The sequence below is a fragment of the Hippopotamus amphibius genome, chromosome 12, assembly GCF_030028045.1.
Source record: "Hippopotamus amphibius kiboko isolate mHipAmp2 chromosome 12, mHipAmp2.hap2, whole genome shotgun sequence".
In the NCBI taxonomy this organism is placed as follows: domain Eukaryota; kingdom Metazoa; phylum Chordata; class Mammalia; order Artiodactyla; family Hippopotamidae; genus Hippopotamus; species Hippopotamus amphibius.
In genome coordinates this window covers 14,683,516-14,745,669 of record NC_080197.1, presented here as the reverse complement: position 1 = coordinate 14,745,669, position 62,154 = coordinate 14,683,516, and the positions used below count along the sequence as shown (strand labels likewise).

Below are 62,154 nucleotides of genomic sequence, written 5' to 3'. Positions count from 1 at the left end.
TTACAGCTAATGGAGAACTTCTAACATCAGGTGCAATTTGCAATAGGTGATGCAGGAGGAAAAAAATTAATATGTCGGTTATGACTTCAAAGTCAGCTGCAGCAATGGGGCCTGAAGATGGCTCTGTTGAACTTTCCAATTCAAGGCTTGCAGCATCAGTAGGATATACTCTTGGCTCATCTGATTTTACCTGCAGCTGTAGGAGACAGTTCTAGAGCATTATTTTTTTTTTCTAATCCATTTTTTAAAATTGAGATGGAATTCGCATCATACAAAATCAACCACTTTAAAGAAACAGTTCAGTGGCTTTTTAGTACCTTCATAATATTGCGCAACTTCCATCTTTATTAATTGCAAAATGTTTTCATCATCCCAAAAGAAAACTCCATATCATTAGCAGTCACTCTATACCCCTCTCCAGCCTATTCCAGCCCCTGGCAACCACTATTCTTTTTATCTTTATGGATTTGCCTGTTCTGGATATTTCATGTAAATGGAGTCTTACAACATATGACCTTCCCAGTGGCTTCCTTCACTTAGCGGAATGTTTTTGAGGTTCATCCACAGTGTAGCATGTATCAGTGCTTCATTCCTTTTTATGGCTGAACAATATCCAGCACACACCGATAGCTTCCCGCTTCAAGTGTCGGATCTCCACTTCTCTGCACTGAGATTTCTCTGGCTCCCTGGGAGCTTGCTTAGTTAGCATGCAGAACAGTCTGGAAGAGTGATGGATTTAACAACCCGGTGCCTCCAGTAGGGAATGGAAATCAACGGCTAAACACTTCAGCTTCCCCATCACTAGAGACGGATGAAGAAAATCTGGAGGCATTTTTTAAAATTAATTAATTTATTTATTTTGGCTGCATTGGGTCTTCTTTGCTGTGTGTGGGCTTTCTCTAGTTGCCACGAGCAGGGGCTGCTCTTTGCTGCGGTGTGCAGGCTTCTCATTGTGATGGCTTAGGCTCTAGGTGCACAGCCTTCAGTAGTTGTGGCACATGGGCTTTGTTGCTCCATGGCATGTGGGATCTTCCCAGCCCAGGAGTCGGACCCGTGACCCCTGCATTGGCAGGTGGATTCTTGACCACTGCGCCACCAGGGAAGTCCTGGAGGCATGTTTCACATGGTTCTTTAGAAGGTCCCCAGTGGGATTAAGCTGCAGTTTCCCACCGTGGTAACCACCTCATAATCAACTCCTCTCTTCCTTGTATCACTCATCCCACTCCTCAACTTGTGTTTCTTGAGAGTTCTCCCAAATAAACTACTTTCACCCACGCCCTTCTCCTAGGATTGATCTCTAGGGGATCCAAACTAAAGCAACACCCATGCGTCCTTGTCTTAAAAGGGTCTTATGATATTTTGAAGAAACAGAGGAGGATAACATCCATGGAACGCTCAGCTCTCAAGGCTCTGATTTTCTTCACTCCCTTTAACGGTGTCACAGAAACCTCAATGACCCTTTACTCTCTGCGGAGTGTAATGTGCCAACAGATGTGAACTATTCAGCCTCAGAGGCACAGGAGTAAACAGAGTGCTTTATTGGGAAAAATGGGAGCTACACAGGTATAAACAAAGAGGTTCTAAAAGTTAGACATAAAGGAAGGAAACAGAGATGGGATCAAAACAGAAGAATATCATGTCTAAAAAGAGACTGTGATGGAGAAAGGCGAGACAGATCCCAGGGTTCGGTCTGGAGAAGAGATAAGGCCTTGGGACGCTGGGAATGGAACAGTGGAAGCCAGCCTGGAGCATTTGTCATGCACATAGACAGAGTCCTGAATCACAAGCCAAATCCCGGTAGTGGTTCCAGTGTATCCTTACGCATTCAGGAATTAGGGCCTGTTGAGAATGAAGAACAGGACCAGTTGAGCATCTTAGGCTTAGCTTATCTTCAGAACTAATCTTGAAGTTATGTTTGTACCTCTTTTCACAGGAGATTAAAAGACAGTGGGTTTTCTCTGGGGAGCTCTAAATCTCCTTAAAGGAAAAATGGGATGTGGATGGGAGTGGGTTGCTGGCAGAGTTATAAGAGGAAATTGATGGCCTGGAAGGGGTGGTTGGTCAACCTGTACAGCACTAGGCTGGATGTCCTGTGACCTCTCTGGAATTGGTCTCTGAGGTTTCACCATATCTGCATCCTCCACCCACCCCTCATACTTGCCAGCTTTGATTCACAACCATGTCCCTTCCCAACCTCAGCTCCCAGAAAGCCACTGTCCAACCCTCTGCAAGACGCATTCTTACCTCCTGATAGGAGCTGGTTCTGTCAGCACCTGGTCTGTCAAGGATGTAACCATCCCAGAATGCACCAAGCAACACCCAGACCCCCCAGCGTAGCCCTGGTGAGGATGGGAGACTGGGGCCCCTGGGACTCACCCTTTGGGGGGCAGGTGCTCTGGCACATGGCTTGGGATTGGAAGTTATTATTGTTTCCTTTGCAGCCGCCATAGATGAAGCTGGAGCAGGTGTTATTTGTCTTATCATACCACCAACGACGGAAATAAGCCAGGCAGGGACCAGATTCTTTGGGCATACTGCATATGTCTGCAGGGAGACCCCACAGTAGAGAGTTTAGAGTGCCCGTGCCAAAAAAACAAAGCAACTGTAATCGTCCCCCTGGTAACCACCACAGATGAAACTGAACAAGGTCCTTTCACCTTTTCAAACTTTGGGAGCCCAGTTCTATTGAAGTATTTGCACATTTGCAGGGAAACCCCAGAGTGGAGTTGTTTGGGTGTCTGCATCCCCGGGGAATATCAATCTCCCCCTTCCCTTCTGGTCACTGGATTCAATGTCTCCCCTGAGAGTGAGGAGCCTCTGGTTTCATGGCTCTGCTCCTAATTTGGTGTGTGCACATCAACCTCCCAGGTTACCTGTCTTGTCCTTGACTTCCTCTTCTCTAAAATGGGATTGCAAAATCCCACCCTGCTTGTCTCACAGAGCTGTTCTGAGGTGTAAGTATGACCACCCTCAGTGGCCCTCTAAGTTGTGAGCTCCTTGATTGTATCTGAATGTACAGCTTCCAGCACAGTGCCTGGTGGAGAGTAGCTGCTCAACAAATACGTCCTGAATGGATAAAAGATACGGGAGTACCTTGAAAATGCCAAATTACAAGCCACTTACTCTGTTCTCTAAACCATGCCAAGGAAAGAGAATATGGGATCAGAGTCAAGGGCAAGTCCATGCAGGGAAGGCAAGACGTAGTTTTTCAGGTGGTCAAGCCCCTTTTTTCCTGCAGTTAGCTTCTGTCCTCTTATGCGTTGAGTCCCCCTCCCTCTCCAATTCATAATGCTGAGGTCCTAACCCTCAGTGCCTCAGAATGGGTCCCTATTTTGAAACAGAATTGTGGCAGATGTAATTAGTTAAGATGAGGTCATACTGGACTGGGGTGGCCCCTAACCCAATGTGAATGGTGTCCTTTAAAAAGGGTAAATTCGGGGACTTCCCTGGTGGCACAGTGGTTAAGAATCTGCCTGCCAATTCAGGGGACATGGGTTCGATCCCTGGTCCAGGAAGATGCCACATGGTACAGAGAAACTAGGCCTGTGCACTACAACCACTGAACCTGTGCTCCAGGGCCTGCAAGCCACAGCTACTGAGCCCAAGTGCCACAGCTCCTAAAGCCCACATGCCTAGAGCCTGTGCTCCACAACAAGAGAAGCCACCGAAATGAGAAGCCTGTACACAGCAACAAAGAGTAACACCTGCTCGCCCCAACTAGAGGAAGCCCGGGCACAGCAACAAAGACCCAACACAGCCAATAAATAAATAAATAAATAAATAAATAAATAAATAATTTAAAAAATAGAAAGGGTAAATTCAAATAGATAACTAATAATGACTTATTGTAAAGCACAGGGAACTCTACTCAATACTCTGTAATGACCTATGTGGGGAAAGAATCTAAAAAAGGAGTGGATATATGTATATATATAACTGATTCACTTTACTGTACACCGGAAACCAACACAACATTGTAAATCAACTATACTCCAGTAAAAATTTTTTTAAATGATAAAAAATAAATAAAAGGGTAAATTCAGACACAGACACACACACACACAGGGAGGACACCACATGAACATGAAGATAAGAGATCTACAAGGCAAGGAATGCCCAAGATTGCCAGCAAACCACCAGAAGTTAGTGGAGAGGTGTGGAACAGATTCTCCCTCAGCACCTGACAAAGAACCAACCTTGTCAACACCTGACCTTGAACTTGTAGCCTGCAGAACTGTGAGACAATACATTTCTGTTGTTTAAGCCACTCAGCTTGTGGTACTTTGTTACAGCAGCCCTAGCAAACTAATACAGGTCCAAACTAAACTATAAGTTCCACAAGGATCAATCCCCACCACGAAACAGTTAAGTCCTGCCGATTTTTACCTTCTCATAGCTCGCCTGTCTGCCCCTCTCTTTAGCTTAAGTCTCAGTGTCTCACGCCCAGGCTGTTGAGACAGCCTCAAACTGATCTTCCTGCCTCCATACTTGGCTGCTCCAATCAATGCTTCATGCTGCCCACCAGAGAGAAAGACCTGGTGGAGCCAAGACAAAGCTGATCGTGTTATTCCACAGCTAAGACCTTGACTTCATGACCAAGTCTTCCATGACCCACAGACCCTTCATGATCTGGCTCCTGTTTGGGGCTCTTGCCTCCTCCCCTACCACAGTCCCCTTGTGAGCTACATGTTCCCGCAATCTTCAACACACCATGCTACCCCACACCTCCACACCATTCACTCCACATTCCCTCTGTCACCCCTCTGTTCATTAGTGACACTCCTATTCTCCCTTCAAAACCTTTCCCAGACATCAACTCCACTGTGGTGTCTTGGACTCCACTCTACACATGACACCCTCACAGTTACCTAAATCGATCCTGCATTTTTCTACTGTGCTTCTGAATCTTGTGTGCATGTTTGTCATTTGTTTACATCTTCAGTCCCATCCATGAGATTGTGAGCTTCTAGTGAGCAGGGATCATGTCTGATTTCATCTTGGTACCCTATTTCTAGCAGGCGGTGGGGCACAGCATAGGATTTTGCAAACGTTGAGGGTGAAGCAAAATGCATCCTGATCTGAACTGAATAAGTTATTCACTGAGCTCCTGCTGTGTGCTAGATGCTTAAAGAGACAAAGAAAAGGCATGGCCTCTGTTATATAGGAGCTCCCAGTCATGAATGATGAATAATGTGAACTAACGTATCACATGGCTATTACGTGTCAGGCACTGCTCTAAACACTTCACATGCATCAACATATTTGATCTTTCAAATAACTTTTCTTTTAAGTCTTTATTGAATTTGTTACACTATTGCTTCTGTTTTATGTTTTAGTTTTTTGGCCAGGAGACATGTGGGATCTTAGCTCCCTGATCAGGGATAGAACCCACACCCTCTGCATTGGAAGGGGAAGTCTTAACCACTGGATCACCAGGGAAGTCCCTCAAATAACCTTTAAAATTAGTCTTTTTGTTATGTGAGGAAACTGAGACACAGCAAGGGACAGTTGTGAATTTGCCCTAGATAAATAGGCTGGTACAAACTGGAGCTGAGATTTGAACGCAACAAGTCTGGATTCAGAATTTCTCAACCACAGACAAATGAACAACTTACTACCCTCCTGCCTGTTCACTCTGCTCCATTGTCAAATCCTGTTTACTTCACCTCCTAAATGCCTTTCAAACATATCCCACTCTTTTCCAGCCCCTTAGCTACCTATGTAGTCCAAGCTACCATTTTCTTTCATCCTGAAATCCTTTATACCACTCCATTTCTGCTCTGTAGGCATAGTAAAAGCCACACCATGTGTCTGCCAATCTCAGTGGATTTCCTTTGATCTTAAGATCAAGGTGAGACCCTGGCCCACCAGACCCTACCTACCAAGAGTCTTTTTCCCTTGCACCACGCTCATACACGCTCTTGCTCTCTGGCGTCCTTAGGCCTCACCATCGAGCCTTTATACATGTACATTCCCTGTGCCTAGAAAGCCCTTCCACTCACTTTTCCCCTAAATTTGCTACCCATCCTTCTGAACTCAACTCCAGGTGTACTTTCTCAGGGAAGACTTCCTCAACCTCCCTGACCATGCTGGTCAAATCCTATTATGGGTCCCAGAGACACTCGACAAACATTTGTTAAATGAATGAATAAAGAATCTTTGATAGTCTTAACAGACTCACAGACATAGAAAACAAACTTATGGTCACCAAAAGGGAAAGGAGGGGGAGGGATAAACTAGGAGTTTGGGATTAACAGACACACCCTCCTATATATAAAATAGATAAACAACAAGGACCTACTGTATAGCACATATAGAACTATATTCAATATCTTCTAATGACCTATAAAGGAAAAGAAACTGAAAAAGAATATATTATCTATCTATCACTTTGTTGTACACCTGAAACATTGTAAATAACTATACTTCAATTGAAAAAAAAAAGAATCTTTGATAGTCTTTTTGGAGCCCAGGGAAATGGACATGGAGTTAAGATTGCATCAGCAAAAGACAAACCTTCTGGTCTGGAGTGGTCAGGGGAGACTTCCTGGTGCTGAGTTGGATTTGTATAGGCAGAGAGGCAGTCAATCTGGAGCAAAAAGCTGTTTTTTGTAGCTATTAAGATATTTGTTAGAAATACAAATATCTTAATTATCACTTGCAGCAACAATGTTAATACATGATGGGCCAACAATGGTGCCCTGGGGACTAAGAAAATCATAGGAGAGAAAAGAAAAAAAAAAAAAAGAAAGAAAAGGAAAATAATAAGAGTGAAAAGGAGCCAAGAGGCTATCTGGTTTAATTCCACCCCTACACCTATCTTTTGTTTGAGGAAACTGAGGCCCAAACAGGATAAAGATACTCTGTGATGTCATACATCATGTTAGGGGCAGTGATGAATCTAAATTTCAAGTTTCCCAAGTCCAGCAATCTTGCTCAGAGACCAGACCTTAGTGAACCAGGGACAGTGCCAGCCCCAATGGGCAGATGGTGAAGTTATGGGTAGAGGGGTTGATTACTCTGAGACTTTCAATATTACCTTGATGGAGGTTTAAGCATTTTCTTCCACAGCTGAAGAAGCAACACTTCTCATGCCTTGGGCATTTTTTGTCCTTCGAACATTCATCCCTTTCTTTGAATTCACAATTCGCTTGGATTCTGGGGCATCTCTCTAGGGAAGGGACTTATAACCATGAGTCTTGTAGGTCACAGTGCCCACCCTCCTCCAGACCCAAGGCAATTCCGGGGAGTCAGGGAAGTTCGCTTTCACTTTGCTCACCCCCAGGGATCCTTTTACTTGGGGACTTTCATTTATTTCCCAGCACTGCCTGCACTATCCTCCCTCCTGACTACCCCTCACTCTCTACTTCGTTTCCCCTAGTCCCACTCCCTAAGGCTGGATTTCTAAACCTAACCGCTAGAGGCATTTGGGCCAGATAACTATTTGATGGGTGGAAGAGAGCTATTCCGTGCATTGTAGGACATTTAGCAGCATCCCTGGCCTCTACCCACTAGATGCCAGTAGCATTCCCCAGTTGTAACAACCATAACAGTCTCCAGACCTTGCAAATGTCCCCTGGAAGGCAATATCGCCCATTGAAAACCACTGGTATAAGCCCATCTGGTCATTTTGGGCTTGTTGAGGAGATAGTGTTTGGGAGTGCCTCTGGCTGGGGGGGGGGGGGGGGGGGGGGCTATTGTGCAGTGATAAATGCTGTTCACCCTGGCAGTCAGACAATTGGGATATTAAATTCCAACTCTTTTTTGGTTTTTTTTTAATGGTTAAAAAAAATCTTTGTTTCTGAAGCCCACTGTGAGTACTTATGCAAGCTTCAAGTTAGTCTTGAAGAGAAACATTTGCTAAGTCACTGTCATAGCCTAAATGAAGTTGGGATCAGTCTTGATGATTTGAGATCACTTAAATGATCATTTAAATGTAAAAACCAGAGGTTGGACTAGGTGCTGTTTCCATAAATTCTAACTCCTGATTTACCACTTACCCTCTCTGAACTTTGGTTTCTTCATTTGTAAAATCGTTTTGGCCTTACGAGGGGTGCGGAAGAAATAAGACAAAGTGTGTAAAGCTATAATCATTGTCACGGATGCACAGTAATATTAACAAACATTTGTTCAGTGTTTCCCATAAGCTGAGCACTGTTCTAAGCATTTTAAATGTGTTCTCTCATTTAATCCCTGTAACTTTCAACGAGGTAAATTCTATCAATATCCCCATTTTGCAGATGAGGAAACTGAAGCACATGGAATTTAAGTAATTTGCCTACTAAGTGGTGGAACCAGAATTTGGACCCATTAAGTCTGACTCCAGAGCCCTCTCTTTAAAATCCCTACTTTCTGAATGTTCAGTAAATGGTAGCAATTATCATTATTACTATATAGTCATGGAGTATTACTGTCTTAAGTTCAAAGGAATTTCTGGATACTATCCTTTACCCCAAAGTCAAGGAACCCCTGGGGAGGCAGGGATACTTTATAGGACTACATTTGAAAGAAGCGGGAGTTGATAGAGATAGTGTCCCAAGAAAAGGGGCTGTTTTTGTTGTGGGGTAAAGGGAAGGTCCCTTAGGCTTCCCAAATTCCTGTAGCCCATCCCAAAAATGCTATATCCTGTGATTCTCCACTCCTCTCCACCAAGAAAGACCTTCCATTTCAAGGGGGCTGAAAGTAGGGGTTGCCCCAGATCTGGATTCTTGCATTCATGGAAGGGATCTTCCATAAAGAGGGAAATAGGAAGAAATATCCCAAATATCTCCCCCCTTTCCCAACCCAGGACCAGGGCTAAGATGGTGGAAAGCAACTCGAGCCTGAGTTGCTTGTTTCTTCCTCCCAGCAATATTCTTTTGCTCCAGGGCAAAGGCTGAGGCCCCAATACTTACTGGGAAAGAACCATTCAGTCAGACCAGGTCCCTGGACATTCACTAGAAGGATGGATAGCACCAGGATGCTCAAAAGTCCAGAAGATTCCATTCTGAAGGAAAGCTGTCCTGTCTGGTGGTTCCAGAACATAAAAATGTCTGGCTGCCTTTGTCCAGCCTAGTCCTTCAGTAGTCAGTATCTTGGATATAAGAGCTGGAGTCCAGCCAGTCACCTCCTTTCCTGATGGGAACACCGAGTTCCTGAAATCATCAGTGTTACTAGCTGGCATCTACAGCCCACAGTCCTGGGCAAGGGTCTCTTATTCAGTGGCTTTTGATCCTTAGCCCCCTCAGCTGGGGTGGGCCTTCTGGTCAACCAGGAAAAAGTAGGCAAAGCTTATCTCACTTTCCAGGCTACCTTAGGAGTAAATGCCACTATCAGGGGTCTTCACCTTAATAACTTTGAGAGTTGTAGAATGTCCTCATTCTCCATTCATTTTCCATTCTAGCTGGCACACTCACTCTTGTTTGTTTGATCAATGTGTGTCTATTGATATCTTGGTATCTCTTCATTTCTGTAGCTCTCCCATGGTCCCTATGTCTCTTTCTCTCCCTCTCCCATGCTTGCCTCCCATCCTCCCTTTTCTCTTGGGGTCATTCATATTCTTTGACAAAGACCAAAGGGTAAAGATGTTTCCACAGAGTGAGGTGGGGAGGAGGAAGCAGGCTGACTGCAGAGTTTGCAGGTAGTTTGTCAAGGCTGTGTTGTTCCAAGAGCGGGAGGGAATGTCAGAGCTTGTAGGGAGAGTCTACCATCTGGTGCAAACTCCCTGTTTTCTGAGGAGGAACAATGAAGGGAAGAGACTGCCTGAGAGACAACAACGCAATAAAGGTCAATAACACAGCAGAGTTGCTGGTTTCTAACTGGACTAGAGGAGGGGCTGTGGGAGAGAGAGAGAGAGAGAGTGCAGAAGGACTTGTCAACTTTCCTTCAGCCATGGAACCCACGACACCAGCCAGTCAATCAGTCCTGGTAGAGGGAGAGACACTCTTCAAAGAGTAAATATCATCTGTAGGGTCCCTGTTTCCTTCCCTAAATAGATGCTGCACTTTGGGACAAAGCTTTGTTCTCCAACTGTCTTACCTGATGGAGAAGCCAGGCAAAAACCATATTTGTCATCGGTGACTGACTCTATGGTCACAAAATTTAACATCACAGAGTCCCTATGGAATCTATTGTGTGGGTCTTATTCTATTGCTAGTGATGTTCTTGGCTAGGAATGCCTGAGGCACTCACGCAGACCATGTATATTCATACAAAGCCCCAAAGGCATTCCTCCCACCGCCACCAGGGCCAGTGTTGTGGCTGAACCAGCCTTTGTGGTTCTTATTATGATTGCAGGACCTATCTCTGCAAAACCCTCAGGGAACTGTGAAAGAGAAAAACCACAGGCCCAAAATAGCACTTATGCTAAAGCCTATGATACCAAGCCTAGATTTAACACTTAACCTAATAGCAGTTTTTTGTTTTGTTTTTTTGTTTGTTTTTTTGGCTGCATTGGGTCTTCATTGCTGTGTGCAGGCTTTCTTCAGTTGTGGCAAGCAGGGGTTACTCTTCCTTGTGGTGCATGGGCTTCTCATTTCGGTGGCTTCTTTTGTTGTGGAGCACAGGCTCTAGGCACACGGGCTTCAGTAGTTGCAGCATGTGGGCTCAGTAGTTGTGGCACGCAGGCTTAGCTGCTCCACGGCATGTGGGATCTTCCCAGACCAGGGATCGAACCCGTGTCCCCTGCATTGACAGGCGGATTCTTAACCTCTGAGCCACCAGGAAATTCCCTCAAGGGTTCACTCTTGATTGGTGAGTTTAAAGCATGAAAGCAGGAACGAAGGCATGGAAGGGAGAAACAGGGTCACTCAGGAAGTTAGTCATCTAGGTTACGTTGCTGAAACTCTGCCTCGGTTCACCTGCGCCTAATAGAAACACGGAGACAAGGGTTTTGGGTGCAATAGAAAAGAGTAACTTTTATTGTTTGCCAGGCAAAGGGGCCACAGTGGGTTAATGCCCTCAAGACAGTGTGACCAAAGGCAAATAACCCAATCCACAAATGGGCAGCAGACCTAAATAGACATTTCTCCAAAGAAGACATACAGATGGCCAACAAACACATGAAAAGATGCTCAACATCACTCATCATCAGAGAAATGCAAGTCAAAGCCACAATGAGGTATCACCTCACACCAATCAGAATGGCCATCATCACAAAATCTGGAAACAACAAATGTTGGAGAGGGTGTGGAGAAAAGGGAACTCTCCTGCACTGTTGGTGGGACTGTAAGTTGGTACAGCCACTATGGAAAACAATTTGGAGGTTCCTTAAAAAACTACAAATAGAACTACCATATGATCCAGTCATCCCACTCCTGGGCATATACCCAAAGAAAACCATAATCCCAAAAGAAACTTGTACCATAATGTTTATTGCAGCACTATTTACAATAGCCAGGACATGGAAGCAACCTAAATGCCCATCAACAAATGAATGGATACAGAAGATGTGGCATATATATACAATGGAATATTACTCAGCTATAAAAAGGGATGAGATGGAGCTATATGTAATGAGGTGGATAGAACTACAATCTGTCATACAGAGTGAAGTAAGTCAGAAAGAGAAGGACAAATATTGTATGCTAACTCACATATACGGAATCTAAAAATGGTACTGATGAACTCAGTGACAAGAACAAGGAAGCAGATACAGAGAATGGACTGGAGAACTCGAGGTATGGGAGGGGGCGGGGGGTGAAGGGGAAACTGAGAAGAAGCGAGAGAGTAGCACAGACTTATATATACTACCAACTGTAAAATAGTCAGTGGGAAGTTGTTGTATAACAAAGGGAGTCCAACTCGAGGATGGAAGATGCCTTAGAGGACTGGGGCAGGGAGGGTGGGGGGGACTCGAGGGGGGGGGCGTCAAGGAAGGGAGGGAATATGGGGATATGTGTATAAAAACAGTTGATTGAACCTGGTGTACCCCCAAAAAAATAAAATAAAATAATAAAAAAAAAAAAAAAAAGTGTGACCCACCCTGGAGGGGGTAGTGAGGAGTTTTATAGTGTTCAAGGAACAGGGTGTGATCAGCTTGTGGACAATTCTCAGATTGGTTGGCATCAAAGTGAAGTTTCAAGAATCATCAACATTCTGGTTGCAACTAATCTAGGGTCTATGTTCTTGTGGTCAGCAGTTTTCACCTGGAGCGGGTCTGCTTCCTGTAAAAACAACTTAGGAATGTGTGTCAGGCCTTTATCTATATCCTTCAGGGAACTGGGAGTTCGTGATTCTGCTAAGAGACAGAATTATAGTCTAAATTGTTACCATTTCCCCAGCCCAACAGTTCTTCTTTGTTTCTACATCTTCACATTTCCCAATCATTAACTCTTGAATCAACATTTTACTTCAAAAGACAAGGACACAGGGGTTTGCGCACAGTTTCAGTTACTCAGGGCTTTCAAATAGGGGAATTTCATGGATAGGCGCAGCCTGGTTCCTTGTCTAGTTGGGTTTTTTTGTGTGTGTTTGTTTTAATTATTTTTATTGGGATATAGTTGTTTTACAATATTGTGTTAGTTTCTACTGTACAGTGAAGTGGAGTTCCTTGTGCTGTACAGAAGGTTCTCATTAGTTATCTATTTTACATCCTTGTCTAGTTGTTCTGCTAGTAGCTGTATCAAACAGCTGGCAATATGTTTGTTCAAGAGGGATGTCTTTGAAATGGATGCCTCAGCAATCACAAGCTGAATGTTAAGCACTTACACTGTAGAATCCTTCCCCACCAACTTCACAACATCACCAGATCCCACAAAGAGACTAGGGAACAGAATTTCTAATGAACAATCAAGATGTCTTAAGCAGTATTGTCCCTCTTATTCTACTACTTGCATTCTCCCAAACTCAGACCAGAGGGGTGGAAAGCTGAAATAATTAGGTGAAAGGACTCTGAGGGCCCATCAAGTCCCATTTCCTCAAATTACAGATAGAGATCATATGGCCCAGAGAAGTGAAGATACTGACTCAATGTCACCTAGCAAGTGAGTGTCAGAAATAAAGTTAAGAGGGAGTTAAGTGCATAAGTTCTTGCCAGAGGCCGTGAGGGAATCTTCTGCTATTTGAGTGGATATAATATTTTAGTATGGAGTTAAAGGTAGAGAGGAGTGGTGAACTCAAAGAGGATGAAGATGATATTTTTGGTGGAGACATAGGCTAAAGACCAACAGAGTCTGTAAATGTCCAAGTGGTTCCCAGGGCCCCCAAATAAGACTGAATTTTTTCTAAATTTTCTTAAAAATAAATGAAATCTCAGAATTCCTGGTTGTTCTATCCCATTCTGTCGTGCTAAATTTCCAGCCTCATCCAAAGGTGTCACTTTACAAGCAGGTGAGATGAAATTTATGTATTTGGGGCCTGGGATGAGCGATGGTTTTGGCCCATTCCTTCATTTAATTTCTTTGAGAAGGTTGGGCAAGGATCCACCTGGGGTTTTGTCCCTCCTTCCCTTACCTCTTCTCACTGATGGTCATGGTGCCCTACTTCTGCCTCAGCCACACTTGTGTTCTAGAACCAATCCTGTGCTCAGAATGAGGGACTCCAAGGAACTGAATCACTTTGCTGTATACCTGAAACCAACACAACATTGTAAATCAACTATACTTCAATTCAAAAAATTCTATCTAGGGACTTCACTAGCAGTCCAGTGGTTAAGACTTCGCCTTCCAATGCAGGGGGTGTAAATTTAATCCCTGGTTAGGGAGCTAAGATACCACATGCCTCAGGGCCAAAAAACCAAAACATTTTTTTAAAAAAAGTAATACTGTAACAAATTCAATAAAGACTTTAAAACTGGTCCACATCAAGGAAAGAAATCTTTTCTTAAGAACTCTATCTAACTTAAAATATATCATATATATATATATATATATATATATATATATATAAACACACCATTATTAAAGGAACCAAAAATAGGCAAGTTTCCCAAATAGTTTTCCATGCTAGTTTTTTGAGGTAGTATGACTCAAATAGCAAAACAAATGAAAATCATAGACCTATTTTTTCTTTTAACTATAGATACAAAAATTCTAAATAAACTATTTGCTAAAAGAATGAACAATGAATGAACAGTGTATTAATTCCACTATACCTTCAACATGATTAAGGTCATTCCAGGAATATGAGGATGGTGCACCATATGAAAATTTATATGTTATTACACCAACAAATTAGAAGAAAAATCATTACATGACTAGATGCTTAGAAGATATTTGGCAAAATTCGGCATTTTCAACAACAGCTATAAATGGATAAAGAGGAAACAACTCAAGGGGGATAAAACCTACTTACCCCAAACCCAACAAATGTCATTTCTATATAGCAGGAGACATTGACTTTATTTTTTTTAACTTTTTATTTTTTTATTTTTTACAATTAACTGCATATATTTAGAGTGTACAATTTGGTATCCCAATCTCCCAATTCATTCCCGCCCCCAACCCTCCCTGCTTTCCCCACTTGGTGTCCATATGTTTGTTCTCTACATCTGGGTCTCTATTTCTGCCTTGCAAACCAGCTGATTTGTACAATTTTTCTATATTCCGCATATATGTGTTAATATACGATATTTATTTTTCTCTTTCTGACTCACTTCACTCTGTTATGACAGTCTCTAGGTCCATCCATGTCTCTACAAATGTCCCAGTTTCATTGCTTTTTACAGCTGAGTAATATTCCATTGTATGTATGTACCACATCTTCTTTATCCATTCATCTGTTGATGGACATTTAGGTTGCTTCCATGTCCTGGCTATTGTAAATAGTGCTGCAATGAACATTGGAGTGCATGTGTCTTTTTGAATTATGGCGTTCCCTGGGTATATGCCCAGTAGTGGGATTGCTGGGTCATATGGTAGTTCTATTTTTAGTTTTGCAAGGAACCTCCATACTGTTCTCCATAGTGGCTGTATCAATTTACATTCCCACCAGCAGTGCAGGAGCGTTCCTTTTTCTCCACACCCTCTCCAGCATTTACTGTTTGTAGATTTTCTGATGATGCCCATTCTAACCGGTGTGAGGTGATATCTCATTGTAGTTTTGATTTGCATTTCTCTAATAATTAGTGATGTTGAGCAGCTTTTCATGTGCCTCTTGGCCATCCATATGTCATCTTTGGAAAAATGCCTATTTAGGTCTTCTGCCCATTTTTTGATTGGGTTGTTTGTTTTTTTGATAATGAGCTGGATAAACTGTTTATTTTGAAGATTAATCCTTTGTCTGTTGATTCGTTTGCAAATATTTTTTCCCATTCTGAGGGTTGTCTATTCGTCTTGCTTATAGTTTCCTTTGCTGTGCAGAAGCTTTGAAGTTTCATTAGGTCCCACTTACTTGTTTTTGTTTTTATTTCCATTATTCTAGGGGGTGGATCAAAAAAGATCTTGCTGTTATTTACATCAAAGAGTGTTCTTCCTATGTTTTCCTCTAGGAGTTGTATAGTGTCTGGCCTTACATTTAGGTCTTTTATCCATTTTGAGTTTATTTTTGTGTATGGTGTTAGGAAGTGTTCTAATTTCATTCTTTTACATGTAGCTGTCCAGTTTTCCTAGCACCACTTATTGAAGAGGCTGCCTTTTCTCAGACATTGACTTTAAAATAAAGAACTGGACCAGGATAGATTCCATTGCCTTTATTTTCAACATTATTTCAGAGATTCTACATAATATAAAAAGATCAAAAAAATTTTAAAGTAAGTCTTGAAGTTAGAAAAAAGAAGAGTCAAATTTATCATTATTTTCAGATGATATGATTACATATAAAATCAAAGAAACCCAATTAAATATTGTTATACTTAATAAGACAATTTGGCAAAGTAGTTGGATGCCAGGTAGTTGGATGCAAAAAAGTTGACAGCTTTTTATTATACTACTCATAATTAATTACTTTGATGATAACATTTTAAACTTACTATTCATATTAGGGATTCCAGGCACTTCAGTCCACAGCGTGAACAGCACTTCGCTGTCAATGGGCAGTCATCATCCTGCAGGCACCTGGGTTTATCAACCCTGGTACAGGTCGGTGGCTTGCTTGGGCAGAAACCTGCTTTGACTTTATGGGATAAAACAAGACATTTGACCTTGAATACATGATCATAGCCTGAGACAAACTGGGGGAATCTTGGGAACACTAAACAAGTTTTCTTCTGATTAAGCCTCTTACCCTTCCCCTTAGAGTAACAATAGAGGGGATTAGGCAGAGTATTATCTTTATTTGGTGAATAATTTTAATAATTATTTGAGGAGCATCAAAAATAGTCTTGCCATCTCTGATTTATAAAATCAGATAGGATTCCTGACTGCCCCTATAAAATTAATAGATTTGGGTTATATAATCCCAGAGTACCAGAAACAGGAGTATTAGAGAGCACTAAGAACATCTTTGTTTTATAAACTGCATAAATTGAGGACCATATGGGGGAAGTGAGTTGCCTAAGGTCACACAGAAAGCCAGTAGGAAAGTTGAAGTGAGTTGAAAAGGCTTTGACTCCTTCCACCATACCATGCCACTCCTCAAAACACTGACAATCCCTGGGACAAGATCATAGTCTCTTAGCATTGCATGGGGGAATGAACAGCATCCCTAGAGGCTGGAGAGTTCACTTCTACCCCAGCAGCATTTTGCTACCCATCTTTTCCCAAGTACACCTTACATAAAGTTATTTGCATACATAAGGACTTATTAGGATTATACCTAATGGTTACAAATTTTTTGCATGAATAAATGGATATCGTCACTTTGTAGGCCACTGAAGAATGAGACTCGGAATAAATAAGTGTTCATTGAGAAAAATGAAGATGATATCACGCGTGATTAGCTTGGAAGACTAGCACAACGGTCTCCCAAGGTCAAGAGGGCAACATGAGATCACTGGTTGGGTTTTAAATGGGGAAAGATTCCCAAGAGACCTCTGGGTTAACCTAAGGGGCATCCCCACTCCATGGGACATCACGGCGTTCTTAGCAAATGCCCAGTAGACTTTTGGAAGTTTATCCCCAGTCCTCACCTGTCCAGGCTATGGCACAATCAAAGCCACACATGGATTCACAACATTTTTCTTTCAGGGGGCAATCGAAGTCACTCTTACACGAAGGTGAACACTCCATACGGTTCTTCAAAGGGAAGAGTGGGCACTGTCCTTCCTTGACTGAGACGAGAGTGATGTGAGCTCCTTCAAGCCCCACCCCCTCCCATCACCCTTCAAACAGCTTTTCCTTCTCTTCAAAACTAGTATCTCTTTCTGTGATGTGGTTCATTCTACCCTGTCTGCAGCCATCTCTAGTAGGCTGTGGAGGAATGAAATGCCTCACTGTATCATGAGATGCAATAGAAAGAGAATTAAGCTTGGTATTTGAAGCCTGAGTAAAGTTCCTGCCACTTAATGAGTGACTTCAGTTTCCTTCTCTATAAGATAAGATTAATTATGTGAAATCCACACAAATCAATGTAAGCTATTTTAGGGGATGTGCTTTACTTTGAATGAGCGACATGACGTGACTCCCATTTTGAAAGAATCATTGTGGCGACTGTGTTCATAACAGACTGTAAGAAGGGAAGGTTAGAAGCAAGGAGATCTGTTAGGAGTCTGTTACAGTAATCCAGGTGAGAAGATAGCACCTCAGATTAGGATGGCAGCTGTGGAGATGATAAGAACTGGTCAGATTCTGGATCCATTTTCCAGGTAGATCTAAAATGACTTCTTGAAAAAGGATGTTGACTGAGAAAGAGAGGCAACAAGGGTGATTTAGAAATTTTTTCTAACCAAGATGGGGAGAACAATGGATAGAGCAAGCTTGAGGTGGGAGAGCAAAGATAAGGGGTTCAGTTCTAAACAAGTTAGGTGTAAGGTATTTGTGAGATCCAGATGGAGGTGTAGAGTAGGCAATTGGAGTGTGGGAGCCAGATTTGGGCTGGAGATACAACCTTGTGGGTCACTAGAACATATATGATGTTCAAGTCAATTCTTCAGGATTTTGTGCATGTCTCCTTTTGTCCTCATCTGATCACAAATTCTATGACAGCAGGAAGTGTTTCTTTTCTCCTTCTCCTCCTCCTCCTCCTCCCCTCATCCTCACCTGCACCCTCACCCTCCTCCTCCTTCTTCTTGTTTCAAGCCTAAATTCCCACAAACCAGCCCAAGCTCATTTCCCTGTCCTCTTTTTCCTGCTGGCTCCTGAGAGAAAGCCAAGGTCTTGTCCACAGCGCCATGATTCTTTACCACCTCCCACAAAAGGAAGCTTGTAGTCCTCATTGCACAAGGTCAGACCATAGGATTTCTTCAGCCATTCAGGTTCACTGGGCCCATGGAATTAAAATTTCAGCCCTACTCCTGACCCACTCCTACTCCTGAATCCTTGGGCAACTAACAATACCTCCCTGTACACTTTTCAGTCTGCCTCACAGAATCTAAGGTCAAATTTTTAATGTTGCCTTGTAAATCCCACAATGCTGCCTTTTGAAAATCAATGGTCACCATCTCAGTTGTTATCATTTAGTAAGCCCACACTACCGGAGAGCCACCATGTCGAATCTTTGTGTCCTTGGTCATATATAATTCTGTCAACAACTCAATGAGGTATTTGCTATTACTTCAGTATTATAGGGGAGGGAACTGAAACTCAAAGAGATGAAGAAATTTGCAGTAAGTGGAAAAAGTAGGATTTCTATCCAAGTCATCTTTCTCCTAAGCTCACCTAACATTAGTGGTGATGATGGTCATTGTATATGCTAAGGAATTAATCCACAGCCTTTATCTTTGTCCCTCTCTACTCTTCACCTACTCCATGCTCTACCCTATTCCGTGGGATTCTAGAGCCGGCCTGTTTATGCTTCATTCTTGAGTAAGTCCTCAGGTAATACTCAGCAGGTCAATGTGGTGAGGAAATACCTGTTTCTAAAGGGTAGACCTGACCCTCAAGTCCCACTAGCCAAAGTTTATCAACAGTTGATGTGCACTATCTCATTTTTTGGCACAGCAACTCAACTAGGTAAATACTATTATTATCCCCACTTTTTAGACAAGAAAACTGAAACTCATAAAAGGCGGGCAGCTGATCTAAGACTGCCCAGCCAGTGATTTGAATGAAGGCAGTTTAATCTCAAAGCCTGAGTCTGCAACTGGGCTGGTGTACTATTTCTAGTTAGACTAGGTTCACAGATTGCCAAGGATATGAGTCTTACCAATTGATGAGCAAGCCTTCATGCAGTCTTCCCTGTTGGAGAAGTTGTTGGCATTCCCAAGGCAGCCTCCATAATTAAAAGCTTTGCATACACGCTGTTGAGTGTGAAAATACCAGTGCTTGACTGTATTGCTGCATTTTCCTTGGTCTAAGGGTAGCATGCAGGGTTCTGAGGGCAGGAAGCAGAGAGGGAAGAACATAAATGGCAGCAACAAAGGAAGGGGTCAGGCCCTCAGCTTTTGTATAGTTCATGGTGTTATTATTCAAGTCATAGAAAGAGTCATGGTCAATAACGTTTCTGGTCCTAGCTCTATATGTTGCATAACATAGCTCTATGTTGCATAACATCTCTGAGCATCATTTCTGCCTTGCAAAGGATATAGCAAAGAGTACATAAGAATGATTTGGAGCTAATCTTTTTTTTCCACTGCTCTGAGCTTTGAAAGAGCAAGACTCGTTGAAGAACTATATCCAAAGTGTCTAAAAAAGTGCCTGGCACATAGAAAGAATGAGATACTGAGAAAGAAAAATAAAGCTGTCCCTCATGTCTGGAAATTGATCTGATGCTCACAGCCAAGCTATGTTGTTCTCCTATTGGACATAAACAATCTCACAGGATATCTACATCAAACAAAGTCACTTTGAGATGATATAGTGGAACCAAAAAAAAAAAAGATCACTGTGAAACCCACAAAATACCAAACACTTATGAGTGATTTATGCTTCTCTACCAATTACAGCTTTATCCTCATTCTAGCCTGTCTGCTCTATAGATGAGATTCACTGGGATACTCAATCACAAAATTGCCACCACTTTCTGACAGCACCCAATTTAGGGCAAACCCCCAGTTCCTTAGATCCTCCCCCAAATTACCCAATTAAAGCCTCAATCATGTAGCAGATTCTTCCTAACAGTTTCTTTCTTAGATACCTCAAATTGTCTGTGGTGAACTTTCTCCCTCACTGCAACAAGTAATATACTCAACTTGTTCAGCTACAGGTCTGTTCCTGGTGGTCTTTGACCAAAGGGTATTGATACTAGTTATTTGTTGAAGGAATGAATGAATGAATATATATAAAATGCACAGTTCCTTATTATTAGATACCTTGAGTTACCACAAATCCTCTTTGAAGGCCAAAGAATCAGAAAACACCCCCAGGGACTTCCCTGGTGGTGCAGTGGTTAAGAATCCACCCCCCAGTGCAGGGGACATGGGTTCAATCCCTGGTCCGGGAAGATCCCACATTCTGTGGAGCAACAATGCCCATGCACCACAACTACTGAGCCTGTGCTCTAGAGCCCATGAGCCACAATTACTGAACCCACACACGGCAACTACTGTAAGCCCATGCACCTAGAGCTCATGCTCCACAACAAGAGAAGCCACTGCACTGAGAAGCCCAAGCACCTCAAGGAAGGGTAGCCCCCACTTGCCACAACTAGAGAAAGCCCACATGCAGCAACAAAGACCCAATGCAGCCAAAAATAATTTTAAAATAAATAAATAAATAAAAATTTAAAAATAAAAAATTTAAAAATTTAAAAAAATAAAAAAATAAAAATAAAAAAAAATAAAAATTTAAAAAAATAGAAAAAGAAAAAAAGAAAACACCCCCAGCCTCTGAGCTGAGGCTTATACTTGCCACAGTGCCAACAACTGTCTCTTGACACACAGTGAACATGCAGTGAGTATTAGTCACTGTGAATGATTGAATGTTGGACCAAAGAAAATTAGCATCAATAGTATCAGTTGACATCCACCATGCCTAGACTCATTGTTTGTGTTTGAGGGTTAAGAGTCCCAGTAGAGAAGGAGAAAAGCTTGAACCCTGGCCTCTTTGCCCCACCATCAAGGGAATCATTCCACCAATTCTGGACAAAGCAGGAAGTAGGACACCTCACAAGGCACCACTGCTCTCAGCCTGGCTGCCCCTACCTTCATATGGATCCATGCACTTCTTCCCACAGGCAAAAGAGCAGCACTTCAGGTGTTCATTGCAGTTGAAATCTGTTTTGCACAGGTCTGGGGCTTTAGTACTACAGGTGAGCCTTTCATGGGGGCACACTCCTGGCTTCTCTGCAAGAAAGAAAAGTCCAAATTCACATCTTTTGAGGGTTTCAGCTGTCCTCCTCCCATGGAAAAAGTGAATAGTGAACTTCTTTCAGCCCAATCCTCTACCTTCAATTCTCAGTTCTCACTCTGCTTGTATTTAAGGACTAGGTCTGCCTCTCACCACTTTTAGCACATTTAGGTAGATCTGAATCAGGAATTTGTACCCAGGTAGAACTAAAGGGGAACTATCTTAGTAACCATAAGTTTGTTTTTGAATTCTGTGTCTGTTTCTGTTTTGTAAATGTTTATTTATATCATTTTTTAAAATTTGATTCCACATATGAGTGATATCATATGATATTTGTCTTGGTATTTCCCTGGTGGTCCAGCAGTAAAGAATCCGCCTTGCTATGCAGGGGATGCACGCTCAATCCCTGGTCAGGGAACTAAAGATCCCACATGCCATGGCGCAACTAAGCCCAAGTGCCACAACTACTGAGTTCATGCACCTCAACTCTCTCAACTAGAGAGACTGTGTGCTGCAAACTACAGCGCCCACACCCTCTGGAACCCATGTGCCACTAGAGAAGGGCAAACGCACATGCCACAACTAGAGAGAAGCCTGCATGCCACAACGAAAGATCCCGCATAAAAAAAAAAAAAAAACAAGGATGCAGATACAGAGAATGGACTGGAGAACTCGAGGTATGGGAGGGGGCGGGGGGTGAAGGGGAAACTGAGACGAAGCGAGAGAGTAGCACAGACTTATATATACTACCAACTGTAAAATAGTCAGTGGGAAGTTGTTGTATAACAAAGGGAGTCCAACTCGAGGATGGAAGATGCCTTAGAGGACTGGGGCAGGGAGGGTGGGGGGGACTCGAGGGGGGGAGTCAAGGAAGGGAGGGAATACAGGGATATGTGTATAAAAACAGATGATTGAACCTGGTGTACCGCCAAAAAAATAAAAAAAATAAAAATAAAAAAGAAAGATCCCGCATGCCGCAACTAAGACCCTATGCAGCCATAAGTTACTTAATTAATTAATTACGATATTTGTCTCTCTGACTTACTTCACTTAGTATGATAATCTCTAGGCCCACACATGTCGCTGCAAATGGCATTATTTCATTCTTTTTATGGCCAAGTAATATTCCATCATATATACGTGCCACATCTTCTTTATCCAGTCAGATTCCAGGGCATGGGGTTATATAGGGACCAAGACCCTTGCCTTAAATTTAGGAGCTCCTTTCTCCTCTTAAAACTAATTATTTTATTGCATAATTCCTCTGCCTTCTGTATCTTAGTTGATAAGGGAAATTAATTACTGAGGAGTGGTGAAAATACCAAGGATATAGGAGTCGGGAGGCCTGATATTGGTTCCTGACTCCTTGTGAACTCAAGACCAATCTGAGTTCCACTGTATGACTTTGCAATTATCTCTATGAGGGAAGAAATGGTGGAGTGGGGACTTCCCTGGTGGTCCAGTGGTAAAGAATCTGTCCTGTAATGCAGGGGACGCAGGTTAAATCCAGGGTTGGGGAACAAAGATCCCATATGCTGTGGAGCAACTAAGCCCATGAGCCTCAACTACTTGAGGCAGCACACCTCAACTGGAGAGCCCACACACCACAACTACAGAGCTCACGTGCCCTGCAGCCCACGTGCCACAACTAGAGAAGAGAAAACCCGCACGTGTAAGTAAAGAAGAGAAGCCCACGCACCACAGCAAAAAGCCCATGCACCGCAACTAAGACCTGATGCAGCCAAAAAAAAAAGAAAAACAGAAAAGAAATGGTGGAGTGGAAGGGGCACTATAAATAAGGCAGCTCTGGCTCCTTGCCTGAGTCATAAATTTCCCATCTGTGAAATGAGAATTACAATCTCTACCTTACAGGCCGTTTATAAGAATTGAGATGGTGGAGTAGGAAGACCCTGGGCTCACCTCCTCCCATGGGCACAACAAAATTCAACTCTTTACAGAGCAACTATGGATGAGAAAGACCAGAGGACTAGCAGAAGAGATCTTCTAGAACTAAGATATAAAGAAGGGACCACAGTGAGATGGGTAGGAGGGGCGGAGATATATACTCAAGACGTATACCCCCGGGTGGGCAACCCCCAGAGAGGAGGATAATTGCAATTGCAGAGATTACCACCAAGGAGTGTGGGATCTGGGCCCCACACTGTGCTCCCCAGCACAGGAGTCCTCTACCAGGAAGACAAGCCCCGGAATGTTTGGCTTTGAAGGCCAGTGGGGCTTACTTTCAGGACAGCCAGAGGGCTGTGAGACAGAAAGATTCCACTGTTAAATGGCTCATACAAAATCTCACCTGCTCTGGGGCCCAAGGCAGAAGCAGCAATTTGAAAGGAGCCTAGGTCGGAACCACCGGCTGATTTTGGAAAGCCTCCCCGAGAGGCAGGAGGCAACTAGAGCTCATCCTGGGGACATAGACACTGGTGGCAGCCATTTTTAGGAGCCTGTGCTACCATAAGGACACTCCTCCCTCTGGTTTATTAGCACAAGGATCCAGCTCTGCCCACCAGCCTGCTGGCACCAGCATTGGGACCCCTCAGGCCAAGTAACTAGCCAGGCAAGGATATAGCCTAATTCACCAGCAGGCCAGCTACCTTAAGACCCCCAGAGCCCTCATCCAACCCAAGACCTGGGCCTGTCTACCAGATGGCCCTGGGCCCAGCCCCGCCCCAACCCCTCCCCCCCCCCCCCCACCATTAGCACTCGCCCTGGGACCACAAGCACCCTGCAGCCAGAGACCCAGAGATGAAGTTCCACCCACTAGTGGGCAGACACCAGCCCCAAAACACCCTGGGCCCCTTCCCCACCTACCAGAGAGCCAACACAACTCCAAGAACCCCAGGGCTCTGCAGCTACAGCCAGCTCCACCCACCAGTGAGGCAGTACTAACCCCAGGAATCCTCAGGCCTCAGCCCCACCCACCAGCAGGCTGACACCATGATGTATGTAAGTCATATCATCATGCCTATACAGTGCTGTATGTCAATTATATCTCAATAATAAAACTGGAAGGAAAACAAAAGAAATACATAAGATGGTACCCGTAATCCACTTGTCACAGTGCCCAGCGCATGGTAAGAGCTTGGCAGATATGGGTTTGCTGCCTTCCTTTTTAGGGCGAGACATGGCTTCCTGATTTCAGTACTGGTAGCAGGCAGAATTCTAAAGCTGTACCCCCAAGATTCCCATTCCCTGGTTATGGAATTAAACACTAATTTAGGTACTGCTGTGAAGGGATTTTGTAGATAAAATTAAAGTCCCAAGCCAGCTGACCTTAAAATACACAGATTATCTGAGAGGGCCTGACCCAATCATTGAGTCTTTTAAAAAGAAGGGGTTTCACTACTGGGCATATACCCAGAGAAAATCATAATCCCAAAAGAAACATGTACCGTAATGTTTATTGCAGCACTATTTACAATAGCCAGGACATGGAAGCAACCTAAATGCCCATCAACAAATGAATGGATACAGAAGATGTGGCATATATATACAATGGAATATTACTCAGCTATAAAAAGGGATGAGATGGAGCTAAATGTAATGAGGTGGATAGACCTAGAGTCTGTCATACAGAGTGAAGTAAGTCAGAAAGAGAAAGACAAATGTTGTATGCTAACTCACATATATGGAATCTAAAAATGGTACTGATGAACTCAGTGACAAGACAAGAACAAGGACACAGATGCAGAGAATGGACTGGAGAACTAGAGGTTTGGGGGGTGGGGGGAGAAGGGGAAGCTGAGACAAAGTGAGAGAGTAGCATAGACATATATATACTACCAACTGTAAAATAGGGAAGTTGCTGTATAACAAAGGGAGTTCAACTCGAGGATGGATGATGCCTTAGAGGACTGGGACAGGGAGGGTGGGGAGGGGAGTCGAGGGAGGGAGGGAATATGGGGATATGTGTATAAATACAGATGATTGAACTTGGTGTACCTCAAAAAAATAAATAAATAAAATGAAAAAAAAAAAAAGAAGGGTTTTTTTTTTCCTGATTGGTAGAGAAGAAGAGGTCAGAGAGATTCAAAGTATAAGAGGAACCTAACCTCCTATTTGTAGCTTTGAAGATGAGGGAAGCATATTGCACAGTAACAAGGGTGGCCTCTAAAAGTTGACAGCCAGTAAGGAAACCTCAGTCCTGCAGCTGCCAGGAATGATTCTGCTAACAACCAATGAGCTGAGAGGAGACCCCTGAGTCCCATATGAGAAAGGCAAGCTTGATGGACACCTTGATTTCAGCCTGGTGAGAACCTGAGCAGGGAACCTCAATACAACATGCCAGACTTCTGACCTACCGGTAATTTGTTACACAGCAGTGGATAACTGATATAATGCTTAATGTGTCTCCATGTCTCTAAACTTAGCAGCTCTCTGGTGGAATCTGACCAGAGAGACATGATTCTTTGGGATACTACTGAACCTTGGAATTACAGAAATTTAGAATTAGAAAGACCGTATTTATCATTGGTATTAACTTCATAATCTCATAGGGTAAAAAAATAATGAGGTCACATAGGATAATATAGTGAATTGGCTGCAGATCTGGGACTTCCAATCCATGGCTCACTCCAGAAGCCCCACTTCTTTGCTGCGGACTGGCCACCAAGGCCTTCAGTGCTTTCCAACTATATTTCTTATCCTTCATACTACCCTTAATGGATTCTCCAAGGATGGCCTGAAGCTGAGAAGAGTAGATGGTGTCAACCCTCTCCTGTCATTCCTCGACTCATACTTCCTGGGAGATCACATCCATTCCCACGATCCCAACTGTGATTCCAATAGCTCCCTCCAGACCTATCCTCTCTTCCAAGCTAAAGACACATGTAACCAACCACATGGGGAAAACACCGTTTGGGCATCTAATGAATACCTCTGTTCCAACATGTTTTGTGGAATCTAAAATATGGCACAAATAAACCTATCTACAAAACAGAAACAGACTCAGACATAGAGAATAGACTTGTGGTTGCCAAAGAGGAGAAGAATAGGGAGAGGGATGGACTAGAAGATTGGGGGTGGTAGAAGCAAACTATTACATTTAGAATGGATAAACAACAAGGTCCTGCAGTATAGCACAGGGAACTATATTCAATATCCTGTGATAAACCATAACAGAAAAGAATATTAAAAAAAAGAATGTATATACATATATAACTGAGTCACTTTGCTGTATAAGTAGAGATTGGCACAACATTGTAAATCAACTGTATTTCAATAAAAATATAATAAAATAAAATGGAACTAACATCTTTCCATGTCCAAGCAGCACCTTCTCCGTGTTCTCATCTTGGTATTTGGCATCCACAGCCCCCTAATCTGTTACTAGAACCCTGAGATTCAACTCCCCTCACTCACCATTACCCCAGCATCCTACCAGTCATGGACTTGGGTCAATTCTACCTCCTAAATCTCTCTCCAAATCCCATCTCTTCTCCCTCTTTGCTACCACTTCCTCAGTTCAGCACCTGACCTCCCCATCTCTCCACTCAACTACTTCACCAGCCCCCTCACTGGTCCTCTGCCCTCAATCTCCTGCCTAGTGACTGAAGAATTTTCAAAAATTAAACTTGAAAAAGACACATATCAGGGAAAGTTCAAGGAATAATTTGGGGAGAGGAACAGGTGAGGGAAAGATTTGAAGGCTCAGGATGGGTGAGTAGGGCTAGTTCTCTGAAGCCACAGTAGAAGTGGCATCTGACATGAGTCCTTGCCTCATGTCTAGTCCTCAGTCCCCAAGATTGCCTCCTAAAGAAGAACAGCTGAAGCTTTTCTGAACCCACGTTTGACTCTGTAGGCTGGTGATGCCGATGTCTGCTCCAAAGAGAGGGAGAGAAGCAGCAGGAAGGTGACATTCCTCCAGGAGAAGGTGGAGCTGTGGAGAGGAAGATGCCTGTGGAGGGGGATGAGAAGAGGGCAGGGATTAGGCACAAGCCAGAGACAGACACAAGTGTCTGCACAGGAAGCTTAGAGATGATTCACCAATTCCCTTAGTTCACAGATGAGAAAACCAAGATGCATCATGTGAGGTCACGTGGCAAGTAGGGCAAGACCTTCAGTCCCAGGACCCTCCCAGTGGCCACACTCTGCCATGGTGCTGTACATTATCTACCCAGAAACTTGCCCATTATCTTGCTCCTGGGTGAGAGGCCACACGTGACTGATCACAGGGATTTGTCTAGAACAGTTGCGGGGCTGATTTGCCCACAATCACTCCTGAGGCAATGCCAGGCACTAGTGAGAATCTTTTCTTTGCTCCACTGAACAAGAAACTGATAGTATGAGATTTCCAGGAGGGCCTGGCTATATCTCACTGGATTTTAGTGCCCCAAGAACAAAAAGGTCCCAGTTGATCTTGGGTTAACAAAGGGATCACTCTTATTCCTTCTGGTGTTATCCAAACCTAGGAGATTATGATGCTCCCAGACAATCACATAAACAGACATCATCCCCCACTCATTCAAGCCTCCATTTTCTATATGTCTCTTCCTGGCCCTTGTATTTTTTTTTAACGTGAAGAACTTATAATGTCTTCCTGTATTATGTCTCTTAGAGTAAATGCGTTTCAAAAACAGCAAGAGTTGGAGGAAGGAAGAAAGGGAGGAAGACAGAAAGGAAGAGGGTTGGGAAGAGAGAGAGTATTTATGCTGAAGTATGCATCTATATTATTGGAGAACTTCAGACACTGAGAAAGAGGTAATCTTTCCTTCCCACTCCCCACCACCCCACACACACCACAAGGCATGTGGGATCTTAGTTTCCCCACCAGGGATCTAAACTGTGCCACCCCTGCAGCAGAAGTGTGGAGTCTTAACCACTGGACCACCAGGAGAGTCCCAGGGAAAGAGTTAATCTTTTCCAGATCTCCTGAACCCATAATATGTGGCTGCCTAAAAGTAAAGACCTGTGGCTATTCATCACCCCCAACCCTTTTTTTTTTCAGAATTCTAATCCTGTGTCCTCCCCAAATTTTACAGTAGTGCCTGGACGGTTCAGTAATGGGAATTATGGCCCCAAACACAGCAATCTTGATTTTGATCACTTGTAGCTATAGCTACGGCTTGGATCCTCAGTTTCCTCATCTAGAAAATGGGAATAATCTACCTAGCAGCTTTGTTCTCACTGTGAGCATTAGATGAGATGGTGTGAAGATTATTCATGAAGTGGTATGGAATGGTCAAAATTTTCATGTTTGGAGTTGGACCTGAGTTCACTTCCGGGATCGCTCACTTACCAGCTATGTGGTCTTGGCTCAGTCACCTAACCTCACTGAGCCTCAGTTTTTCTTAAAAGAAATAATAATAACACCTACTTCATAGACCTGAGAATTAATTGAACTATTGTGTAAAGCATGATGACTGGCATATACTTAGTGGCTCATATATTTTACTCAATAAATGAATAGTACAGTGAATGCAAAAAATGATACCTATTACCTTTTTTGCTTTTGAGTCTGCTGCTCAAAGACTATATATCATTATTGCAGTTCCCCCAAAAGATTAGGCAAAAAGTCCCATGGTGCCTTAAATTCTCATATGATCAAGTCACCCTTTTGGTTTGAAATTTTACCATTTAACCTAGTAATACCTATTCACCACTCTTGAAAATTAGTTGATCAGATTAGCCTGTAGTCAGTTACTGCAGAGCTCCTGGGATGGGGTGAAGGGAGGGATGCAGATTAATAGGATTGCCAAATATTAATACAGGATGTCCAGCTATAATTGTTAGTATAAGTATATCCCATGCAATGTAAGGACTGTAGTTATACTAAAAATTAGTCATTGTTTATTTAACATTCAATTGTAATTGGTCATCATTGGTATTTGAATTTGTTAAATCCAGCTACTTTAAAACAGAATGAATCCATTTTGACTGGAGAGGGATTTGTTTGGGCAATAGAATCAGAATTCAGAAGTGTGATGGTTGCCACAAGGATGTGTATTAAAACATTTACTTCAATTGAAAAATGAATTCAGTCTCTTTATGGGAGAAAGTCATATGATTTGGCTGATTGAGGACTGACCTTGCCAATTAGATGATCTGATTAACATTTTTCCATAAATATAGTGAGTTAAATCTGAGGCATCAAAGATTTTTAAAATATGTATTTAGAGAATGTAATAAGCTCAAAGCATTTTATGAAATATGTACTATCAAAGGTCTATCAAGTTAAAAGTATTCAAACTTTGCAACATTTACAGAATGTATCAGATAACATAAGGTGTCTAAGTAAAAGAGTAATGCACGTAGTCAGTAACATTCTTGATCATTTGCTAAATGCTAGTAAAGGCTTCTTGGTAAATGTCACAGAAATTTAAAAAATCACTCGTGGTTTGTGATCAGTATTCTAACTTCCAGGAAACAAATTATTTTCAAATGTAAGATTTCCAATTCTATGTCTTAATAAAAATTGAAAGAGGGTTTAATCAAACTGCTTTTTAAAATTTAATTAGATCATTAAAATAATTTTTGATTATACAGTATTGTGTGATTTTTGGCAATTTGCTAGATGTTCAAAGAACCAAGTGACATACCTATAACAAGACTCCTTTTATTCCCCTGTACTTACGTATCATTGAGATGCATTACCTATGGAATTTTATCAACAAATTTTTGTTTATTTATCCGTAGTTTCAATGTATTTATTTATATATTCATTATTATTATTATGCTATTTAAATAACAAATGGAATGAAAAATCAATCTAGAAGAAAACATTTTATTCCTAGAATCTTATGGTCACAGTAGATGAAAAAATTAAATTTTAATTTATACTCATGTTTTTATTGCATAGCAGTATAAAAAGCTCATGAATAAAAGGCTTTTGAGTATAAGATTATATTTCATTAGGTTAAAAGCCCATGGGGTAGGAGGAATGGAAATAGGAGTTCAAGGAGAAGAAGTGTTTTAAATTCTCCAACTGTTGAAGTGCTTTTCACATATTTTTTAAATGAATGATGGTGGGTATCAAATTAGTATGGTATTTGGCCCCAATTGATTCATTTGTTAAAGTTATGTAGCAGCTTTTAAAAAATATTAGATTTACAACATATTTACATAATGCATTTGAGATTCATTTGTGTTGTTGTGTGTTGTTTGTACCATTTTATTGCTGATGGGCATTCCATCATATGGATGTCCCACGGTTGTTTATCAATTCACTAGTTAATGGACATTTGGGTTTTATCCAGTTTGGGGTGATTAGGAATAAACCCACTACAAACATTTGCATGCAGATTTTTGCATGAACATAAGCTATCATTGCTCTTGGGTAAATACCAGTGAGTGGGATTGCTGGGTTATACGACAAGTATAGGTTTATAAAAAACTGCCAAACTGTTTTCCAAAGTGGCTGTACCATTTTGCATTTCCACTAGCAGTGGACGAGAGTTCCACTTGCTCTACATACTTACTAGCACTTAGTATTGTAAATGTTTTGGGGGTTTTTTTTAATTGATTTTGACATTGATTTACAATGTCATGTTAGTTTCAGGTATACAGCACAGTGATTCAGTTTTATATATATATAAAGGTTATATATATATATAAAGGTTTTATATATATATATAGGTTATGACAAAACATTGAGTATACTTCCCTGTACTATACAGTAGGTCCTTATTGGTTATCTATTTTATACGTAGTAGTGTGTATATGTTAATGTAGATGTTTTTATTTTAATCATTCTAGTAGATGCATAGTGGTAAGACTTCAAGACATTTTAAGAGATAAGTAATTAGCTTACATTTCTGGGACCCTAAGAATCTAAGTCACCCAGAATGATGGCAGGGAGATTTCTGCTATTTCCCAACTTTCCTTAGAACAGTTTCAAACCCCGTGCAATCCTCGGTTCCAGCGCCTGGGTGGTCAGGAGTTTTCCCAGAGCCCCATCATTGAACCTACCTCTTTGTCCAGCTTCCCCATGTGGCAGAGGGTGCTCTTGGCAGTAAACCGAGGAGCATTTTGCAATTGAAAGGTCTACAGATGGTCGGGAGCTGGGGGAAAATGTGAATTTCCAGGTTACAATCTTTGGAACTACAGGTAAAGGCCCCAGTAAGACTCCACTACATCCCGCTATGCTATTGCTCCCCTACTGGGAGCAAACCCAGCCCTGTTTCCATGGCTGAGAGCTCCTTGCTCACATATTCCTCATCCCAATGGCATGATGTGTCTCCTGCATGGCTACTCAACCAGGAACATGCCTTGAGCCTCAGTCCCTGGGCAGGAGACCTTGAAGAGGACACTTAGCTCTGTGGGTCTTTTCAACACACCTTGCCCTAAGCTCAGGCAGAGTAAGTAGATGCTTCTTCCAAAGATATAACCTTTTAAATAACTCCTACTAGTTGATCTACATTCTGATACTGAGGAAAGGCAGTCTCTAAGGGTGGAATACAGAGCACTGTATATCTCCATAGTGTGGTTTAAATATCTTAAATCTAATATTTTTTATCTCTTTAACCTATCAATAATTGAAAAGGTGTGTTGAGGGCTATCAACACAGCCATAGATTTCTCAATTTATGCCTGTAATTTCATCAGTGTTTGTTTAATATATCCTGATTCCATTGATTTAGGTAAATACAAATGCATTCCTGGTGAATTGAATCTTTTATCATTATATGGTGACCTCCTCTCCATCTCTAAAATAAATATTCATCTTCGAGTTCTCTATTGACTGATGTTAATTGAACTATACCATTTCTTTTTTTTTAATTAATTTATTTATTGGCTGTGTTGGGTCTTCACTGCTGCACACAGGCTTTCTCTAGTTGTTGCGAGTGGGGGCTACTCTTCATTGTGATGTGCGGGCTCCTCATTGCTGTGGCTTCTCTTGTTGTGGAGCACAGGATTTAGGCACATGGGCTTCAGTAGCTGTGGCTCATGGCTCAAGAGTTGTGGCACACAGGCATAGTTGCTGTGCAGCATGTGGAATCTTCCCGGAGCAAGGATCGAACCCATGTCTCCTGCATTGGCAGCTGGATTCTTAACCACTGCACCACCTAGGAAGTCCCACCATTTCTTTTTTGTTTGCAATTACCTAGGCTCTTTTCTGTCTTTTTGCTTTCAACCTTTCCAGGCACTTATGTTGTTTTTTTTTTAATTTATTTATTTATTGGCTGTGTTGGGTCTTTGTTGCTGCACACAGGCTTTCTCTAGTTGCAGAGAGCAGGGGCTACTCTTTGTTGTGGTACATGCGCTCCTCGCTGCAGTGGCCTCTCCCGTTGCAGAGCATTGCAGAGCACGGGCTCTAGGCTCATGGGCTTCAGTAGTTGCAGCACATAGGCTCAATATTTGTGGCTCACGGGCTTAGTTGCTCCTCGGCATGTGGGATCTTCCTGGAGCAGGGATCGAACCCATGTCCTCTGCATTGGCAGGCAGATTCTTAGGCACTGTGCCACCTAGGAAGCCCTTATGTTTTTTTAAATTGAGGTATAGTTGATTTATTATATTATATTCGTTTCAGGTGTACAACAGTGATTCAAATTTTTATAGATTATGCTCCATTTATAGTTATTATAAAATATTGGCTAAGTTCCCTATGCTGCCCAATGTATTCTTGTAGCTTATTTATTGTAATTTGTATCTCTTAACCCCCTACCCCTTCCCTCTCCCCTCTCCCCACTGGTTACCAGAAGTCTGTTCTCTATATCTGTGAGTCCTCTTTTATTCCTTTTTTTTTTTGGCTGTGCCACACACCTTATGAGATCTTAGTTCCCTGACCAGGGATTGAACCCAGGCCCATGACAGTGAAAGTGCTGAGCCCTAACTGTTGGATCGCCAGGGAATTCCCCAAGTGAGTCTTTTTCTTTTTTTTATATTCACTAGTTTGATTTTTTTTTAGATTCCACATATAAATGATATCATAGAGTATTTGTCTGTCTGATTTATTTCACCGAGTATAATATTCTCTAGGTCCATCCATGTTGCTGCAAATGGCAGAATATCATTCATTCATAATATTCCATTGTATGAGGGTGAGTCAAAAATTATCCACACTCCAGTTATATTAAAACTTCTATAAATTCTACAGCCAGAGTGCGGATAATTTTTGACTTACCCACATGTGTATGAATCACATTTTCTTTATCCATTCATCTGTCGGTGGATACATGGGTTGCTTCCATATCTTGGCAATTGTAAATAATACTGCTATGAACTTTGAAGCGCATGTATCTTTTCAAATTAGTGTTTTCATTTTTTTCAGATATATACTCAGGAGTGGAATTGCTGGATCATATGGTAATTCTATTTTTAGTTTTTTGAGGAACTTCCATACTGCTTTCCACAGTGGCTGCACCAATTTACTTTCCCACCAACACTGCACAAGGGTTCCCTTTTCTCCACATCCTCACCAACAATTGTAATTTGTAGACTTTTTGATGATAGCCATTCTGACAGGCGTAAGGTAATATTTCGTTGTTTTGATCTGCACTTCTCTAATAATTAGTGTACCTGTTGGCTATCTGACTGTCTTCTCTGGAAAAAATGTCTATTCAGGGCTTCTTCCCAGTTTTTGATTGGGTTGTTTGTTTGATATTGAGTTGTATGAGCTGTTTATTTTTGATACTAACCTCTTGTCAGTCATGTCATTTGCAAATATTTTCTCCCAGTCCATAGGTTATCTTTTTTGTTTTATCATTGGTCTCCTTAGCTGTGCAAAAGCTTTTAAGTTTAATTAGGTCCTATTTGTTTATTTTGGGTTTTATTCCTTTTGCCATAGGACACAGATTCAAAAAAACACTGCTATGGGTTATGTCATAGATTATTCTGCCAATGTTCTCTCCTAGGAGTTTTGTGGTTTTAGGTCTTGCATTTAGATCTTTAATCCATTTTGAGTTTATATTTGTATGTGGTGTGAAGAAAGGTTCTAATATCATTGTTTTACACATTCTGTGCTATTTCTCTGGAATTTTTTCCCCATCTTTTCTTGTTTTCTTAAACTGTGTGAGATTTGTGTGTGTGTGTGCACGCACGCTCATATTTAATGGAAGCTTACCTCTAATGGCACTTTATCTGTAGAATTTCTTGGAATGCTGTCTTTAAGGGAGCATCTTCAAGATACATTTATGTTCCACATTATCCTAACAACTCAGACTATTTTGAATTAAATCCATTACTTCAGATTCCTCAGACTATCACATGTGCTAATTTTTGCTTCACCGTCACTAAGGAAGCTGGTTTGTAGCTATGAATTCTTGAAGAAGTCTTTTTTCCCACTCTACTGAATGGATAAATAACATGTGGAGTGTATATATATATATATATATATATATATATATATGGGAATGTTATTCAGTCTTTAAGAGGAAGGAAATTCTGACACATGCTACAACATGGATAATCCTTCAGGACGTTATGAAAGTGAAATATGCCAGTCACAAAAGGACAAATATTCTATGATTCCACTTACATGAGCCACCGAGAGTAGTCAAATCCATACACACATAAAGAAGAATTGTGCCTTCCAGGAGCAGAGGGAGGGGGAAATGGGGAGTCATTGATTAATCGGTACAGAGTTTCAGTTTTGCAAGATGAAAAGAGTAATAGAAGCTGCCCCCAGGCTGCTAATTGCACTCTGTGAAGATACTGCAATGCTAAAAAGGCAGTTTCTTCCCTGCTTCCCAGAGATGACTGGGTCATGATGTCACGGATGTGGCCAAAAGAATTAGCTATTTCCTGCCATAAAAAGTAGTGTGTGCAGACATAGAGAACAGGTTTGTGGTTGCCAAGGGGGAGGGGAGTGGGGGAGGGATGGGTTGGGAGTTTGGGATTAGTAGATGCAAACTATTATACATAGAATGGATAAAAAACAAGGCCCTAAAAAAAAAAGAAAAAACAAGGTCCTATGGTAGAGCACAAGGAACTATATTCAATATCTTGTAATAAACCATAATGGAAAATAAATAACTAAATAGCAAAAAAAAAGAAGAGTCATAGAGATGGGTGATGGTGTTGGTTGCACAAGATGAATGTATTTAAAACCACTGAGCTGTGTAGTTAAGAATAGTTAGGATGGTAAACTTTATGTTTGTGTATGTGTATATACACTTTATGTACGTGTATTTTACCACAATTACAAATAATTATAATAACAAAAGGAAAGGGACTCTTGGTTTTTCTGCTCCGAGATGTGGAGAGCTGAATAAACCTCCCAGACTTACACTGCAAAAAGCTGGACAGCTTTCCTTAAACTCACCGGAGCGCACTGAGATCACAGGGCAACAAACCCATCCAGAGTCGGGAAAGACAGGCACCTGCAGGGAGACATACACAGTGAGTATGGGTTACCTGGGAGACGTGCAGCTGGATACCTGTAGGAAGAGTTCAGCTCCAGGGTTGGCAAATGGCTGAGTGGGCACTGGCAAAATTTAGCCAAGTCCCTGGGGCTGCAAACACAGAGGGGAGTCCACACCCTCTTGTAGACGTCTTCTCCAGGAATCCCACTAAGCCCTCATAGAAAAGATTTTTAGAGTTCTGATAAAGTCTCTTCTGTGGGGCAGAACTGGGGAGGGGAGAAAAGGCAGGGCCACTATGAAAGGGAAAAGAAACTCCACCTGGAAGTTTCCCCCTCATTCCTACATAGGGAAAGCTTTAATCCTGGGAGAGAGGAGCAACACTGTTGCCCTAAGGATACAAGTGAAATCTCACTGCAGCTGGAGGAGGGGCAGAAATATCTGCCAGATTCAGAACTTTGTCCTGGGGGTGGGAGGAAGCGCAGGATCACTAAGACCACTTCCCTGAGACCCAGGGACACCACATCTACCTAAGACTGAGGCTTAATCTGTACAACAAAGAATGGACCCCACCACACCCCCAGCTGGCTAAAAACACTGAGTAATAAGTAACTTCCAAGAGAGTCATTCTCAGAAACAGCACAAAGCTGAAATCGGAGCAGTCTTCGCAGTCTTCGGAGGGAAAAAAAAAATCTTCTGGTAAACCCAGCTCCACCCTAAACACAGATACTATTTTTATTTTGAAGATGGAATTTGAAGTTTGTGACGCACTTACAGTAACCACAGTGACCGTAAACTAGTAACTGCAAACTCAGCCCCACTTCAAATTAGATTCACACAAACTCAAAGCCTAGTAGAAGGAAAGGCAAGACCATTTCCAGGGGTAAAAAACCATTTACTGGTTCTGGTTCCTTGACTCTTCCACTGAATATAGCTATAAAAACAGGAAAGTAAGTAACAGCAGGCAGACTGGGAAAGACTACAGTTCAACGACCACATTACCTGCGATGAGTTTGCTGGCATTTTTTTCCATCAGATATTCCTGGCTAACCTGAAATAAGCACTAAAGCGCAGAGAGAAAGAACTTCAGAAGAAACCCGCCAATTTTGGCTTGATGTAGGGGAAAGGGAACTTGCAATGCTCAGAAGGGATGCAGAAATCCCCTCGGTTTTTTCTCTTTCTCTTCATCGTTCTTCTGCACCCTGGCCCCTAAGAAATTTTATGGTAGTGATGGCTGCAACTAGTAAGGGAGTTGGAAAGAGCCAAAGGTCTGAGGGAAGGGAAATCTTTCTTGTTAGGTGCAGCTATAATTCTAAGAGAGTGGGTGGACCTCTGTTTTCCTCCATTTCTTTTTTCTCTCTTTGTTCTTCTGCCACTTGGCCCTGGATGTGGATGCAGTTGTCGAAGTGCCTAGCTGAGTAGGGTAACCAAAGCCTCAGTTTTTTTGAGTTTTGGAGAAATAGAAGATACTGGGGAGATCACAGGGAAGAGAACTCCAGAAAGCAAACCCATAAAGTTATTTGTTTACTCTTAGGTTCAATTCTAACCATGCATGCATGTATGGAATCCTATTTGACATACTTTGAGAAATGAAAAGATATACCACCACCTAGGTCCCAGACTAGCCACTAGGTGGTACATAGGCAGGGAAGTTACTGAATGAACTGCAAAGATTTAGAAACTGGACTGACATTGGAATCACAGAAGACAGACTGAATTTTTTTTTTTAATCTTTTTTTTTTCAATCTTTATTGGAATATAATAGCTTTACACTGTTGTGCCAGTTTCCTCTGTACAACAAAGCAAATCAGCTGTATTTATACACACATCCCCTCCCTCTTGGGCTTCCCTCCCTATCCCACCCCTCTAGGTCATCAGCAATCATCAGGTTGATCTCCCTGTGTTAGGCAGTTGCTTCCCACTAGCTATCTATTTTACATTTGGTAGTATATAAATGTCAATACTACTCTTTCACTTTGTTCCAGCTTTTCCTTTCCCGCCTCCCCATGTCCTCAAGTCTATGCTCTACCTCTGCCAGGTTGAACTTTTAAGCCTGAACCTAACCATTTCAATGATCTTTGAAAACAAAATATCAGCCTTCTCCACTGGATTTAAACAAGACCCAGAGTCTCATAACATAATATTCAAAATGTCCAATACATAATCAAAAATTGCATAGCATATGATAGAAAATGAAAATATCAACTCATATGGAAAAGACTATGAACAGACTCCAATTCCAAGATAAAATAAATGTTGGAATAATTTGACAAGGACTTGAAAGCAGCTATTATAGAATTTTGCAGCAAGCAATCATGAACACTCTTGAAACTGATGGAAAAATAGAAAGTCTCAGCAAAGAAATAGAAGATATAAAGAAGAATGAAATGGAAAAAATTTTAAGAGAATAACATAGTAATTGAAATTAAAAAAAAACTCACTGGATGGGCTTAATATCAGAATGCAGATGACAGAAAAGAGCAGTGAACTTGAAGGTAGAGCAATAGAAATCATCCAATTTGAACAACAGATAAAAATACAGTAAATTGAAAAAGGTATACTGAGCCTCGGGGACAATAAAAAAAAGTTCTGACATCTATTATCACAGCCCTGGAAGGAATGCAATGCTGAAACAAGTATTTGAGGAAATAACAGCTGATATTTTACAAATTTGTTGGAAGGCTTAAGCCTATAGACCCAAGAAGCTTATGGAGCATTTAAGATTTACTCTCTTAGCAACTTTCAAGTGTAAAATTCCATGAGGCTTACAAAAACATCTTATAAGTCTATTTTATGCTGATTTAAATTTAACTTCAGGGACTTCTCTGATGGTCCAATGGTCAAGATTCTGCACTTCCACTTCAGGGAGCGCAGCTTCGATCTCTGGTCAAGGAACTAAGATCCGGCATATAGTGTGGTGCAGCCAAAAAAAATTAAAATAAAATAAAATTTAACTTCGATTACCTATAAATCACTACCCTTTTATTCCCCCCTTTTAAATTTTGGATGTCACAATTTATATCTTTTTATATTACGTATTTATTAATAAATTATTATAGCTAGAGCTATTTTTAGTGCTTTTGTCTTTTAACTGTTATACTAGAGTTAAGTGGTTAACACACCACCATATTACTGCAGAAGAGATTCTGAATCTGACTCTCTACTTACCTTTACCAGTGCATTGTACATTTTCGTATGTTTTCATGTTACCAGTTAGTGTCCCTTTATTTCAGCTTGAAGAACTCCTTTCAGCATTTCTCATAAGGCAGGTCTAATTTGATGAACTCCTTTAGCTTTTGTTTGTTAGGGAAAGTCTTTATCTTAACTTCATTTCTAAAGGACAACTTTGCTGGGTAAAGTATTCTTTGTTAGCAGAGTCTTTCAGCATTTTTGACTATATCATCCCATTCTCTCCTGGCCTGAAAAGTACCTGCTGAGACATCCACTGATAGCTTTATTGAGGTTCCCTTGTATAAGAAAAAATTTTTTTCTTTTGCTGCTTTTAAAATTTTCTTTTTGTCTTTGATTTTAGATAGTTTATAATTACGTGTTCGAGAAGATCATTTTGGATTGAAAATTTGGATGACTTATTAGCTTCATAAACTTAGCTATCCAAGTCTCTCCTCAGGCTTCCAAAGTTCTCAGCCAATATTTCTTTAAATAAGTTTTCTACCCCTTTCTCCCTCTCTTTTCATTCTGGGACTCCAATGATGCATAGATGGTTTCTTTTAATCATGTCCCATAAGTGCTATAGACATGCTTCATTCTTTTCCATTCTTTTTTCTTTTTTGCTCCTCTGATTGGATAATTTCAGTTGATCTGTGTTCTAGCTAACTTCCACTTGGCCAAGTCTGCTTTTGAAGCTCTCTCTTGAGTTCTCCAATTCCATCATTGTATTCTTCAGGTCCAAAATTTCTGTTTGGTTCTTTTTTCTTTTCTTTTCTATCTCTTTGTTGAACTTCTCCTTTTGTTCTTGTATTGCTTTCCTAATTTTGTTAAAAATTTTTTATCTGTGTTCTCTTGTAGCTCTCCAAGCATCTTTTTAAAAAAATATTTATTTATTTATCTGTGCTAGGTCTTAGTTGCAGCATGCAGGATCTAGTTCCCCGACCAGGGATCGAACCTGGTTCACCTGCATTGGGAGCACAGAGTCTCAGCCACTGGACCACCAGGGAAGTCTCCAAGCATCTTTAGAGGAACATTTTTAAATCTTTGTTGGGCAATTCGTGGATTTCCATTTCTTTGGGGCCATTTACTGGAGTTATACTCTCTTCCTTTGGTGGAGTCACCGTTCCCTGATTCTTCATGTTCTCTGTAGCCTTGCTTAGGTATCTGAGCATTTGAAGAAGCAGTCACCAATTCCAGACTTTATTGACTGACTTCAGTAAAGGAAGACTTTCACCCGCAAGTAGGGGCGTGCTGGAGGGTGCTGTGTCCCTAGGTCTAGTGGAGAGGGTGCCATATGCAAGGGCATGTAATGGCACCAGGCCCAGAGCGGGCATGATATTTCTTTGGTTTGGGCTGGTAGGGTTCCCAGCATCAACAGCTGTGTGGTCCTCGGCAAGCACAGGAAGGCATTAGCAGTGGCTGCAAAGGCTATTAGACTCTCCAGCAGCACCTCCAGGTCTAGCAGTTAGGGACCAGGGCACGCAGTGGTGATGGCCAGAGCTGGTGATGTGCATACACTTGGCTTCAGGTGCTTGTGTAGAGGCAGGGGCTGGTTGCAGACACACACATAGTGGTAGGAGCCAGAGCTCCCTACAAGGGCTGAGACCAACTATGGGCTCACTGGCAGCTGCAGGGATCCTGGCTGCAGCATGCGCCACCATAGCTGCTGGGTCTTAGCATGGCCACATGGCAGTGGAAGCCTCTAATACAGGTCAGGCTGGGGGTGTACAGTGGCACAGCTGGAGGGACTATCTGCAGATGGGTACAGTGGTGCAGGTCAGTGACTGAAGACAGAGCTTGATCTAGGACCACAAGCCATTGCAGGAGCCCTGGCTGTCAGCATGTTCCCCAGTGGCTTTATGGTGTCCCCTGGGGTGTGCATACTGCAGTGGAGGCCCTTGATGCGCATCAGACCAGTGGTGTGCGAGTGCACAGCTGGAGGGTCCCGCTCGGAACATGCGCACTATGGTGAGGGTCAGCCACAGGGTGGGGGGCGGGGGGTCCAGGTTGCCATCTTGCAATTGTGAAGCTGCAGAGGCCTGGGCTGTATACCAGTGCAGTGTCTGGGCTCCACAGGGTGGACGGGATAAGGAGTGGGGAGGGACTCAAGTGGCTGGTATCAGTAAATGCGATACCTGTGCAGCAAAATCTACTGAGATCTGTAGGGTCTATGCTGGCCTTTGGTTTCTTTGTGGGTGAAATCTGCTAGGTTTGTCTGCAAAGCAGGTCACCGTTCACCAAGATCACTCCTACCGTGTGGGGGCTACTGGCGGCCCCCACTTTCTTCTTTGCTTCTAGCTGTCTCTATGTGTCTCAGCTTTGGCAGTATGGGTGAAGTGAAACCAAATCTGGACTTTTGTGTGGTGCCCCAAAAGGCTAGGGAAATTGGCCACTTACCCTGCTCTCCCTTTCCTGGGAAGGGGAACTCTTTCTAGCTGGGAGATTTCCTCTCTGTACTGGATACTGAACAATGTCAGCTTGAAGATGGGATGATGTATACCATTCTCCCTTTTCCTTTTTTTTTTTTCTTTTTTTTCTTTTTTTATTGAAGTATAGTTGATTGACAATGTTGTGTTAGTTTCTGGTGTACAGCAAAGTGATTCAATTACATTTATAGTATTTATAAATATGATATCACTTAAATGTGGAATCTAAAGTATGGTACAAATGAACTTATTTACAGAACAGAAACAGACTCACAGATATAGAAAACAAACTTATGGTTCCCTTCTCTTCTTAGGTGGTTCTTCTCAGGTTTTTTGTTCTGCTGTGTTGCTCAGGTTTCTTAAGTGGACTCCAGAGCTCTCCCAGAGCTGTTTTTGTTCATGAATAGCTAATTATTGTTTTTTGTGGAGGAACAGAGACTGAGGTCCCCTATGTGACCATTTTATTGACATAATTTCATTCTATATCCGTATGTTTTGATATGTCATATTTTCATTCTTCAGTTCAAAATATTTTCTATTTCCAATCATGATTTCATTTTGACCCCATGGTTCCTTAGAATTGCCTTGCTTAATTTTTAATCATATGGATAATCTTCTAGCTATTTCATTTTATTTATTTCTAGCTTATTTCCACAGTGGTCGGCTTGAGTTTCCTCTGTAGTCTGTTTGATTTCAATTTATTGACATTCGTTGAGACATTTTTTAATGTTCCATGTGCTCTGGGAAAGAAAGTATATTCTACAGCAATGCTGAATCCTTTTTGATATAAGTTGATTAGTCACTTTTTTATTTATATTGTTCAAATCTTCCATATCCTTGCTGATTTTTGTGGGGAAGGACCAGGCGGTTCTTCCTATTTTATCAGTTACCAAGAGATGTATGTTGAAATTGCTGGTCATCCTCCTGGCCATGGCAGGCCAGTTTACTAGGGACCAATCCTTCCAGTAAAGCCAAAATGAGATCTCCTGGGGAGCTCCCAGTCCACACATTTGAATACCAATCACCACCCACTTCCAGAGTGCGTTAACTCCAGGCTTTGAAGTTAGACAACCAAGTGCAAAGGCTCCATGTGTTCTTAGCACACCTGGGGGCGAATGAGAGTGTTCTATCTGCCAAGTGATTCCAGAGATTTTTCTCAACTGCTTCTTTTTTCTAATTGTTCAGCAGGGAACAGTTCATTGGTTTTGTCCTAAGGCAATCCTCCCCTGCTGGCCCAGGAGAACACTAAGGACCTGTCCTCCATCACCCATCTCACTTAATGTTCTTTCTGCACCATGCCCCTCCCCAACCCTATTCCCCACCAGAGCCCTTCCCTGAAGCACATCTCTGGCCCCTGACATAGATGGATTTCATGAGACTCAAGCACAGAGGTGTTTGGAGAACGGGGTCTGTATATCCATTTGTGTTTGGAGAATGGGGTCTGTATATCCATTCCTCATCAACTTGTTGAGTGAATTTGGATGGGTTCAGTCACCTGTCTGTGCCTGTTTGTTCTCCTTTGCTGATTTTGGCAAACAATGCTTATTCTCTACAGGTTTTATGGTATAACAATACAGACCAAAATGGAAAAGTTGGCAAATTAGAAATGCTAGGGTCATAGAGCTTAATACCAAATACATAAGCCAACCTTTTCTGCAAATTCACCTGTTGCTATTGGGGGCAGGGGGAAGATAGGATAGCAACCTTTCATGTCTTTCAATTTTCCTTTCCTCTCCACCCAAGTCTATATTCAATCTGGTCAAGAAGGAAAAATAACTGTCATTTGAGGTATTCCAACTCTCCCTATCCTTCAAGGTAGGACCAACCATCTCTTCTTCCAGGAAGCCTGATACCACAACCCATACCAACTCCTCTGTCTTCTATATTTTAATGCACTGCCTGTCTGTCTATTGGCCCCTTCTTCTCATGTCCCATCCTGGTTTCTACCTGTTTAGATCATAAGACTTAACCCCTTCTTTGGGTTATATGCCAACAGATAGAGTTAGTGACACCCTCATTTATGTGGAGTGGCCCCTGCCACCATCTTGGGCACATAGTAGGCTATAACCCTCTGAAGTTTGCTTATTCTTTTTTTTTTTATTTCAGAATTTTATTGTATTGCACTAAAGGAACAGCAGGACAGTTATACAATACTCTCTCCCATTCAGTTTTGAAAATCTAAAGTACTTGCAAATTCTTAAGACTACCTTACCACCAGATTAGGACATTAAGTGTAATAACCAATTTCTTAAGAAGTAATGTCTCACAAACATTTAAAATAGATTTAAATGCATTCTTCACAGTAAGTCAGCATATATTTTTATATCATGTTCACTTATGCTTAAGCATTAAAGCAAGTATATTATTCTGGTGGAAATTTGGGAAATCTCTCATTCATGCAATATACAGGGATAATATTTCAGGTTGAAGGGAAAAAATCTCCCACTCTTATTTTTTTAGTGCATCCATATATAATCACCTACATGATAGATGAGGAAACCCATGAAGTTTCCCACAGGTCAGATATCTATCTGATATCTACAGCTAATTCATAATTAAATGGCATTTCCATAAAACCACAATGAGCCCTACAAGTTCTTATAAATGAAAGCTTCCAATGGACTAAGGACAGTTAATAATCAATGCAGTCATTCAACGGATTATGGCTGTTCCTTAAGGAGTGCAAGTTCAAACCTGTCAACACCGGAGGCATCATTTTATATTAATTTATACGTAATTCCATTTAAATTCTTTATCTGAGTATAACATGAAAACAGTCTTTCCACAAGCAAAAAATGTGGAAACATTTTAAAAATGAATCATTTTTTAAAGTGATCAGATTCCATAGGCTGCTCTTGGAAACAGGATCTTGCTGGATAAAATCCCTTCATTTGGTGGCTTTTTGCACACACTTAACTGGACCAACTCTTCTGAATGTTGTCCTAAGAGCTCACCAAAACATACATCATGCCATGTAGGTAGTAAAAAAATGCTAGAAGATAAAAAGCTAATTGGCACCACCCTTCTTTTTGACAATATGCTAGAATATCTGCATTCATGATGGTTGTAGGGTCATAGAGTCCTGGTCCACTCATTGCTGGTCTCCTCATATACCTCCAAATATGATATGCCAAGAGGGGCATATTGAGACCCAGTGTAAGACCCTCCGCTGCACAAAGAAACATGACAAAGAAGAAAGCATGGATGAGGTACTCTGGAAGGATAAGAGGATTCAGGGTATTACACTTGTCTATAGGATTCTTGTAATCAGTCTTCAGCTCATCAAATAATGTGCCAAATGGCGAAGAAGATGAGCGCGGCGGTGAGCGGCAGGGCCAGTTTATAGCCAAAGGCCACAAACGTGAACGCCGGGGCCGGGGAGGAGGAGCCGGGTTGCTTATTCTTTCTAGGAGTATTTACATTTGAAACATCTCTGTAGATCCCAAATAATTGAGAAAATAAGGGTAACACATTAGGTATTGTCCGGGAAGAAAACTTGGGAGGCCTGTGGCATTTCCTTTCCATTCTAGACCATTGGGGCTATTACCTTTAGGTAAGATTATAATCGCATGGATTAGTTAAATCACAGGCCTGAGATAATGGGGGAAAGCCTGCACCAAAGTATGGAGATCTCAGAGGAACGGTGTTTTCTGTAGCCATAGGAACATCCCAGGGATGTTAGTTAACGGACAAAGAGTAGAATCCAGAAGTCTTGGCTGAGGGCATCAAGCCCCTACAGGGTAAGAAGGCAGGGAGATCCAAACTGGGAGGCAAGAGCTGGGGGCTTGGGTAAAGTGGGGTGGGGGTGGTCAGCGAACGAAACAGGGACTATGGAAGAAGAAATGGAAGTCTGGTTTACTGTCACAGCTCTTTTGTCAAGGAGTTAAAGCTGATAACATAATAGCTTAGGGAAGAGGGTTGGCAGAGACATTGCCCAGGGCCCACTCCCCCACCCAGAGCTGAGGCAAGAAGATGACCCTACTGGAGATCATGGCACATTCTTCCAAGGCCTCCCAGGTATCCTCCAGCTCTCACTGGTGCTTTGTGGGCTCAGCAGTGGACAGGATGCTGCTGAGTTTGTGGTCCAGATTGCTGCTCACTGGAAGAGAGAAGGGATAGGTACTCAGGAGTCACACAATCCAGAGAAACACGTTTCTTTTAAATGTAACAGATGCTCCCAAACCCTGGAGGCAGAGATGTGTTCCATGGTGAAGGGGATGCTCACACAAGCCTTCTCCTGGGATATATTAAGTCAACCATGAGCAAGGAGACACAAATGTCAGACCTCCTGAGGTTTGGGTAAATTAGGTAGCCCCACAGGTGGGCAGTGTGGACTCTGAGATGGATGAAGGGGCAGGGGTGCCCAGGTTGGATTGGATATTGGAACTGGGGGGGCTGAGACTCCTGCTATCCATCTCCCCACAATTTGGGAGTCCATAGTCTTTGAGAACCGAATGGCAAGGAAAGGTAATTCTTAGATTCTACCGTTTTCCTTGAGAAGCATGCAGACATCTCCACAGAAGGCACTACAGCAGCGATGACCAGGTTGACATTCCGTGTGAAACTTGCAGTTGGTGGCACACTGCTCATTAGTGGGAATCTTGTTGCACGGCTTCAGTTTCAGCTTTGGTTCAACTTAGAAGGAGTATATGAGCACTGACTCCCCCAAGAAGAATTTCTCTCACTATTATCAGCCACTCCAAGACCCCAGGACCCACTCCATTGATTTCTCTTCTTCATCTCCCTGCCCAGGGATCTAGGTGGACTTTTTGGAGCTTGGAGTCAAGATCCTGCTCCCAGCCCCTCTCTCAACACACACAGACCCCTTGAAATCACCCTCATGGAATTTAAACTCACAGAACCTGGGGACTTCCCTGGTGGCGCAATGGTTAAGAGGGCCCAGGTTCGATCCCTGGTCAGACAACTGGATCCCACATGCTGCAACTAAGAGTTTGCATGCCACAACTAAGGAGCCCGCCTACTGCAACTAAGACCCCGTGCAACCAAATAAATAAATAAATATTTAAAAATAAAATAAAATAAAAAATAAACTCACAGAGCCTGGGTCCTGAAACCCAAGTCTCAGAACAAAGAGTCCTAAGAGATCTTCTATTCCCCCACTCTCATTTTACAGGGTGGGAGTCCCAGAGCAGGGAAAGAACCTGCCTTGGAGGTTCACTGTTCCACCTTTGGCGGAAATGGCCCTCAAACCTAGTTCTTCCCTAGAAAACTTTTTTTTTGGGGGGGGGGGCACACAGCTATGCGGGATCTTAGTTCTCTAACCAGGGATGGAACCTGCACCCCCTGCGGTGGACCGCCAGGGAAGTCCCTCTTCCCTAGAAACCTTTATCACTAGTTATTTACCCACTATTCTCCCCTCAATTCTACTGATTTCAACTTTTTTACACCAGTGGTTCCAAATTTCTCTTCATCGAGCATGTGTTTTATTTCTCCTCTCCATACCCAATGATGTGAACTAGGTCCATAAACAAAGGGCTTATTTCAAGAAATAATTAATAGTCCTTTTTCAGTTTGCTGCTTGTCCTTGGAACTCCTGAGAACATAAACTCCTGGTAACTCAAGCTAAGCTCTGGACTTTGTGGAGCGTTTCACAGCTAAGCGTCCCCCCAGACAAAAACACCATATACACACATTAAAAACATTGTATTACTTGTAACATTAGGAGACCCTCAGGCTTGAGAACTAAACATTCAGCTCTCCTTGGCTTTAAAAAAGGAGCCAATACTTTTATGCATGCCAGCCCCTGGTTCCTCTCTGCAATTGGACCGAGAAAGGTCCTTTTGTTTCCTACTCACTCTTCATTTTGAAGCCCAGCCAGAATACCTACTGAAAGATGGAAATTCAAGGGAAGAATCCACTCTTTCTTTCCAGCTTCCTGAAACTGGCAGGATCACCACACAGAACAGCATCAGCAACTGGGGACCCAACCACTCCATGATGTTTATCCTGGACACCTGAAGGTGCGTCTGGCAGGAGACCCAGGATTTCACCAGGTTCCGCAGGGGCTAGAGAAGGGTTTCAGGGCGGGGAGTTGGGAGACCATGTGACTGGTGTCTCACTGCCCCATCTGGTTCTACCTTCTCTCCTTTTCAGCCACCACTCCTGGGCTGGGCGTTGACATCTCATGAAGTACTTTCCTTCTCTTGTACTTTATACTCCTCTGGTTGCAGAAATGAATTCTTTGTAACTTTATCATTTTACTCTTTAGCAATTTGAAAAACACGGAAAAGACTGAAGAAAAGTAATGAAGTATTATCAATTATCCATTAACTAGATATAGATAGATACTAGGGTCATTTACCTTTCATAAAGGAGAGCTGCAAACTCCCAAATTTTAAAAACTGTAATCCTATGATAAACCATAATGGAAAAGAATATTTTAAAAAAGAATGTGTATGTATGTATAACTGAATCGCTTTGCTGTACAGCAGTAATTAATACAACATTGTAACTCAACTATACTTCAATTAAAAAAATTTAGTTCACTAATTCCAAAAAAATGTACCTATTTATTATATAAGTATTTTACTGACAAAAACCACGTTCTAGTTTCATGGTGAGAAGACTTGATGGAAAAAAAGGAATTGCAGAAGTAATGATTGAAATAATTGAAATAATGATTAATATTTCAAAAATGTGACACCAAATGCCATTTTTATTATTAAGGCCTTAGAGTCTTTCTTCCTCAAATTTTAAGGCATAGTCTATTCCATTTTCCTCTAGGTTTGCTATGCTTTGAATTTTTTTACTCTGATTTAACTTTTTAATCTGCCTGAACTTTACACTTGGTTGAGGAGAACATCTGATATCTTGTTCGGTACTTGTGGATCATGAGGTGACCTTGAAAATGGAAGCCTCACATCAAGGACAGTGGACCAGAAGGAGCCTGGATCTTCTATGGCTTCGTGGTGCCATCAAACTTGTTCTGGATACCTAAATCCTGAATCCTGTACATGAAAAACAATTAACCTCTGTTATTTAAGCCACCATTTTCTTTGCTATTGCTTTACATGCAGTTGAAACTAATCCAAATTGATGTACGAACCAAACTATATATTATGATAAGAGTAGAATGAAGGCATGAACAGTCTCAACTTTTATTTTAATAAATTTATTTATTTATTTATTTATTTATTTATTTATTGGCTGTGTTGGGCCTTCATTGCTGCACGTGGGCTTTCTCTAGTTGTGGCTAGCTGGGGCTATTGTTTGTTGCGGAGCGAGAGCATCTCATTTTGGTGTCTTCCCTTGTTGCGGCGCACATGCTCTAGGTCCGTGGGCTTCAGTAGTTGCAGCACGTGGGCTCAATAGTTGTGGCTCGGCGGGCCCTAGAGCACAGGCTCAGTAGTTGTGGCACACAGGCTTAGTTGCCCCGTGCCATGTGGGATCTTCCCGGCCGAGGGATCAAACCCATATCCCCTGCATTGGCAGGCAAATATTTAACCACTGTGCCACCAGGGAAGTCCCTCAACTTTTTAAATGTATTCTATTTAGTTAGTTCTCAAGTACTCTCTCTCAGGAAGCCCCTGTAGGGTGTATATTACCAAAATGAGGTTAAGAAAGAGAAAGAGGTGGGATCTAGGAAACAGGATTTCTAATCCAGGAGAAAGTAAAATAGTACTATGGTAGTGAAGGGAAATCCCCAGTGGCACTCCATAGTGGGGAGACTGGAGTCCCACTACTGAAGGATGTTTACCTGAGCCCCTGATCCATTATCCCTTTTCATTACTCTAAGCCTGAAGGCACTAACCAGTGTTCTACTAGGATTTAGTCTCTTGCCTGGCCTTGGTCTTGGCTATATCACATTCCTGAGTCTTTCCCCAGGCTACAAATTGATAAGCATGACTCAGTTATCAACTTAGACTGACTCATCCATCAAAGAGAATACCTTGTCCTCTGGACCCGGAAGAGACACAAGCCTGGATATATAGTAGGTACCCCTCATCCAGGGGGAGTTATATTTTTTAAATGATATTCAAGATACTGATGACAAATGGTAAAAATTCAGGTAAAATTTGGGGAAACAATACAGGCAGGAAATCCCTGAAATCTCAGGATATGAGTAATATTACCCAGATAAATCTGCCAGGCAGACAAAACTGACCTGGCAGAAATAAGAGGATACTAGGGATGGCAGAAGGAGGAATCATTCTGGAAGCTCTGACTACCCACCTGGAGGGCAGGAATGCTTTCCCTAATGACAGGCAATGCCAGTTTCTTATCATGGGGTGCTTGTTCCATGGGCCAGAGTGGCGTGGAAGCCAAGGTCTTGGGTCTTACTGAAGGAGTTTGGCTTTGCATAAATAGGCAGGTCAGAGACTGCTGTGTGTTCACCAAATCCCCTTTCCTGTTCTTATTGGACATACAGCTTGGCTATATTTCTTAGTCTTCTTTGCAAATAGGTGGGACAACATGACTACATTACAGCAAATAGAATGTAGAAAGAAACAGCAAACTCCACTTCTAGGCCTGGCCCTTCTGTTTGAGCCTCTGCGTTACCTTTCTTCTCCCATCTTCTAGCTGGATGCAGAAGAGGCCCTAGGAGATGATGGAGCTATAGATGGGAGGAGCCAGGGTCCTCGAATCACAGCATGGGTGGCTGTTCACTCATCACCCTTACGTATTGTGAATAAGGATAAACTTTTACTGTGTTAACCCCATGAGATTTTTATAAATCTCTGAATTTTTGCTACAGCCGTGGGCATACCTGACTAATGCATTAGTCTAACTGGAAGGCAGAGTTGGGTGCCTGTGCCAATGATGGGATGGCAATGCCTTCATGGGCTGTAGGGGATTATAATGAAAGAAGTGAAGTCACAGGGATGAAGTACCAAAAAACACAGAGCCCTCAGGTTGATGGATCCGTTTATTTGGCAAAGACTTGAGCTTTCTCGGGATAGAGAGGTCAAGGAGAGAACAGAGAGGTCCACAGCTGGAGCGAGTGGGTATCCCAGCAGAGAACCAGGAAGCCCTCTTCTTGACCACATAGTTAACCTCCAACTCACACTAGCAGGGGGTCAGCTAGAATCTAGGGTTTTAGCATGAATTTAAAGGGTTCTCTGGAAGAGAAAAGGTAAATGGTTAAAAGTCAGGGAACTCCGGGGGACATCCATTCCCAAAGTTAATAGCACCCTTAACCCCAGTTAATGGGAACAGGAATTCTTCCTGTAAGATCAGGAGTTACCCACTTTTAATCAATTTCACTCAAGAGGCCTGCCAATGGAGCAGACAGATAGAGACTGGGTTTCCTTGGGCCTGGCTGAGATAAAGGGCCAATGGAGAGGCCAGACTAAGGAGGCAATAATTGGGACCTTGGACAAGGGAGGGATGAACAAACTGATAGGTGATGTTTGGGGCGAACTGAATGAGAGTGAGAAAAAAAATGTGGAGACCCCCATGCTGGTATCTTGGTTTACTATGCGGTGAGTGGAAGCCTAGGTGTGGCGGCAAGAGGGTGTTGCCTTATGCTGCCTATTTCTTTGCCCAGGATTTGGGTGACTGAGTCTTCTGTTCCAGCTCATAGCTCCTGAAAGAGGGCAAGGAGCAGCAAGGGAGCATCCCCAGGCCCAGCCTTCCCACCCCAACCAACTCACTCATTGTCCAAGCAGATGTCTCCACAGTAGGTCCAGCAGCATGTATGGTTTGGAAAGGAACATCCCTTTGCATTAGTGCACCGTTTTACACAATACTTTAATGATGGAGGCTGTACCCAGCACTGGTCAATATCTCTTAGTTCAGCTGGAATTGAGACGGTAGAAGTTGGCAGTGTCCATCCACCCACAACTTAGAGAAGAAACTCTTCTCAAGCTTAAAAATCCCTGAGCTCTAAGCCACAAAGTATTTTTCTGCTTTTGAAGAGAATCCTTTCTATGAACTCTAGCCAGTGGCTTTTCTACAGAAGACCATCCTGACATGACGTGACTTCCCTCTTTCCACATGTTCCCACAGGATTGCAGGCCTTTGGGTTCTCTCTAAGTTCCCTAAAGATGAGACCTAGGACAACCGCATCACAGATGACACCGCCTCACCAAATCTGTTCCCGTATAACTTTAGATTTCAGGACCTGCAATATTCTCTAGTTCCACTCTTCATACTCAATTTTCAGATTGGAAAACTGAGCCAGGGGAGAATAGGAACTGACTTTTCCCTCTTCCTACTCACTTCCCTGATGATACCACCTAAGCACTCAGCTTCTCCCCAAATTCCATGTCTTTCAGTGGCCCATAACCCTCCCTTGAGGTCCTTCATTACCCCATTTTCTTATGACCCCCAAACTTTGACTCATAAAGATCCCTTAATTTTTTTTACATTTTTTCATAGAATCTTCTAAAAGATTCTTCCCCTCAAGCTAAATGAATGTGTTGAAGAGTACCCATTTGGTATTCATCAAAGGCTCACTCAGATCAGGCACAGAGATTCTGAAAATATGGGCTCAGAGGGAAGCTCTGTGTTGGTGTTTCCTCTACCCAAGGTGGTCTGACACTGGCAAACATTGTTTCCTACTGGCTTATGGAATGGGGGCAAAAGCTACGTTCCCTTTCCATGTACCCACTATTGCTTTCAGAGCTGGGAGAGGAAGCTTGAAGAGATGCCAGATTGGGAACATCCAGCCTAATCTTTCTTGGATGTCTCTGCTTGAAGGAGGGTTCTGGTCCTCTAAAGGGTGATCCTAGAAATGTGGACCCTGAATCAGTTATGCCAGATATCCCAGGCCTGGGCAGAGCACCCTCCTCCCTTGCCACACCACCTACAGAAAAGTTGGTTCTTGAGGCCTCCCAGCACGGGCAGAAGCATCACAACCTCACAGGTGAGCGTGATGAGTAGGAGAACCCAGGACTTCATGGTAGTTTCTACGTGTGCTTGGGTTAAGTTTTAGCAGAAGACAAGTCCTTTCCCAATGTTGCTAGAGGTAGAAAAGGGATTAAGGGGAATAGGGTAGGAAAGAAAGAGAAAGTGCTTGTAAATACTGTGTTATTCTTTCTCCTACTTTCCCTTTCCACCCACTGGCATCTAACAACACAGCAAGCTAGCCATTGGCTTCCCCAGGCTTCTTCCCCATCTCACATTATGTACCCCTTCCTTTACAAAACTATTTCTTTTAAAAATGCATTGTTTTTCTTCTGACCAAAAAGCAATAAATCTTCAGTTTGTGTCACTTTTTTTAAAATACAAAGAGGAAATGAATAAGCATTAACAATTCCACCACCCAGAGACAACCGTATACATGTATACTTTTATGTTGTCATCATTGTTTTTATGAAATTGGAAGAATAGAACACATGAAGTGTCCTGGTTTGTTAATTAAGAACATATGTAACAGGATGATATAATGGAAGTTTTAGCTGAGGCCTTAAGACAGAGTAGATGAGGTAGATTACTCAGCACGACTTGAGAAAAGTTGCTGACCAAACAAACTTAAAAACAAAACTCTCACAACAACATTGAGAGCAATTATACTCCAATAAAAATTAATAAAAATTTTTTAAATACTGAAAATTTAAAAAATAAAACTTTCATCTACATAGATGATCCAAAGTTGAAGGAGTTATAAGAGAGGATTTTGAAGGGGATCTTATTAGTCAAAAGCTTTGCCCAGAAGTGTAGATACTGCCTTCTAATTCCAAGTTGGGAGAATATGCTCTGTGGATACTACTCAGAGATTACTGTGTGTCCCCCAAAATTTGCGGGGACACCATAGGCTTGTGTTCAAGTCATGACTGAAGACTCTAAAGGGTGGGGAATTTCACTAAAGTGACCTGTATTAGCGGAGAAGAGGGCTACAGTTTGGGAAGTATCTGAATTGTAAATGTCCTGATGCCATTTTGTGTCTCCAATGAGCCCTTGAAATCTCCCATGAAAGAGGACCAGGGGACTTCCCTGGTGGTCCAGTGGTTAAGACTTAGCACTCCCAATGCATGGGGCATGGGTTTGATCCCTGATCAGGGAACTAAGATCCCACATGCCACACAGTGTGGCCAAAATAAAATAAAAAAGTATTTTTAAAAAAAGAAGAAAAGAGAAAAGGGGAAAACATTTCTTAAAAAAGAAAGAAAGAGGACCAGAACCACAACACCAGTCTGTAATCACAACTATTGTGTAAGAACTCTCACTCTCTCTTATTGGTCCTTCCTCCCTCTACCACCCAGGAGCCAGAAACTTTTTTAAGCCAGTTGCAGGTGGAGGAACAGAATCTCAAAGAGCTCAAGAGAAGGTGTTGGCCACATCCTCTTCCATAACTGGAACCTCTGAGAAAAAGGACGATCCACAGTTCTAAACAATTTACAAAGCTGTGGCTAATTTCATAGGCTTGTGTGTTTTAATTATCAGGTTGATAAGATGTTCTGTGACTGAAGTCACAAAAGTTGTGGGGGCCTACCTAAGTTTTCCTGAAGAAGCAAGGAAATAACTAGCTAACGGAACAAGGGAGACAAAAATATATATACAAATGGGACTTCCTAGATGGCGCAGTGGTTAAGAATCTGCCTGCCAATGCAGGGGACATCGGCTCGAGCCCTGCTCTGGGAAGATTCCACATGCCACGGAGCAACTAAGCCCGTGAGCCACAACTATTGAGCCCATGTGCAGCAACTATTGAAGCCCACATGCTTAGAGCCTGTACTCTGCAATAAGAGAAGCCACTGCAATGAGGAGCCTGTGCACCACAATGAAGAGTAGCTCCTGCTCGCCACAACTAGAGAAAGCCCGTGTACAGCAGTGAAAACTCATAGCAGCCAATAAATAAAATAAATAAATAAATTTATAAAAAGAAAAAATATGATCACATCACACAAGTCATGCCAAATCCAATGATAAATATTAAGATAATGCCCCATATCATGAAGACCCAAATATTTCCAATTTATTTTTGTTATATAAATGTCCTGATGAACCTCCTTCTAGCTAAATCTTTGTCACATAAATTATTATTTTTTTAGTATGGGTCAATAGAAAAAAATTGCCAGGCAAAAGATGTTGTCCATTTCAGGCTTTGGATAATTGCTGCCCCAGGTTTTCACTAAGGGTTGGGTTGTATTTCCACCAACAGGGCATCAAATGTATGTGTCTCCACCTCTTGTCCCATCCTAGGCAATACAGAAATAATTTCTGTCATCACACTGCTTGTATTTTAGAGATGAGAGAATATACGCACCAGGGTCAAATAGGCTTGAATTGGATCAACCCCACCAACTTTTAGCTGTGGAAACTGGGCCAATCACATAATTCCCAGAGCCTCAGTTTCCTCATCCGTATCATAGAAATAACATCAATATTTATCTCACTGGTTGCTATGAAGGTTAAATAATCTAATGTGTATGAAACACTAAGCACAGGACCTGGAATATTATACACACTCAATAAATGCTAGCTATTAGTATCAAGTTCAGAATTTCTTTCCTCCTCTAGATGTTCGAAAATGATTTTCATTTAAAAATTTTTTCCTTTTTTGGGCACTTTTTAATCTGTCTAAGATTTATGTATGTGGAGAGAAAGTTCGTTTGTTGAATAAATACTTAGGTGCCTAGCTACATTTCAATTGCTAAGCATTAGAATACAGAGGTGAACAAAACAGGCAAAAATCTGGATGTTCATAGAACTGACATTCCAGCTAAACAAGAGATTAAGGAAATACATAGATGGCAGTAATTGTTAAGGAGGAAACAGAAAGCAGAAAAAAGGTGAAATAGCCTGCTGAGAACTGGCAGCAGAAGGGTGGGGGGAGTTGGGGCATGGGAAGAGGAGCCTTAATTACCCTTGAGAAGTCCCCGCCCTCTCCTATCTGTTTCCTTCATTCTTTATCTGCTGTCCTACCTTCCTGAAACCAAATAGGAAGAAAAATAAGAGTCCAAGAAAAGGGTAAAATTCTGATATCATGAATTACATAGTAATAAGGTAGAGATTGTCCCTCTCCCTGAAAATCTTTATTTTTTTCAGAAGTTTTCAATCCAGCAGAAGAGGCTACACTGTCCAATATGGTAGCTGCTAGAAATAGAGACACAGATGTAGAGAATAAACATATGGACACCAAGTGGGGAAAGCGGGGGGGGGGGGGGGGGGGCGGTGTTGGGAGGGAATGAACTGGGAGATTGGTATTGCCATATGTACATTACTAATAAGAAAAAAAATCAAATTGAATATATGCAGTTTATTGTATGTCAATTGTATCTCAATAAAAGTTCTTAAAAAAAACAATATGGCAGCTGCTAGACACGTGACTATTTAAATTAACTAACTTAAAGTTCAAGATAAGCAACAAGGACTTACTGTATAACACAGGGAATTATACCCAATATCTTGTAATAACCTATAATGGAATATAATCTGCAAAAAAAAAAAAAAAGAAAAGAAAAAAAATAAGCTATGCTGTACACTTGAAGCTAACACAATGCTGTCCATCAACTATACTTCAGTTAAGAAATTAAAATTAAAAAGTTTAGTTTGCAGGCGTTTCAAGCATTCAATATCCACATGCAGCTAGTGGCTATTCTATTGGACAGGTCAGACAGGTCAGACGCAGAATATTTCCACCATCACAGAACAACACTCCTCGAGATGAATCAAACAAAATGCCTTTGCTCAAAAGCAAGTGTAGTACTAGAGATCATTTAAAAGGTGCAGAATTTTTCAAAGGGATCTTTGAATACTCATTCTCTTCCACTCGGCATATGTCAGATGTGGAAGTTGGAAAAATGCAAGTTCTAGGCATGTGAATCTTTAGGAGGCTAGAGGAGAGACAAGAGTAAGAGAAGATTATGGAGAGCGAGAAAAGGAGGAGAGAAGCCCTCAAAAAGCAAAAGATCAAATGTCTGGGGGCTTCCACTCAGTTGCTTATATCTGTGCTCCAACCTTCTCCATTTAGAACTCACATTCTTGCCAGCTTGCTTCAGCATGGCTTGGTGAAGGAAAATTGCTAAGTTCACCTACTGACTCATTTACCATCGGACAATGTTTATACCAAAGGATACAACTTAATTGGTGAAGCTTCGGGCCCAAGGAGAACTGTCCTTGAGCATGGTGGGCTTCCAGAAATCCTGTAAATTACTCACATTTTTTGCATTGGAAAGCCAACTAGCAGTGGTAGAATTTCCAGTCCTTGAGCCTGGCTCAGAGTGTTCTTCTGATCCTCTGAAGGCACCAGCACATAGCAAGGCAGATGGGTGATGCAGATGCTCTGTTCTCCACTTATAGGTGGGGGTATGAGGTATAAGGTAACTGGGTGAAGGTGTGCATGGATCAGGATGGGCCTCTGGATTCCTGACAGCTGCCTTTTGCACACAGAAGGAGGAAGACTGGCACCCAGTGACAGACACACAACAAATCCAAAGCAATGGGTTCTATGAAGCTGTTTGTTTCTATTCAAAAACCGCATTCTAGACCTAAGTTTTCCAGAGCTTTGTGATCTGTCCATTTAAAAGGCCTCACTCTTAGTCTGATTTTCTGAGTTTCTCACTTGCCCCTAAAGGATGTTCAGTATCCTGGAGATGCCCAGTCCCCTTCTTTGCACACCTCAGGTATACTAAATGACCCCAGGGAAGAAAACATCATCTTGCCCAGGCTGGGTACCACTCACATACAGAGGTCTGGGTGAATTCTTTGGCCATCCTGAGATAGGGTGTATGACAATGAAAAGGTCGCTAGGCATCACAAAGACACAGAACTACTCGCCCCTCCCCCAAATTCAGCATGCTGGGCTTTCCAGATGTTAGAGGAGAGAGTGATGGATTTTGAGTCAGGGATGTTGGTGTCTTGTTTAATTTCTGCCCTTTTAACTATGGTACTTCGGACAGTTCCCATCACCTCTCTCTTGGTTTTCTTATTTGAACAAGAGCCAATAATCCTCACCTCACAGGAATAGTGTTGATACCACCTAGGCAGGAAACTCATCCAAGCAAGCAACAAGTCAAAGCTCATGACTCAAGACCCTTACCCCCACCTACCTCTGAAGGTGTCTGAGTTGCGTGTCTGCAGTAACACGCTGACAGCTCTTTTATCTGGCCTCTTCCTACTGGGGGAGGTAGGGGGTGGGTGGGGGGAAGTTGTGGCCTTGAACAGGGGGCAGAAGAGGAGGAAAAGTAAGTTCAAAGGCTGAGAACTTAAAGGTGATTTTGGTTGCTGCCGATCTTTCATTCCCACTCAGGAACGTACTGGTCACATCGCAGACTCTTTGATACTCACCCATCCAGAAGTCCTGGATTTTCTTTGATGTGAGCAGTATCTCCTTCTAAGCCAGGAGGAACACTGTGTTCCTGGGTTGCAGCGCTGGCCTCCCCCAACAGATCAAGTCTAGAGTCTTTATGCAATGCATCTGGGTTTGTCCACAGTAGCGAGTGAAGGACAGTCTCTATGTATATTTTCCTTTGTGTGTGTTGTTTAAGGTCCCATCCTTCTCTGTATTGATTGATGGTCCTTTGCTAATTAAGGCATAAAATTATCTCCCACTGAATGGTCTAACACTTTTAAGTGGATAAAAAGAGGCTGAATAAGAAAAACTTTAGAAAAGATAGGTGATCACTTTAGAAAGCTATATTTGCAGTGATCAAATCTAGTACTGAGATTTTGGTCCAGGTTTGTGAGTTCAGGGGTGAGGGGATTTGTTCACATGTATCAGAGAGGTGTATTATATTGGGCACACGTACACATGATTTGGAGCTCATTAGAAAAAAGAAGAGTCAAGTGGGCAAGAGCCAGGGACCCCTCAAGGACTAGACCTCCTCCTCCTAAACCCTGTATACTGGAATATTCTATACAGTGATAGGACATGTCCATATATGAGTGATTTTCCCCAGGATCTGTTGGGTGCATTGAGCATTGTAAATACATGCCAAGATTCTGGGGACTTGGCTGAGGATGAATGAGTACAGAGATAAAAGGCGGAATTTGGGCACCTGGATAAAAAGGTGTGGAAGCCAAGTGAAGGGAACTTTGATGGGGACTGCAAATAGTGCTAAATCAAAATGATTGGACTGTGGGTTCCCAAGACATTGGTTTATACAGCAGGAAAGTGATGTTTCATGCAGGAGAATCACACCCTCACGCTCTGTATCTAGCCCGGATATTGGGACTCCATAATGATCTGTTTAAGGAGTACAGTATCTGAAGAGTGCCAGGGAGGTTCTGCCCAGGATTTCTGCCACTCTTGGTTCTGGATCATACAGATGGGTCTGCAGAAAGCTGTGCAGAATTTAGAACACCAGCTCTGTCACACGCTCTCTCTCTCTATGTATATGTGTGTGTGTGTGTGTACACAATATATACTTAAATTACCTACTTACTTTTTCATCCACAAATTCCCCCACAAATTACTTTACTCTAAAAAACTCAAGGTTTTATGAATAAAAGTGTTCAACAGGGTATTGTCTAGAGATTCAGTAATGAGTATAATACAGATGCTTGACAATAGGCATTTTTTAACACTAAAGAAACAAGATGTACTTTTTATTAAGGGCTATGTTTTTTTTAAGTGAATCACTTTATTTTTTTAATTTATTGTTTGATTGATTGATTGATTGGCTGAATTGGGTCTTCATTGCTGTGTGCAGCCTTTAGTTGCGGCGAGAGGGGCTACTCTTTGCTGCGATACCCGGGCTTCTCATTGTGGTGGCTTCTCTTGTTGTAGAGTACGGGCTCTAGGCACGTGGGCTTCAGTAGTTGGGGCAAGTGGGCTCAATAGTTGTGGCTCGCAGGCCCTAGAGCGCAGGCTCAGCCATCATGGTGCATGGGCTTAATTGCTCTGCAGCATGTGGGTTCTTCCCAGACCAGGAATCAAACCTGTGTCCCCTGCATTGGCAGGCGGATTCTTAACTACTGCACCACCAGGGATGTCCCAAGAGCTATGCTTTTAAAATCTTAACAAACTAAAACATCTTCAAGGATCTTTGATTACTAACAAGTATATATTATTTCAGTTATGAATAAAAATTTCAGCATTAATATTTTGCATTGTCGTTGATTTTTTGAAGGATTTACCATACTGGTTATAAACAGAGTGCAGACTAGCACAGAGGAGCCATTAATTTGCTTCCTGTCCTCATAGACACAGTGAGTAGAGATTTTGATACTGAATAGGCATTTATTTTAAGTGAGGGATGTGCAATTATGAGAAACCACGTTTTGTGAAACATTTGTATGATTCATTGAGGGTGGACAAGATGGGTAACAAAAGGTGGGTGATTCAAAATGTGGGAAAACAAAGAATCCTGTACAGTAAATATGCAAAGAAACTAGAAAGATAATACAACAGGGCTCATGTTATTTCTAGGCAGGGAGATGATCATCTTTTTGAATATTCTTTTTCTCCTCTCCCTTTCCCATAAATTACTTTGTAATTAGAAAATAGAAATTGATTACATCTTTCAGCAAACAAAAATTCTGTTTGCAAAAGGAGAGGGTTAGCTATGTGAGAGGAGGAGTCATCTCTGCAGAAGCCCAGGTCTCACACAAATGGGCCATGGTGAAAGCCAGGCAGGGGCAGGAAACAAGGACTCCTTGCTCAGCCCTGGCTTGGCCAGCAGAGGCAGGGAGGAGCCCAGGATCACCTCTCCTTTCTTTCCTTCACTCTCCACACTCAGCTCTCCAGGCGAGTCCGGGCCACACTGAGAGTTCACCACTCTGGGCAGAGTCATGCGAACCCGGGCCCTGCTCCTCATCCTGCTTCTCTGTGTTCTGCTGCTTCAGGCCCAGGGAGGGTCTTATAACCAGAAGAAGAAGAGTAGGTGATGGTCTGGGGCAGGGTGGGCAGGGAAGGGGGAAGGAGAGGGGGCTGTGTCCAGTCTAAGGAGATCCTGGGAACTGGAACTTTTCAGCACCTCCTATTCTGATCACAGCACCATGGAGACTCTGGTTCTTCCCAAACCATGGCCCTCCAGCCCCTTTATCCAGGCCTGGGAAGAATTTTGGGGTGAGGGGGCACTACATCTTTTTATTCTCCATCCTCCAAATCCAGAGACACATGGCACCTACAATAGTGAAAGGTACACCAGAGCTGAGAATCAGGTAGGAAAACAGAACACCTGTCCTTTGATTCATGCACAAATGTGACAGGTAACAGCCAGAGATGTTCACAGGAGCAGGTGTAGAATGAAAGGACATTGGGAGAGGAAAATCTGGGGTGCACAGGTCAAGTTAAAGTTATCTCAGAGGGAGCAGGTTGGTGACAGTGCAAGGGAAATACTGAAAGTGGTATTTCCTGGTACGGGGCAGGGATTCTGCAGACAGTGAGAGTAGGAGAGGACAGAGAAGGTGAAGAGGCAAGTTCATCTTCCTCTCTGGTCCCTGCAGATTCTGGACAGTGGGGAGGGCTGGCAGGATGTCCTAGACCTTGTTGAGTTCTCAGGGTTAGGGTGTAGATTCTATGGGGGTGACTTGGCCAAGGCCACGACGAATAGGGGAGATGATGGGGTCCTGGTTGTAGGATTATGGAGAGGGTCGAGGAAGTCCAGGCATTGAGGTCTATTGGGGAAGAATAGGAGGAATCGGATTTAAGATATTACCAATCACCAGGATTTGGTGAAGGGCATAGGATGAATTCCCTGAAACGTCCAAGAGTGTCATGAATGGGACTGTGTCTGGGGTCTTGGAGGAGGCTCTAAGCTTTAAAGAGGTGTTCTCCAGGGGCCTGGTTCCATTGATGCTGGTCCTGCTCTGTTTCAGAAAAGCAGCTATCTCCAGAAATCAAGGAGTGTGAAAAGAGAGCCAAAATATATCTGTGCAGTTTCCCCTGCACACATCACCTCGAGTGTCAAGCAAATAATGTATGCTGTTCAACATTCTGCGGGAACGTTTGCATGAACATCCTGTGAGTCAGAGAGCAGGCGGGGCTGTGCATCCTGCTGCCCCAGCTCTCTGCCCAGAGACAGTGCCTGCAGCTGAAGACAAGGACCTGACACCCAGAACAAGGATGCCAGTAGGAATGTCACCCTCCCCACTGTCTGAACCACCTGTTCCTGTCAAATAAACCAGAACAAATGCACAGGGACCTGCCTAGTTCGTTCCCAGTGCCTGTGATCATTGAGAACCCAGCACAGACCCCAGAAGGCCCCCACCTTCCTGGGTCCACTGGGTTCCAGGTCTCTGCTCTCTCTCCCCTTGTCATGCTTCTTCACTCTCCTGCCAGGCCCCAGCAGGCTCCGCCCCCTTGGTGCTCTACTCACTGAACCAGTCCTCCCAGGGGGAGAACCTGCTCATGTGTGGCATCTCCTGGTGCTCAGGGGAACATTCCTCACCCTGGAGCCACAAGGGCAAGTTCCACATGAGATGTGCAGAGGCTAGACTCTGGGACACAGAGTGGGAGGCCCCCGAGGAGGACTCTTCTTAAACTTGGTCCACCCCCATCCCATTCTGCTCATCCTCCTGGAGAGGTTCAGGTTACTGCCTCTTCACAATGAAGAAAATGAATCCTGGGGAGGCAAAGTGACATGTCCAAGGTCAAAAGACAGTGAGAAGTCATGGCCTGGCTAGAGCAGGATGTTTCCTCTGCCCTCCCTGCTTGCTTGCTCCTTCTCCATTGTGGGAAGGGAGTGCCGGCGCTGACCCTGACTCTCCCCCACTCCATCACGCACAAACGGGGCCACTCTTGTAATGGGGCCTGGAATGGGGTGCCAGGACCTGAGACTCTGGTGCCTTCCTTTCACTGAGTGGTCCCCACCTTTCTCCAATCCTCCTTATGGTTTCATTCTTCTTTTTTATAATCCAGAGGGAAGCCACAGGGTGGAGGAGCAGGTGGTTCATGGTGAAGCAACTAAGGATTAATTGGCACAGGATGATGGCTATGGGTCTTACCCATGGTTTCATGGTGAGAAGCTACACCTATAATGCTATGGCTAGGAGGAGAGCTTTCCTGGACACCACTGCATATTCTGTTATTGGAACAATTGTATGCCTCCATAATATGTAGAAGGGAAGAGTTGGGGTCCCTTGGAAGACCTTGAAATTTATGGTGGCGAAGGAAGAATCAGATGCAGATTCTGCCATGATCTGGGTCTCCAAAATGTCAAGTCCAGCCTGCAGACAGTCACAGATCAGCCCTGATCTGTTTTCAACCAACCCATAGCCTCAC

The 62,154-nt window shown here is 42.5% G+C and overlaps 5 protein-coding genes and 1 pseudogene across 5 annotated transcripts in view; 1 reads left to right on the top strand and 5 right to left on the bottom strand.

The window, feature by feature from the left end:
* Positions 1–1,523: 1,523 nt before the first annotated feature.
* Positions 1,524–9,300, bottom strand: LOC130833512 (eppin-like). Its single transcript, XM_057703226.1, has 4 exons — positions 8,895–9,300; positions 7,040–7,171; positions 2,377–2,544; positions 1,524–1,839 (listed from the first exon to the last, which is right to left on the bottom strand). Exons 1-4 carry the CDS (start codon positions 9,022–9,024, stop codon positions 1,826–1,828), a joined length of 444 nt encoding a protein of 147 aa, XP_057559209.1. The 5' UTR covers positions 9,025–9,300; the 3' UTR covers positions 1,524–1,825.
* Positions 9,301–15,889: 6,589 nt separating this feature from the next.
* Positions 15,890–29,840, bottom strand: WFDC8 (WAP four-disulfide core domain 8). Its single transcript, XM_057704039.1, has 6 exons — positions 29,824–29,840; positions 27,038–27,147; positions 21,095–21,235; positions 19,159–19,326; positions 16,985–17,125; positions 15,890–16,029 (listed from the first exon to the last, which is right to left on the bottom strand). The coding sequence occupies exons 1-6, from the start codon at positions 29,838–29,840 to the stop codon at positions 15,890–15,892; spliced, it is 717 nt and encodes a 238-aa protein (XP_057560022.1).
* A 14,183-nt stretch (positions 29,841–44,023) lies between these two features.
* Positions 44,024–45,496, bottom strand: LOC130833909 (protein cornichon homolog 1-like; annotated as a pseudogene).
* A 5,077-nt stretch (positions 45,497–50,573) lies between these two features.
* Positions 50,574–51,944, bottom strand: WFDC9 (WAP four-disulfide core domain 9). Its single transcript, XM_057704038.1, has 3 exons — positions 51,854–51,944; positions 50,696–50,840; positions 50,574–50,628 (listed from the first exon to the last, which is right to left on the bottom strand). The coding sequence occupies exons 1-3, from the start codon at positions 51,942–51,944 to the stop codon at positions 50,574–50,576; spliced, it is 291 nt and encodes a 96-aa protein (XP_057560021.1).
* Positions 51,945–59,720: 7,776 nt separating this feature from the next.
* On the top strand, positions 59,721–60,898 carry WFDC10A (WAP four-disulfide core domain 10A). The gene is made up of 2 exons (XM_057700873.1): positions 59,721–59,808; positions 60,750–60,898. The coding sequence occupies exons 1-2, from the start codon at positions 59,721–59,723 to the stop codon at positions 60,896–60,898; spliced, it is 237 nt and encodes a 78-aa protein (XP_057556856.1).
* A 343-nt stretch (positions 60,899–61,241) lies between these two features.
* Positions 61,242–62,154, bottom strand: part of WFDC11 (WAP four-disulfide core domain 11) — a 5,887-nt gene continuing 4,974 nt past the window's right edge. Inside the window, exon 3 of the mRNA XM_057704036.1 lies at positions 61,242–61,322. Coding sequence (XP_057560019.1) covers positions 61,242–61,322 — 81 coding nt within the window. The remainder of the gene's footprint in view (positions 61,323–62,154) is intronic.

Bases quoted from the DNA above. Each gene is read 5' to 3' on its own strand.
- LOC130833512 (XM_057703226.1), bottom strand. From the start codon at position 9,024: ATGTTCTGGAACCACCAGACAGGACAGCTTTCCTTCAGAATGGAATCT. The intron at 7,172-8,894 runs GTAAGTATTGGG...TCCCTTCCCTAG, and splicing joins GACTGAATGGTTCTTTCCCA to AGAGATGCCCCAGAATCCAA. The intron at 2,545-7,039 runs GTAATATTGAAA...GTCTCCCTGCAG, and splicing joins ATGCTTAAACCTCCATCAAG to ACATATGCAGTATGCCCAAA.
- WFDC8 (XM_057704039.1), bottom strand. The intron at 17,126-19,158 runs GTAAGACTCATA...CTCTCGTCTCAG, and splicing joins GAAGGCTTGCTCATCAATTG to TCAAGGAAGGACAGTGCCCA. The intron at 16,030-16,984 runs GTGAGGACTGGG...TATCCCATAAAG, and splicing joins TTGTGCCATAGCCTGGACAG to TCAAAGCAGGTTTCTGCCCA.
- WFDC9 (XM_057704038.1), bottom strand. From the start codon at position 51,944: ATGAAGTCCTGGGTTCTCCTACTCATCACGCTCACCTGTGAGGTTGTG. The intron at 50,841-51,853 runs GTAGGTGGTGTG...TCTCAATTCCAG, and splicing joins CCTCAAGAACCAACTTTTCT to CTGAACTAAGAGATATTGAC. The intron at 50,629-50,695 runs GTGAGTTGGTTG...GCCCTCTTTCAG, and splicing joins GACATCTGCTTGGACAATGA to GAGCTATGAGCTGGAACAGA.
- WFDC10A (XM_057700873.1), top strand. From the start codon at position 59,721: ATGCGAACCCGGGCCCTGCTCCTCATCCTGCTTCTCTGTGTTCTGCTG. The intron at 59,809-60,749 runs GTAGGTGATGGT...GCTCTGTTTCAG, and splicing joins TTATAACCAGAAGAAGAAGA to AAAAGCAGCTATCTCCAGAA.